This window comes from Manacus candei, unplaced genomic scaffold, assembly GCF_025592945.1.
Source record: "Manacus candei isolate 608988 ecotype Guabito, Panama unplaced genomic scaffold, ASM2559294v1 h1tg000139l, whole genome shotgun sequence".
Classification (NCBI taxonomy): domain Eukaryota; kingdom Metazoa; phylum Chordata; class Aves; order Passeriformes; family Pipridae; genus Manacus; species Manacus candei.
In genome coordinates, this window is record NW_026138187.1 from 1,271,418 (window position 1) to 1,342,231 (window position 70,814).

At 50.6% G+C, this 70,814-nt stretch overlaps 1 protein-coding gene across 2 annotated transcripts; it reads right to left on the bottom strand.

Annotated features, from left to right (window-relative positions):
* Positions 1 to 480: 480 nt before the first annotated feature.
* Positions 481 to 50,716, bottom strand: PKP1 (plakophilin 1). 2 transcript variants are annotated; one of them, XM_051771660.1, is made up of 14 exons: positions 50,164 to 50,716; positions 42,201 to 42,301; positions 30,296 to 30,717; positions 21,604 to 21,748; positions 18,940 to 19,147; positions 18,035 to 18,212; positions 15,819 to 15,933; positions 14,554 to 14,709; positions 14,274 to 14,450; positions 11,704 to 11,857; positions 10,996 to 11,182; positions 6,337 to 6,421; positions 4,843 to 4,943; positions 481 to 3,777 (listed from the first exon to the last, which is right to left on the bottom strand). In XM_051771660.1, the coding sequence occupies exons 1-13, from the start codon at positions 50,363 to 50,365 to the stop codon at positions 4,872 to 4,874; spliced, it is 2,202 nt and encodes a 733-aa protein (XP_051627620.1). In that variant the 5' UTR covers positions 50,366 to 50,716; the 3' UTR covers positions 481 to 3,777; positions 4,843 to 4,871. The 2 variants fall into 2 exon arrangements, with proteins under 2 accessions (XP_051627620.1, XP_051627621.1); XM_051771661.1 differs by lacking the exons at positions 481 to 3,777; positions 4,843 to 4,943 and adding an exon at positions 5,082 to 5,486.
* Positions 50,717 to 70,814: the final 20,098 nt, after the last annotated feature.

A 70,814-nucleotide genomic window follows, 5' to 3' on the forward strand; every position in this document is an offset into this window, starting at 1 on the left:
GGGATTGAAGCGATGGTTGTAAAAGTTCATGGGAGAGAAACCCAGTGATGATGAAATCATAGAATCTCAGAAGATCCCGACCTGGAATAGACCCACAAGGATCATCCAGTCCAACTCCTGGCCCTGCACAGACACACAGACACAGAGAACAATCCCACCCTGTCCTGAGAGCGTTGTCCAAATGCTCCTTGAGCTCTGGCAGCCTTGGGGCTGTGACCATTGCCCTGCAGAGCCTGTTCCAGTGTCAGGCTGGAGGAAATGGGATTTCCAGCTTCCTTACTCATATTGGATAATGCAGAGCAGTCCAGACTACTCACTGCTGCAGTATAACAGGTTTTTTCAGACCTTTCAACCAGATGCTTAATTCTTTCCTAACATTGGCAAGACAACCAAAATAAAACATCCAAAATGGGAAGCTTGAAGAAATTCCAGCAATTTTTATTGATTTTAGCTTTTCCAATGAAGCAAATACATACAGTACAGCCAAAACAAAACTCTGATATATTATTCTCACATACCTCTATCTTACAGAATACACTGTATAGCTATGGACCTGTAGGCTGAGTTGGTCTCAAACTGGTGTGTGTTCAGAGAGGAAGAAAACTGCCTACTGCCTTCTACTCGTCCATGAGGCTTCTGAAATGCTGGGGTGGGTTGGATTGTACAGACACAAAACAGACAAAGCATTTATCAGAAATTAGACCAAAAAAAGCTCTGTTACGCCCAGGACAAACAAGTGTGGTATTTATTTACATGGCTGTGTGTCCTGTGCACAAATCAGGCCCCAACTGTTCTTATTTCTGCTGCTGGCAGAGCTAATGGTGCTGCTGGTTGTGGTCCTTCCCTCCTCAGAAATTCTCCATCTCTACATCCCAGAGCCTCAGACCTGCTGGTGTCCCTGTCACTGGGGGTGTGCCCCACCTTGGCTCTTAAAGAAGCAAGAAACAGCAAGCCAGCTCATCAAAGAGGATGTCACAGTTAAAAATATGCCTTTAAGAAGGAATACCTCCCTGGAATGAAAAAAAAAATCTTAGAGGTGAAAACAGCATTAATTTATGGTGGAAGGAACCTCACTGAGCTCCCAGAAGTGCTGGTTATGAACTTCCAGTAAGTCTGATTTTCCTTTCTCTTCACTGACTTGGGTGGAGTCTGTAGTCCAGATTTTAAACAGAGAGACTGGGAAGAAAATAGAGTTGAGTATCCATTTCTAGAGAATTTTTTGGGGAAGAAATAGCTGCAAAGCAGCCCTGGGATGGCAGAGCAGTTACAGTTCATGCAGCCAACTGCTCTCTTGAGTTAGCTCTGTTTTGAGGTATAAAAGCAGTAAAAAACAGCATCATAAAAGTAATTCCATTGGAAGAAACCTCTCTGGTCTGCCCAGCTCAAGGCAGGGATAACGTTGAAGCCAGGTGAGATTGCTCAGGGCTGTGCCCAGTCACGTTTTGAAGATCTCTGAGGATGGAGACAGATTTTATTTCTATCATTTTATTAGCTTTGGAAAAACAACTGTAATAAGAACAACTGTAATAATTTTTCTTAAATAAAATTTATGTCAATGACGTATCTGTCTCTTGAAGTCTAAGACTTCCTAATGAAATCTCCAGTACTTGTAAATTTAATTGTGAGCTGATGATCATATAGCTATGGCTCCTTGTGCCTTATACAGTGATTCAGTAATTGCATCACGAGTGAAAGCAGCAGCAGTGTTTTAAAATAAAACCTAAACAACAGCCAATTAGAAAGAATTTCCTCAAGATTCCATCATTCCATTTTGTAGTCAGGTTCCCCCAATTAGTTTTACAGAGAAAACCATTAACTCCCAGGACTCCCGTTGAACATGTAATTACAGGAACAAATCTGAATGCAAAATTGCACCCAACACACTTTTACACCAAAACTGAAACAATCCAGGGGATGCTGCAACAATTTTTGGACACCTGGAGTCTTGGGTTCTGCCGAAAACATTGGAACTGTGCATCTGGGAATACACATCCAGTGAGGGAACTGCTGGCAAGGGCCTGCCCACGGGCTGGGGCTCCTCAGCTGCTATTTAAACGCTCCTGAAACTGTCCTACCAGATTCTCCTGGTTCTAACTCTCCACTTCAAAGGTGCTTTTTTCCCTTTCCCATTTGGCTGCGAGCTCAGCACAGAAAGCTCTCGACGGAACGTGGGTGAAGGCAGGCAAAGAGCTGCTGCTCATTAAAGTGCACTAGAATTAAGCCACCCTTTGTAGTCCAAGAGGAAAACCAACTGGTAGAGAGTCTCCCTCCGTGTACATGAGCTCCCTGTGCTCTAGAGGGGGGACCAACAAGGCCACCCTGTCTCTTAGCTCTGGAGCTGTGCCAGAGCAAACCCGAACCTCATGGATGGTTCTTCAGCTGGCACGAATCACCCCGTGGGTGTGAACAGGGACAGGCTGATTCCCACTGATTTAGGAGTCTGACACCTGCACAAAATGAGACCATTTCTCCATTTCCAGGCTAATAATCCATCCATCCCAAAGCACATCCTGAACCCCTGATGTTTGAAAAGTGGGGTCCTGAGCCCCTGCACAGTTTGAGGAATAACCATCACAATAACCACATGTGTGGGACAGCCAGCAAATGCATCTTCAGCTGGTCCTCTACCTGTGGATCTGAGCTGTGTTCCCTCCAGGGACACGTAGAGGATGTTTTTCTCCTGGAGGGACAACAGTCATAAGAACTGGGTTGCCCTAAAATGAACTCAGCAGTCCCCTATCACAGCCTCAGCATCACAGGGAGATTCATGCAATTAAAGATCCCAAGAAATAAAAACATTTCCAAACCTGACGTCACACAAATGCTTTACATTCCTTTGCATATTAATACTACTTCTTTACACTGATCATTAAAACCAAAAAGTGATTAAAAATCCCTCATTTTTCATTCTTGTGTGGCAGTCAGTGATCCTGGGGGAAAAACCACTTTGCCTGTCCTGCTCTGCTTCTCAAATGCCACGTTTGTCCAGGTTCAGTCACGAGATTGAGTTGCTCTGGTGCTCAGAGTGGATCAGGACCCAGGAATGCTCCTGCTCTGCAGATGTGTTGCAACTGTCCCCTCATATTCAGCTTCAGAGAAGGGTTACTGAGACCCGGGAGAGTATTTGCAGGAGTCAATTTGCTTCTCGAGACAAAGAGTTCATGTGACAGGAAAGAAAAATGCTAAATAACTATCAGAGAAAAAAATGCTAAGCGGAGAAGAAACCCATGTTCATAAAGGTTTGGAATAACCAGCCTTGGAAAGAAGAGCATGGATGTGTGTGTGTCTGTTGGTAACAGCCATGAGCAACGGGGGGAACTCGGCCTAAAACTGACATTTTTTTGTACTTGTGGATAAAAATGGGTCATGACAGATTTGTAGTGTGGCAGTGTTTGGTGCATGGATTGGGTGGAATTGGAATAAAAGTCTGCAAGGGGGTTAAACTGCACGATTTTGGGAGGAGGACAGGGGACTGAGCCTGTAGGAAGATCCTACTCACGGCACGTGCCCGTGTGCTGCCTGCACACACATGCACAGCACAGACTTACACAGACACACTCTTGGCAAAAAAAATAATTATTGACCTCAAGAAAGTATATAAAAGTCCCTTCTCCCGCTAAAAAGAAGAAAATGCTTAAAAATATCAGTATCATCCACATGAAATCCACATGTTTAGTTTGCTTTACAGTTGAGTTAAACTCAGAAACATTCTACACCTTTAACTTCCTAAGTAATCGTGGAAGGGTTGTCTTCTTGGACATGAACCAATTCCAAATTCTGAAATGGAAAAAAAACATACAAAGAAAAACTGAAAACCCAGATAATTAAGAAATCTTTTCATTACATGAAACTCCAACTTTTAATCTTTTTTCTTAGCCTGTACCCAGTTTCTTGGCTGCCCACAGCTTTTGACCCTGGACTTTCATGCTCCTGAGAGTCTCAGTGGGAACAAACCCACAGAATCACAGAATGTGATGAGTTGGAAAGGACCCACAAGGATCAGAGTGCAACTCTACATCCCAACAGAGCAAGAAGGGAAATCTGTACCTGGGCAGAGGGAAGAAATGGGCTTTGGCACCATTTTCTCTTACACCAGGACTGTGCTTAGCTTGTTCACAAGGAGCATGTTGGGGAAGGGAGCAAATAATTAATTTTTGGATAATCTCATCTGCCACCATAGAGACATTGGGTATTTGCAAAGTGCTTAAAGCTTTTCTCTGCAGTGGGAATTATGAGTGAGAAGTGCCTTAGGGACTCAGTCCTCATTTCACACTGAATATTAAGCCACAATGATGCCCTAAAAATTCGGCCCATGATTCCTCTACCCTGGTTCCTCTATTGGGGTTTTTCAGTTGACAGCACGTAGTTCTCAACTTTGACACGAGGCTTCCAGGTGGATTAAGGGCTCAAACAAGCCCTAAAGCCATAGCAGGGGCTGGAATTAATTGCACATTACTGACATTATCTGGATAACACTGTTCATAGTTCGGGAACGAGAGCACTGACAAGGAGAATCCTGTGAAGAGCCTCTCCTGAGAAGACTTGGAAAAATGCAATAAATCAGTTACTGCTTGGCAAAGTAAGTGAGAGGCACAGCCACATCCAGCAGCTTTGTCTGTCCTGTGACATCTGTGTGGAGCATCTCTGAAATGCACAGCTGGGCAACATCTGCCCTCATCCCAGGGACAGCTCCTGCCCTTCCACTGACACAAATGCTTTGCAAACTGGGCTGAGAAGATTCGGGATGAAAATCCCCCAAACACACTTTAGGGGTGATTAAAAGTAGCAAAAACTCACAGGACTCCTCTGCCCCAAATCCACCCGTGAGGGCCCTGTTCTCACCTTCAGCCTGAACGTGCATGGAGAGGCTCCTAAAATCTGGAAGAGAGGGTCCTGAAGGTCGTTCCAGCTAAAGATCCCATCATGTTCTTATCAAACCCTTGCTGAAAAAGCAAATGCATATGAAGTGCAGTGAGTGCACATCAATTTCCAGAATCCTATAAATATATCTATATATCTACACATCTATATATGACAGGTATCTATTGCCTTCCTGTCCAACTTCAGCACCTGTCCTCCCCTTACAAAGTGTGCTTCCTTCTCAACCAACCTCCACTGTCAGCCCTCTGTGTGCCTTTGTCATGTCAGCATTATGGAGGGACTTCACAGAATCACTGAATCATGGAATGGTTTGGGTTGGAAGGCACCTTAAAGCTCATCTCATTCCAAGCCCCTGCCATGGGCAGGGACACCTTCCACTAGACCAAGTAGCTTTTCCTTGCATTGCTTCCCATTGACCAAGAGCTGGATTTCTCCAGTTGTTTGTGTTTTTTTTTTTTTTTAAGGAAACCTTTATTTAATCATTCTTTGAGTATTATTTGGGTTTGTTCCTCATCCTGAAAAAGCAGCACAAGTCGATGCATGATGCATGTTCCCCTTGCAGATTCCCATCCTCCTCATCTCATGTTTACCCACGCAGTGAACATCTGTGTGAACACCAGAGTGGCTCAGTCACATCACAATGAGTTGGCACAGGCTGCTGAGTTGGCACAAAGCTGCACCAGCTGCTGTGCAGAAAGTCCCTAACTGTTAATATGAGACCCATGTTTGGATGCTCTCTCCCTTCCTGCCCCCAGGCAGCCCCCTTTGGAGATATTGATCCTTGTCTTTAATTTGGCCCTTTACTCTCTGCAGGTGCTGCTGCTCTTGAGTTGGAAAACCCCAGCTCATTCAAAGCAAGCCACTGGGAGCTGGGAACTCAGCCCCCGTCTGGCTCTGCACTTTCACAGCTTCTGTTGCAGGGAGCAAAACAAATCCTAAAATACTCCTCCTCTTTGTTTAAAAGCTTCCCCTGACTGTGGGGTGATGTAACCACAGGGTAGGGCTATGGACACACTAGAAAATGGGCGGAAAGAGGGAAGGAACCTTGCCAGGGATCTGCTGGGACATGCTGATCCTACACGATGGGCTGCAACGAAGGGAATCTCCTAAACTAGTGTGAAATGTCCAGAGTTATCACAACCCAGAGCAGTGCTGTGCACCCCCTACCCCCAACCCCAGGAGAGAGGTGGCAGAGCCCACCTAAAGCAGCATCAGCCCCAGGGAGGAAGGTGCCCAACACAGGCACACCACTGCCTGCTTAGCCCCTAAGATCAGCTGTGACTCACTGCCTGGATCTCAGGTGGTGCCAAAGGGCTGGGAGCATCCTGGTCCTCCCACCACCCCGGGCTCCTCCCAGCCCCTGCTGAATCATGGCCTCTGCAAACTCACCAGCTTCAGCAAATGAGTCAAGACAGGGTTGTTCCTGTCTCCCAAAAGCACAAGTGTTCTCCTTACCTGCTTGAGCACACTCTGGAGCTCCCTGTTGGACCAGAGATCTGTCAGGAGGAGGCGAGCGGCTTCGGCCGCCTTCGGACAGGAGCTGGGAACATGAAAGCAACCCCAGTGACTTATGGCAAGCCACAGAACAGCAACCTACAGCCTCTGCCAGCAGCCCATCTCCAGCTGAAGCCTGTCAATAAAACCCTTCCTGCTCTCTCAGCAATATTATGGGACAACAACCTCTGGGAGCAGAACAGGGCAAATGAAAAAGAGGGGAGGATCTGAGAGGGAAAATGAGCACTAAACTGAGCTGAGGGAGTGTTTCTGAGTGTGGAATTTGAGAGAGTGAAAGAGAAGGGAAATGGTGCCAGCCCTTCCCTGGAGTCTGCAGGGACAGCGTGGGTGGATCTGCTGGGAGGGCAGCAGAGGAGAGGGCTCCTCTTCCTGGGGAGGACGGAGGAGATGGGAGCATTTGTAATGACAACATCTGCAACCATAAGTCCTTACTCAGCACAAGTTAATAGATACTTGCTCATGTAACAGCTCCGAAACCGTGAGTCATAGCAGTGCCTTTTATAATTTTGGAGCATTTCATACAACCACCCAGATCTAAACCTCCTTGCTGGCTCCTATCACCACTCCTCATCTCCTGGACTGTGGGAGACTCTGATCTGGGCTCAGTGCAACAGCCCCAGCCTGTCTCAGCCAGGGGGATGGAGAGGTACAAGTCCAGGCTCAGGCCCCTGCCTGTATGATGCAGCTTCTCAAGACCAGTTTGTCCCCTAAACATCCTCACCAGGCCATGAGAAATGGGACCGTGCTCGTGAAGAACCTGGGACCTCCAGCACCATACTTGGAGGGTGAGAGGACAGCAATGTCACCACATTCAGCAAATTTTGGGGCTTTTCTCTAACATGCACAGCAGCAGTTACCAAAGAGATGATTAAGTGTGACTTGATCATAAACTTCAAGTGGGTTCTGTAGCTCGTGGTGATGTGTAGCGGGCTTGGGGCACAACCAGAAATCCCTGAGCAGTGCTTTGGGACAAATAAAACCAGGTTTTATTGCAAAATCTGTTCTCTGGTTATAACCATCCTATGCACTGTCACCAGAATGACTATGTTTTAAAACATTTTTTGGCTGAAATATTGTTTGTGGCCGAAAAGCCATTAAAGCCCAAAAAACCCAAGGGTTCCTGTGATTAAATGGTCAGTGCATGTCCTGGACACTCTCTTTCAAGAATATGTTGTTTCATGTACTTTCTTTCTTTCTAAGGCAGAGTAATTTTCATTTATTTTTTAAATAATTTACTTCTAATGGTGCTAAATAAAATCCTTTTTGCCATTGTGTCTCCAGAGTAGCCCTCAAAAGTCTTTTAGTTTTCAAACCAAAATTACCAACATCTGGTGCCTGAGCCATTTAAAAATTTAGACAAAAGAATCTCTAAACACTTAATTTGAAGAACTGCTGATGACTGTTTCATACAGCATCTGCTCTACACTTTAGGTATAAAGAGATTAGGCATGAGCTGCTGGAGCTGTAATGACAACTTCAGTATATAAATGGTATCTCCAAAACAAAAGTGCTGGGAATAGTGTGATTATAGCAGTGGAAAACATGGAGCAGAGTATCAAGGACAGCTGATTTGGGGGGAAAATTATTGATAATAAGTTGCCTGAAAATCAAAGTTGATTTTAAGGACAGACTGGTTTTTTAAAAAGAGAATTATTCATCAAAAAATGTGGAAAGAAAACGGGGAAGATGTTCACTGGTGGCAGTGGCAGGAGTCATCCAAAAAACAAAGCACAAACAGGAACCTGATCAGGAGGAGATGGTGGGGACTGGGGGGAAAACATAAAGGGGACAAAAAAAGACAAGAATTTTGTCAACTAATGGGGGAAAACAATTCTTCCTCAAAGGAGAAAAGTATAAAGAACCTCATGTATGTCACAGAACATGCCAAGGAATCCCCAGAAGAAGGATTTCTCCAGGATGTCATAAGTGTATAAAATTTCTATCAAGGTGAAATCTCTGGAAGAAATGGGAAATTGGAGATGAGTGGATGAGAACTCTTTTCCACAGGAAAGAATCAAGGGAAGACCTGAGTTTCTTGAAAGATTAATTTGGGTAAAATGCTGTGGAATTAAAATCTAAAAATTTTGCAATAGAAAAGGGGTGAAAAGTGAAGGAACAAAGAGAAACAGAAATAAATCTGTGATAAAGGGACTGTGAGGTGAAAAATCTGCAAATCTGATGCTCTAAAGTACAGGGAGAGATTTTGGAGAAAAGCTTTGACTGCAGCCAGTAGAATTATTGAGAAAAATTGTAAATTTATTAGTGAAAAAAAGTTGCTTAATAATGAGCAGAAAAATGCTTTTCAGACAGTTGGAGAGGAAAGGTGTAAAGGAAACCAGACATCACAATAAATCAGGTACAGTAGCTTGATTTTTAGAAAAAACAACAAGTAGAAAATATTCAATATTTTGGCAACTTGGTTTAAAAATAACGAAGAGTGAATGAGCACCATCATGACCATGAACCCCAAGTCATAAATGAGAGTAACTGCAGAAGACAGAGACAATTATTTAATTGGGATGCTCAGGAAGGAGAAGAAACCACATCTATCAGATAAACTGCTGAACCATTTATGCCTTTCACTCAGAAACCAGCTACAAGAAACACGAAGAGAAAGAAACTTGGGAAGAGAACATGGGAAAGGCAAAGATCTGTAACTTATTTGTTTAGGAATGGACGAATCCGAACCAAATTTTTCTTGTTGATCTTCGCAGGCTACACAAGACAGTGGGAAAATATAGAATATAGCTCCCTTGTGACCTAGCAAGTGTCCAAGGGCTCTTTCACGTCTGCTCTGTGGGAACAATCTCAAATAATATGGCTTGAATAAGTAAGATTAGTCCTGGGTGTAATTTTTTTTTTTTTTTTTTTTTAAGAATTGAACAGCATAAAAATATTTGGGGCCAAAAAAAAGAAAAAAAACGAATAATGGAGGAAAAGGAACAACTTGGGGTTTGGATATTTTAAGAACTGGGGAGTTTCTCAGGAGGAATTTGCGATACAGACAGGAGGGACATGCTGAAGATACCTCAAGAGTTTAGTAACTCCTCACAGTTTAGTGAGTCACTGCAAACAAAGCTCATCACACCAAGCAGTGAAGACAATTAAGGTGAGCACAAGTTGGGCAACGTGGAGCTGAATTAGTAAATTAGCTGACAACTGCTCTGAGGCCTCCAAAGCGGGACTTTAGGCACGAGTAAATACCATTCAAAACAAGGAAGACTTAGAAGAGGGCTGGGTTTCATGTTAATTGGGCTTGTTGTAGAGTGGAAGCCCATAAAAGCAGCAAATAGACCAGTGCTCCTTGGCCCAGGCCCAAACTAAACAAGGAGGCCACGTCTAATGACTGAGAGCCTCCCTGCTGCCATGAAACGAGGGGTAGATTGGAAGTGGTTTATCAAAGGATGATGAAGGCATGCCTTCTCACAGCAGAAAACAAAAGGTTCTCCTATAAGGTATTTTAAAACAAAGGCAGATAGATGGTAGGAGAGATGAAAGTCCAGGAAGGAGAATACATGGTCAAAGCTAATGCAAGGCTAACACCAGTTTGGCCAGAAATGAACATGGAGCTTGGCAAGGCTTGACAGGGCTGTGCTGTAGGGAATGTGGATAACAAACAGGACAGAATTGCCACCACCAAAACCCAAACCAAGTCCTAAAATAGAAAGTAGCAAAATACGTTGTGATGGCTCAGTTGTTGTAAAACATTTGAGTAGACCAGGGGAAGTGCTTATAGCAATCCATATACACCCACCCTCCCAGGTACAGCTTGAGGAAGATGTTTCAGCAGAAAGATGAACAGATCTGAACGTAAAAGTTAAGCACAACCCTTGTATTCCTGCAGTGTTGAACATCAGACCTGACCTTCATGGTAAGGTCTGCAGGAAGCCCAGGAGCCAGGAAATCACTGCCATCCCCTGTTCTGAGGACTGGGATTTTTCATAGATCAGAAAAGTACAGAATGGTTTGGGTTGGAAAGGACCTTAAAGCTCACCTTGTTCCACCCCCTGCCACAGTCAGGGACACCTTCCACCAGCCCAGGTTGCTCCAAGCCCTGTCCAACCTGGCCTTGGACACTTCCAGGGATGGGGCGGCCACAGCTTCTCTGGGCAACCTGTGCCAGGGCCTCCCCACCCTCACAGGGAGGAATTTCTTCCTAATATGCAGCATAACTCTCTCATCTGTCAGTCTGAAACCATTCCCCCTTGTCCTGTCACTGTCAGCTCATGTAAAAAGTCACTTTCCCTCTTTTTTATCAGCTTTATAAGTACTTTTTAAAGAAGCTTTTAAAATGTTGGTGCTTCAGCTCTTTTTAGAATTTCCTAAAATTCAACCAGAAAATTTCCTGAGGCTCCCCTTCACAAATCCCTCCCTGGATGGCTCCTGCCTGGTTCCAAGAACCCAGTGCTGAGGATTCCTGTCTACCAAAATGCGGGGTATATTTTAGTCTCATTTTACAAGCCCAGGGAAAGAATGATGCTCTACTACGGCTCCAAAGGGTGTTGGGAAGGCTCTGGGGTTAAGCTGGCTTTGCACAGAGTGTGGGGGGCTAAAAGCATCTGCACCTGCTCTTTTCCATGCCTCCTGCCCCAAACTCACCCATTTCGGCACAGGCTCACTACATTATTGAGCATGTTGCTTGACAAGTAAGACTTTCCCAGGTGGGGGTTGGACATGATGAGGTTCCTCAGAGTGTAACAAGCTGATGTCATGATCTCTCCATAGCTGCTGGTGTTTCCAGACTGGAACGACAGGAGACGTGATACATCTGGGAGCACCTGGTGAGCTAAAGAGGTGGAGGGAGGAATGTTCCAATCAACAATTACATCAAACCTCACACGAGTGAACAATACTATTTGTGTTAACACTGTTCAACACGAGAATGCCCTGCTGCCTCTGGGAGGAGGCACTGATGGGGTTGGACAGCAATGGCATAATATTCATCACTTGATTTTTCCAAGACAATATGGGGGGAGCCTTTGGAAGGGCAGTGTTGGTGGTCATGGGCAGTCAAGTCCAACTCAGTTCCTAAAACAGGGTCACCCTCATGATCCTGCAGATTTATCACCGCCTATGAAATACACCCCGTGCTTCCAGAGAATCTGAGATGGCACATTCCCTTAATTCAGCCTGCAGATACCACTGATCCTTCTTCTGGTCCTTTGGGCCAGGAGAAATGACGCCCCTTCAGCCAATTTGGGAGCTTGTCTCAGTCATCTCATGGGGTTCACTAAGTGAGATGGGCAGATATCACACAGCCAGAAACTGGGCATTGTCCTGGAACCCTCCGTGGTGGAAGTGACTTACCCATGGTTTTGTGGAGAACAGGATGCCGGGACATGTTGCTCAGCAAAGAGGCCCCAGACCGGACAACTTCGGAGCTGTTGGACTGGAGGAGCCGCGCGATGCGAGGCAACCCCTTCTCCTTCAGGCCAATCAACTGGCTCATGGCGTTGGACATCTGGGAGAGAAAACAGAGATGTCTCAGGACTGCCCATGCCAGGAGGACACAACTGGAGTGATGTGCAGGGCTGGAGAAACACAACTGTGCTATAAAATAGGCACCTTTCTCCTGCTGCCATAATCCCACTTTCTTTGTCATTTGCCTCTCTTCTCCACAGTTATGTAAGCCTGGAGAAAAGGAGGCTCAGGGGGGACCTTCTCACTCTCTACAACTCCCTGACAGGAGGGTGGAGCTGGGGGGGGTGTCAGGCTCTGCTCCCAGGGAAAAAGGGACAGGACAAAAAGAAACAGCCTCAAGTTGCGCCAGGGTAGGTTTCAAGTGGATATTAGGGAAAATTTCTTTACCAAAGCAGTTGTTAGGCCCTGGCAAAGGCTGCCTAGGGCAGTGGTGGTGTCACCACGCCTGGAAGCGTTTGAAAAACCTGTAGATGTGGCACTTGGGGACATGGGTTAGTGGTGAACGGGGCAGTGCTGGGTTCACACTTATTCTCAGAGGGCTTTTCCAACTTTAATGATTCCACGACTCCATGACATTTGAAAAGTCAGCCTCATCTTCTGTGATACAACTGGTACTCTTTCTGGACCCCAAGTGGGAACAGTTGATCGCCCAGCTGATACTCCCAAAAGCTGGAGAAGTTTTACCTTCATGTCCTTCACAAGACTCCTGCAGCTCCCTGCCATGTCTCAAGTAACAACTAATGGTTACCCTTAAAAAGGAGCCTGATGAACAAAAATACTCATCTTAGATCCTGATCTTGTGCTTGCTTATGTAAACCTAGAAGACCTCAGGATGTAGCCAATGCAGATGAGTTGAAGCACATACCCTGAGTAAATTACCCTCCTACTGACAGGGTTTAAACTGAACTTCTCAGCCATTCCCCCATCAGAAAGGCTGCTAGAGAGTGTTGCACCACCAGTGACACATGTCCATCAACAGTAACATGAGAATGGAGAGAATAGGCTGGAAAACAACCCTCTTCCAGTGGGCTGAGATCCAGTTTTCTTCCCATGCTTCAGGAGGCACTTGTGCCCTCCTACAGTTACACACCAGCAGGACTGGGATGTGTAAAGCGGAGTTGAAACAGATTCAGAGCCATCCTCAATAAGCTAAAGGATCACAGCAAGCTTTGCAAGCTTATCCCCAGCTTCCCTTTCCATCAAGAAACAGCAAACCCAGCAATTCACCCCAACTCCAGCTCTGAGCTCCCTTAAAGGGAGGAGCCAGTTTGTCATATCCAGGCAAATTTCAGCCATTCCATTCCAGAAGGCTGAATTAAGTTGCTTCAGCACTGTCAGAGCAGGGTTTTGTTTGTTTGTTTGTTTTCTTCCCCCATGCCCAAGAGATATCCTTGTGCAATGGTGTCAGTTGTTGAAAGGCTTTTCATTTCCACGGAGCACAGAACTCCGGCTCCACTTCCCTGATCAGCTCTACCCAATCTGGGACAGCCTCTCCCCACCTTCTGGTTAGTGGCACTGCTGAGTTAAACTGCAAAAAAATCAAAGTTCCCAAGGTATTACACATAGAACTGCTTGTAACAAAAGCTCCCAGGAGACTGGAGCTGGCAGGTCACGGCTGTCCCAGCAGTGAAGGCTCCTCCCGTGAGTCACCCCGTGTTTCTGGGTGGAACACTTCACACACGTGACACGCCTCTCCTACGTATGAAATCATTATCTCCTTATCTCCCCATCCATCTTATTTAAATTGGAATTGATGAAGTTCGGCACAAACAGACAAGTCAAGATTTGCCCACGTGAAGGCAGCCTGCGAGGTCATGCCCATGGCAGCGACACTGGGCACGGCAGAGCTGCTGTCGTGACGCACCCCTCGCTCCTGCAACAGCCCTGGCATCAAACAGCCCGTGTCACCTCCACGCTGCCATGCCCACGGGTTAGGACATCTGTCAGAGCTACTTTACAAGCAGCTCTGATGTGAGGACAAGCCACAATCCACAGAACAACCCACCCTTTAATTAGAGCCACCTCCCACTTGGAGAACACTCGCTGGCAGTGGCACACACACAGCCCTTCTCACTCCTTCAGTGGCATCTGTCCACATGTGCACATCTGGGCACATCCTCACTTGGCACCCTGGGGGGAGGGTGTCAACACCAGCAGATGCTGGTAGAATGACCAACAGACTGGGGAAACCTGGAAAACAAGTGTATGGACCTGGGATAGACTCTTGGGGTACTGATTATAGCTGCCCACAAGACTCCGCTTTCGGAATTAATAAACATCCCACTGGAGCATTCCCTGGCCATGCTGCCCTGAGGTTTGAGGAGGGCATTTTCCTTTTTGGTGGCTGTAAAGTGATGGTGGTGTAAGTGATCTTAGAGGTCTTTTCCAACCTTACTACTCTCTGACTCCGTGCTGACACATTTGCCTGCACACGTGCAGAGGACAGAAGTGCTCACCAGCCCTCTGCTCGCAGTGAGGTTCTGCAGAGCTCCAGCACAAGCTTCCAGGGTCGCATCCTTCTTGCTCTGATCCATCAGGGACAGGTAGGTGCGGATGGCATCGGAGTGGTAGAGCCAGCTGGGTCCTTTGGGTTTAAAATCCTCCTCGGGAAGGGGGACACCATACTCATCATTCTACAGAGAGATGAGAAACTGGAAGCTCAGATCCTGCTCTTCACTTGCAGCCCCTGCCTGGGGCTGAACATCACATTCCCAATCCCTCTGTGGCACATCTTACCTCCATTTTCCCACTCCTGCTGTTGAAACAGCCTGTGAGAGTTTTGTCCATGTAAACGCTCCGGGCCATGTGGTTGAGCTGGGTGTATTTGTTGGGAACCTCGGCATCCAGGCGGTAGGAGAGGTTGTGCAGGATGCAGATGCAGTTCTCCACAGACTGAATCACCCCCAGAATAAAAAATGCAAACATCACATTAGGTAGAAAAATATGGAGCAGCACCTGCTACAGCTCCAGAGAGGACATGTCCCATGCCATAATCAGCTTTTTTAGCTGTTGCACCAGATACACTCCTGATCCTGCTTTGGGAAGTGGTGGATGGAAAGGAAGAAGGAGGTGGAGTGGACATGAAGGAAGAGCACATAGCCCAGATGCTGCAGTGTGGATCTCAGTGAGGTGACTGACTCAGTGAACCTTGGTATGTCTCACTGCCACAGGCAAGTTGGCAACAGGAAAGGAGAGTGTGAGGGTGGTTACACCAAACTATGAAATGCCAAATCTTCCAAGTCCCCCTCTTGCCATAGTCAGCTTTCAATTACTTTATCCAAGTCACAGCTACAGATCAGGTGACACTTTTTACCAAGAACACACTTTTAAGCCTCCTTCACCTGATGTCAGAGGGGCCAATGGAAATAGAATTTTGGCTGGATACCCGTAACCAACACCAAAACATGTGGTTCCATTTCCAAAGGGCTGTGTCCTGTATGTGCTGATGAAAGAGGATCCCTAAAAGAGGATTTGCTCGATCCTGACATAATTCAAAGTAATTTTGGCACTTTCCTAGACACTGAGGACTTCAGGGTGTTGAACTCCTGAAAATGTGGCTATAAACACCATTTTATCAGGGTCTGGCAGAAAGATACCAGTTCCTGACTTCTTGCTGAACATGATGATAATCTAGGGATTATCCACTTGAGTCCTGCTGGATGAAGAGATGCCGTGATGGGAAGAGCAAGAGATGGAGATTAGGATGCTGGAAGGATCCCAAGGTGGGAAGGGAGTAAAGCATATTGGGGGCTCAGTATTTTGGTTTGTCGTTGTGTTTGGGAACGGAATATTGTAAAACCTAGCTCCACTTCAGTCCCAGATCCCAGAGGACTTGCAATCCTACAACAGATCCCACTGGGGCTCAGAAGGACAAAAGCAGCCACAGAGAGTCCAGTCCCCTCTGGTGTTTGTTTGAAAGGGATTTTGAGATATTCCCAAGGTTGCAATTATTAACCACGGGGCTGAACTCCAGCAAACAGCCTGGGGGGAGCATCTGGTACCTTATCATCAGGTCGGTTGGAAGCCACACAGTTCTGGGCATAAGTCATGACAGAATCAATCAAACCAGGGTAATTCCTCATGGTCTGGCGCCCCATGTCTGCAGAACTCAGGTTTCTGAAGGAAAGCCATCGAGGAGCATGTCAGGAGAGAAGGAGAGAGGGTTAGTTGGGCTCTGTTCTGGCTGTGGCTGTCGCTGAATTCAGGAATTTTTTTGTGGATTCAGCAGAGCTGATCTACTGATCTCATTTTGGAGGCCTTCTGTAGGACTGTGCTGGTGCACAGCTCTCTTGTTGCTCTTTAGGACTGATTTAACCTGGGGAAATGTCCTGTTAAGGAGAAGACACTCTCCTAGTGAGAGTAGCCAGCAGGATGTTACCTTAGAGGCTGTGCCTGTGCCATCACACCTCATTGCCTCCTGCCAAAGGGAAGACTGGCTGAAGACCATCTGGGATTATTGTGATCACCAGGAAGGTGCAAATGGTTGTAAGCTCAGAGCTACCAGGGCCAACAGCAGTGTCTGATCCTGACACAGGGCAGAGGTGCTGGAGAGCAGCAATAGCTCTGACCAGAGGGACTGACTAGTTTGTGAAGTTGTAATGGATTCCTGGGCTGCCTGGAGAAGGGAGTTTTTCCAGTAACAGGAAATGTTTTTTGTTGTTTTGTTGTGTTTTTTTTTCCTTCCCTGTTTTATTGCCTTGTAGCTTGCAAACGAAAAACAAAGAGAGGCTGGCAGTCGTTGTGAGATATTCACTCTAGGCGTTCCAGAACTGGATTTGAGTTCACTGTGATTTGCAGCCTCCTCATTAACATGAATTCATCTGCAATCCAGAAATGCTTGAGCAGCAATGGCTCGAGCCCAGGGCAAACCCAAGGCTGTTCTCATCTCTGTTTTATGATGTGGCAGGGCAGTGAGTCACAGCAATCCTGGCTCACCCCTCAGAGCAGGGGCTCCAGACTCAAGTGCCCAGCTTTCCTCACTCTCCTTGCTCCCCAGTCCTGCTGCCTTTGGCCTTTTGAACTCCCTCTCTGACCTGTATCTGCCAGTCTTCATCGAGGGGTTGGACACTGCTGCCACAGGCTCTGGTAAATCTCTGCAGGCAGAGTCTGCCTTGAGTTGAACTCCACAGAAAACTCCTTTTACAAGCTGTCACCACACTCCTTCCCTCATTTTAATGGAATATTTTGTGGCATTGGTGACTTGAGATGGTCTTAAAGTCGAGCACCTCACACACAAGGCACACCACACGTCCCCACGTGCAGCTGCATGGGGATGGTGCCCTCCACGACAGGGAAGGGACCAGCACCCACTGCCTGTCAGGAACCAGCACCCACTGTCTGTCAGACACGGTTCTCAGCCACAGAAGACGATGGTATCACGTCTCCAGAGGCCCCTGCTGCATTCACCCAGTTCGTTTCACAAGCAAATACAGCTCCTGCAAGCTGCATGTCTGGGAAGGGCGCGGCCAGCACCCGCTCCCTCGGGGAGAGCTTCCCTTGATGAAAGTACCTAATTATGCAGGGACGGTTCTTTTTCCCCACTTGTTCCCATTGAGACAAGGAGCTCCCATCCAAGTGGAGGAGGGTGGTAGGAGAAACAGCAAGTCAGGGCAAAGATCCTCTACAAACAGGCTCTGGCTTTCCCCGTGAAAAAAATAAACTACTCTGGGCTCAGCCTGTGCCTCGTGTTTTGTAGCTGAGCTGCCTGATGAAAAGAGACAGGAAAAGTCCAGGGTGTTCTGTGACTGATCTGTGCTAAAACAGTTATTAAAATAAGTGGGAAAACGCTTGTTTTCCCCACACAGAAGATTCTGTCTTTCTGTCACTTAACGCCCAAACCGGTTTGTTTTCTAGCGAGTAAAATTTTCTCTGGAAGCCCCAAAAATCTAAAGGCAAAATGTGCCCAGTTTCCTGGTCTGAGCTGAACGCTGACGGGTTTCAGTATTGCACAAAGCAACTTGCATTTTTCTGAGAAAAGTCTTATCAAGAACAAAACTCTTTTTTAAAAAAAAAATAAATTAAATAAAGAATGCTACTTGAAAAGTATTTTACATGTAATTTTTTTTTTCCTCCTCCTCTGAGGAAAACTTTCTCAAGGAGAATTTCTAATTAACGCAATTGCAGCGGGCTTGCCTTCAGCTCATTGTTAGAGGATTTAGATGGCTTCAGCTTTTGCCAACAGACATAAGCTGCAGTAAGTCCCTGCTTGGTGACTCACCTCAAACACCCTGTGGCATTGAAGAACACCTCTGGGTCAATAATTTCTCTTGTCCTATTGCAACTGCTGTCAGACCAGCCAGAAAAAGGGATGATAACACAGTCTGTCAGGACAGGCAGGGCCTCCTGTATCAATTCTTCTTTTAATTCATCAGTGGAGGAGAGGTTCCAGAGCAATCCTAGGATGGAGGTGGGAGACAAGCTCAAGCGGAGGGTCACCAGCCATTAGGAACTGTCTTTCAGTCAGAGTGAATTCCAGCACCAAAAGCCTTCCTCACTTCACCCCATTTTGAGCTAAGGGTGCAGAGGCTGCCTTAAACTCAGTCTCTGCATCCCTGTGGGAGACAGACAGGATAGGCCCCATGTGGAGATGGGCATCCAAGCACCCTCCCTCCTCCCAAAATTGGTGTTTATTGCCATTAGGTTGCAGGGGGAAGGCATCTCTCTAAGGATCTCATAAAGGCTGGCACTTCAGACCTCAGACACAGCTGAGTGTGATCCACACCAAAAAACCTCACATCAACCCCTCAAGGAAAGGTGAGACACGAGTTAGAGAACCTGCCCAACCATACTGGGGTTTCCAGCACCCTTTAGTCCTCCTGGGAACATCACAGTGGCCTGGGGTGCAGGAAGGCATGAGGGTGGCAGGGTGACCACAACTGTGGGGAAAACCTGGGGCAGGTGCTTCCCCAAGGGGCACTTTTGAAGTGAGGAACCCTTATGGCACATCGAAGGGCCAGGCCCTCCTTTGCCTTTCTGATTTAGGTCACCATTTGGTGCAACAGGCACATAAAACACCCCTTTTGTAGTATGGCAGCCCCCTGGCTACGGGGCCTTTGTGTGCTGGAGCATCCCGGGCCACAGGCTGCGGGGAGCACGGTCCTGCCGAGGGCTGGGCCTTTGTACCTGTCAGCTGCTTCTGGATTTCGGTGTTCCCCGTCCTCCGGAGGAGGCTCACGCACTCCCGGATCCCGTTCTGCCGCCGGGTTTCGATCTTGTTGGTTGGATTCTTGAAGACCAGGTTCCGGAGGGCCCCGGCTGCTGCCCGCTGGACGTTCTGGTTCGTGCTGCGGAGCAGCTCCACGAGCTTGGCGATGCCCCCCAGCCGATAGACCTGCACAGGAGAGACAGGCTGCCATCAGCTCAGGGGGCTGGGGCAGGGACACCCGGGACTGCCACGGCGATGCTGGGAGTCACAGGGCACTTCTGGCACTCCTCGTGCTCAGGGGAGCTGGAGAAGCAGATTTGGCCGGGAAGGGTGGCCAGAAATGGCATGTCACAGAATCACATACTCACAAAATTACACTCACAGAATCCCAGAGTATGCTGAGTTGGAAGGGACCCACAAGGATCATCAAGTCCTAATCCTGGCCCTGCACAGGTCCATCCCCAAGAATCACACCCCGTGCCCCAGAGGATCATCCTTCAGCTCTGTCAGCTTTGGTGCTGTGCCCATTGCCCTGGGGAGCCTGGTCAGTGCCCAACCAGCCTCTGGGGGAAGAACCTTTTCCTGAGATCAGCCTAAACCTCCCCTGACACAACTCCAGGCCCTTCCCTGGGGTCCTGTCCCTGGTCTCCCCAGAGCAGAGCTCAGTCCCTGCCCCTCCTCTGCCCCTGCCCAGGCAGTTGTACCTGCACTGAGGTCTCCCCTCAGTCTCCTCTGCTCCAGCTGAACACACCAAGTGCCCTCAGTGTCCTCACACGGCTTCAAATCAAGGCCCCACACCATCTTCGCTGCCTCCTTTGGACACTCTCTAATGGCTTTAGATCTTCCTTATCTTGCAGTGCCCCAAACTGCCCCAATGTTGCAGGTGAGGCTGTGCCAGGTCAGAGCAGAGCAGGACAATCCCCTCCCTCGCCTGGCTGGTGATGCTGGGCCTGATGCCCCCCAGGACACGGTTCAGGCCACAGGTCATGACCACAAAGCTGATGGCCTGGAGGTTGGAGCTTAAAGCTCTGTAAGTAGATGTCTCTGAGTAAAGGCCATGGACCGAGTCCTTTGCTGATGTAAATGTGCTCTCCCAAACTTTCACCAACCTCCAGCTTGCATCAGATGAGAATGTTGCTCTGCCCCTCTGAAGAGGCCATCTATAGCCATGTAATGACATGCTGTGGTAATTTGTCTGCATCCTGGAATCACGGGCTGAGCTTAGAGGGATGGTCATGGCACAGTGTCACCACCCTCGAGCTCAGCCTCTCCAGCTGCTCCAGCACCAGGAAGGGCTGTGAGCCCAGACCTGCAGGACACCACACATGTGACAGAGAGGTTTGGAGGCAAATTCTTCCAGCTGAGCTCTCCAAAATGATGGGTATTCCTGCTGTAGGATGTCCTCTGTACCAGGACATGATCCTGCCTGGAGCCCCTCCTGGCACAAACCAACCCCACTGACAATAGACAATGAATGAGCACCTTTCAGAAAACAAGTGTGTGCTCAGGCAACTCACAGACCTACTCTAACACATCTTTTCTGGGAAGCCACCAGACAGGCCAGTGCTCAGAAAGTGTTTTCAATGGTAAATGAAGGGTGTGGCCACCCCCACAATTAGCCCTGTTAAGGTGGGCTGGGGGACCTGTGCTTGATTCAGACACAGCAAAGGCACAGGGGCACAGCCCCACATATTCCAGCACAGCCCCACATGTGCCAGCACAGCCCCACATGTGCCAGTACAGCCAGCTCCACTGTTGGGCATTTTGATCACCCCATGTTTGCATGACTGCAAACACACAGAGGTGGGGATAAATTTTGGTAGCGGTCTTGCTGCAGCAGATCCATCCTTCAGGCTGCCTCCCTTAATGGATTTTGGCAAAGTAATTGAAGAGCAAGAGCATAAGAAAAATAACCTGTGCTGTAAGAAGGGCATCTGTTTGATCAAACAGCATAGAATGATGGAATGGTTTGGGTTGAAAGGGACCTTAAAGCTCATCTTATTTCACTCCCTGCCATGGGCAGGGACACCTTCCACTATCCCGGGTTGCTCCAAGCCCCATCCAACCTGGCCTTAGACACTTCCAGGGATGGGGCAGCCACCACTCTGGATGTGCAGAATCTTTGTACACAATCACTGATTAATCCATTGGCTCAGGTGGCTGAAAAAGGCTGGGAAATGGCTGCAGAGTCACTGGGAATGCCCACTGAACATCACAGTGGGCCTTGGGGCAACTTTGTCTGACCCTGACACTGCAGCTCTGAGACAGTGAAAGATCTATGTGGAACTGGGAGCAATTGCACCCAGAAGAGGACACTGGATGGCTGCTTCCATCTTGCCAGACCCCATCAACCTGTGCCACAGCAGCTTATGGTGATAAGGTGAACACTGTCCTCTCTTAAAATCCTGACTAACTGCTCTTGTCAGAAAGTGGCCACTAATAGTTGAAAAGTTGAAAAAAAACCACCTAATTAATTCCTGAGCATGACTAGTGAGGTATAAGGCTCCCCATGGGTCCCTTCCAGCTCAGATTCTGTAATTCATGAAAATTAAGGATCCTTGGTACTGGGAAAAACCAGCTCCATCCATCTGTTGTGCTGTCATACCCCGCATGCCAGCAGAGCTCAGAAGGGGTTTGCTCACCTCTTGCTTGGCAGACTCATCCTGGAAGCAGGTGTGCTGGAGGTAGTAAGCACCCATGGCCTGGTATTTGTCATCAGAGGAGCACAGGAGCTGTATGGCTTTCTGGATGGTCATTGTCCCGGCATCTATCTCATCACCACAGATTCTGTGTTAAAGAGAAACATGGCACTGGTTGAGTGCTCAGCTAGAAGAGCTACAGCAGTACTTTAAATTATTGGGAAGGAATCAATGATAAAATGTAAAATATTATCACATTCCCACATAAAGCACACACAGTGCTCCCCTAGAGAATTTTTCTGTCTCAAAAAAAGAAATGGTAAAAAGTGGAAAATAAACAGTGGAGGGCACTGAGGCTAATAAATTACAGATCCAGTCTATCCAGAAGCAAAGGAGACAGAAAATGAAAGCTCACTTGCAGGGCTAGATGTCTAATCATGTCTCAAGTGGAAGGTTTAATGAACAGAGAACCAGTCTTCACTGTTCCTCAATAAAAGACTGAGTGGACAAGAGTGAAACCATCCTCCAGGTTATTAGGACAATGCAACGTAGGCAGATGATTTTCCCACAGTGTGTGATCCTTTGATGTGAGATGTGGTGGAAGCAAAAATGTGAGAGCAGCTGATGGTCTCAGGAGGCCTGAGCAGATCCCTTAGGAAAAGGCAACAGGCACGTCTGGAGTGATGGGGTGGACAAATATTGAGTTTATTAAATACTAATAACAGCACTGAGACATCCTGCTCCCAAGGTATGTTCACTTTGGTGATCTCCATGCTCTCCATAAAAGTTGACCACTGTCCCCATTCCCTATTAGGTAAAGAATGTGCCTAGAGACTCCAGAGGAAGGATATGATACCACTGGCCTGGGGCAGGACTGGAACCTTGGGAGAAATATAAACACTGGAATGTTTGTCCACTTGTTTAGAAATATGAAGGTCCTGCTCTTTTTGGCTTGTACTTATTTAGCATCATCTCTGATGTTTTAACCACACAAAATTGGAAAAGGGTCCAAACTTTCAGACTGATGAAGAGGGTCTGAACTGCAAAGCTTGTCTATGTTTCCAGTTATAGGAATTAATCTAATTAAAAGTTGCCCTCTCCTCTCAGCTGCAGCAGGATCTGTGCTCATTGCAGCAGTGTCTGAGTTCATTTTCATCACAACAACAGCCCTGGAAAGTTCAGGACTGAGAAGAGTGAAACCCCAACCTCCTGTCTGGTTGTTACTGCCAGCAGTGACAGGGAACAAATGGGAAATGCTTCATTAACAGTGTACAAAATCCAAAAGTGTGAGGGCTTTGCTAGGCCAACTGGGCCTGGCTGATGTTATTCCCTGTGTGGGACCCAGCTGGGACTGATGGTGAGTTAGGAAATCAGGAAACCAGTTCCTGTTTGAGCTGCATTTATTTATATATATTTTTACTCCATGTCAAACCTGTGAGTGACTGTGTAGGGGGATGATGCTACACGTGGCTGATCCTCTTCAGGCAATCCAGTAGACTAACAAAACATAGTGATTCTGAATAAGTTCTTCAGATGAGCCTATTGCATTTGAAGTATTAAATATCACTACAAGAGAGTAGCACTCCCAGGCATGGGATGTAGGGTCATTTTGACTGTGCCAAAGAAATGTTAGGAATAAAGGTCTAGAAAGGACACCCTGGCGTGGTCACTGCCCCCAGCAGCTTACAGTGAGATAAAATATTGATTTCTTAAAGATCCAAAGGTTCCCTTCCTCACAGTACAGAGCAGTGAATAATACCCACAGCTGTATGGCAAATTTCATACCAAATATCAACAGCCAGCAATGAGGCTGTGACATGGGAAGGCAGCATGAAGGACTCCTCTCCACTGCACTGCCTTCACTGGCATTAAGTTGCACACAGTTTATGTTGCTCTTTTAAGCACCTGTGGAGCCAATGGAGAGAAATAGGTGCTTCCAAAACCCATTTTTCCTAAGACAGGAAGGCCTGTCCTCTGGAGATATCTTTTCCTCTCTTGGAATGAGGGAATGATAGACAACAGCCTCAGATTGGACCTTAAGCATTCAATGTCTAAGGCTGGATGAACCTCATTCCACTTCTGTTTCTACACTGACAATAAAACATCACTTCATTATATGACTTTTCATCAGTTTGAATCTTCATGAAAACTTGGCACCAAGAAACTTCCCTCAAACTTGCAACAAGGAAACACAAAAGTGGAGAGACAAAGTTTAAACCAGAAATTAAGGAGCCCCAGAAATCTTTGGTTTGACCCAGGGTGTTGGGATTTTCACTTCAGTTTTTTTCATGCTCCTGAGACACTATAGAGCTGAGACACTGATGGATCCTGCACCAGAGGAACTTCTTTGAGAACTGGGACCTGGGCTGGCAGTGTGGGGAGGGAGGCAGATTAGTAAAAATATCAGGTCAGTGACCATGTAAATCATGGTGATTTTTTTTTCCTTTATAATTTTTAGATCAAATGCACTTTTTCTGAGAAACAAGGATCTCCACCTGATCCAGCTACTCCAGGAAGGCAATTTTCTTCCCGCCCACTCCATAAGAGGGCCAAACCCTTCTTCAGCAGGGAAAAACTTGGGATTCAGGTGTGAGAAAAGATGGAGAAGGTTCCTTTTTCCCTCCTGGCTCATCAGCAGGAGAAGCTCCAGTGGGTAAGCAGCCAGGCTCAGAGATTTCTCCTTGCTGGGAATGTAATGACCCTGGCAAAACCCAGCTAAAAGGAGATTGTTCATCAGCCAGTCAGGGATATGCCTGACCAGAGCTACACTATGGGAAAAACATCCTGCTCTGAGACAAACTCTTGAAAAGTGGCCATTTCCAGCCTGGGCCAGTGTGCCTGGTAGGAAGAGCTCCAAAGGTTGTTCCTCTTCCACAAGAAAGAAGCAATCAAAATAGGAAGTGATTTAATGGAGGCAAATGGAAGTTATTCAATGGAGACAAAAAAGATGATCACACTCGGGGATGGAAGGGACACAAATACTGAAGAGGATCAGTATCACAGAAAGGCAAATTCCCTTACGTTGTGTTAATCAAATCTAAGTCTCTACCCTGGTTGTTGGGGCTACAAATCCCAGGACAGGAGGAAGCCAGAAAACTCTTAGCAAATTCCATTGTTCATTAATAACATCAGAGTGAAAACGCTCAAAACAGAGTATTCAGCACGTCCAAGCCTTTCACAATAAAGCTGCACTGGAGCAGACCCGACAGCCAGGCCCCAAGCCAAGCAGCCACATCTATCTTTGGGACATGGCACTGAGGTTTTGACACAGCTGAAAGCTCAGCTGGAGCTTCCCCTCAGGCTTTGCTCCATGGGGAGACCCCAGGGGAGACGGGCACAGAGTGACACTGGGCTGACAGGGGATCCTCCCCACGAGCAGTGGTGGGAACCCTGCCAGGGCAGAATCACAAACAGCTCCTCAGCACCTGCGCTGGATGCAAACACTCAGCTCAGCCAAGTTCACATCACAAGGAGCCAGACTGTGAAATGGTCATTTTTAGAGGCATTTTGTCCCAAATAAGAACAAACCAAAATGAAGGTGCCTTTCATTGTACACGGTTCTGCTTTCATGAAGTGGCACAGCCCTGGAGAATTAATGTTTTGATATTGATCACCTTTATTTATCCCAAAGGACTGGAGATAGATCAGAAAACACCCTCAGTACCTTTTCTGACAAGAAAAGAACCTCAGTATGTTTTCACTGTCTACAGAATTTCCAGGGAGGCTGAGCTCAGCCAAGGAGTGAATGGTTATGGGAAACTCAGTCACTGTCTCTGAACTTCACTCACAGAGCAGAGAGGCTGATGCAGCTCAGCTGGGGCCAACTTGGTGTCACCATAGACAAATATGAACCCAAAGAAAACCCAAAGGGTTGCCTCAGCCTTTACTGTCTTGTCCAGCAGCCAAGGTATCCAAGACCTTTAACAGAGCAGCAACAAGATGTTACATATTTCCAGGTGCCTTGAGAGTCACTTGCTTTCACATGATCTCTAATGAGGTGTTTTAGTCTCTCTCATACACAGAACTCCAAAGGGAAATGCATCCACATCTTAAAAGGAGGCCAAAGGTGCCTGTGGGATTGTAGGTGTCCATTAATGGCTCCTGATCTGTATCAGCAACCCTTAACCTGGGGAGTGTCTGCAGACACCCTAGCTCACCTCTTCGTCTCCCTGAATGAGAACACCCTGAATCCTTCACCAGGGCTGGGATTAATCTGCTCTCTCAGTAACGTCTCCAGCTCAGACACCTGGGGTTCCTCTGGAGTCAACAAGGGCACTGAGTCTGTTAGGGGGGTAACTCAGTGACTGAGCTCCAAATTCAGCTTCCCTGGTCACTGCCTGAATCTCTGCAAGGGCACCAGGGCCCCTCAGCTCAGATACAGGCACGTCCTAAAGTGCTGGAACCAGATGACCAACCGGCCCAGGGCTGGTCAGTCCCATGAGGCACCTGAAGCACAGAGTGCAACACGGCCACAAACAGAACCAACATAATGTCAGCTGGTGGTAGACACAGGGGTTTTTTTGTACCTCAGGTTTCAGCTGAAGCAGGACAAAGGCTCAGAAGTTTCTAGGAGGCGTTAAACATCACCTCCTTTATTCCTCTGCTCGTTATCAGTACCTAATGGCCAAGCAAGATGTGGAAACATTTTTCCTGACTGGGCATAAATGACATAAATAATATTGCAAGATGTTATTTAGCTAAAAGCTGCCGAGCTCAGGGTGACACCCTGTCACTTGGAGCATGTTGCAAGTACCACCCATCAGAGGAAGTGATTTAAAGTGAGCAAATATGGGTGATCTTCACCAGCTGCTGTTGCTGAGAGTTTCCAGATCTGAGGGATGTCACAAGAAAGGAGAAGGGTTCTGGGGGGATGAGGGAGCCCTGGACACCAAGAAGACTGTCTCCAGCTCCATCAGGTACCTGGACTCACTCCAGAGGGCTGTATTTTGGCAACATCTGAGTGCTGTTCATTGAAAACTGCCACCAGAGTAACCCGTGGACATCTGAGCCCAGGACAGATGTACTGAGCTTGGAAATGTAGATCCAGATATGACATAGTGCTTCCAAAGGCTTATGTCCCTGAGTGGTTATAGAGAAGTATGCCTGGAATCACAGAATCATTCAGAGTGGAAAAGACCTCCAAGATCATTGAGTCCCCCCTGTGCCCGATGCCCACCTTGTCACCCAGCCCAGAGCACTGAGTGCCACGTTCAGTCCTTCCTTGGACACCTCCAGGGATGGGGACTCCATCACCTCCCTGGGCAGCCCCTTCCAATGTTTGACAAACCTTTCCATGAAGAAATTCTTCATGAAAGAAAGGAAGGGGCATCAGAAGGAGCATCCTGCTCACTGAGGCGGGATCATAACAACAGGGCCAGTGGAAGAGAATAGACTTCAAGAGGAGTTTTCTCCAAGCAAGTCACTACTGCTCAACCTCCTGATCTGGCAAACAGTGCAAAATTCAGATTTCATCACCAGAACCAATGCTATGGGGTGAGTAAAAGACTATGTCATGGTTTAGTTTATCAGAGAATCAGAGAATGGCTTTTCCTGAAAAACATTTAGGTGTTAAACTACTCATCAGTGAGCTTGAGGAAAGGTGCCTTCATCAGAGTTGCTGTTGTAAGAGGAAGGACTCTCAGAGAGATAGTTATCAAAGAAACAGCTCTTCCATGTCTCACACAGCCAAAGCCAGCTCAATAAAAAGCAGCAATCACACAATCAAGAATAGTTCCAGAAATGAAATAACTTTGTGACCAAATGCAGAGGGACTGTTCAGTACAGTATTTGACACTCAGTCAAATACTTGTTGCACACTCAGTATTTTGATATCTCCACACCATTCTCACTACCTGAGAACACCCAGTCACCCATTTTTCATCTCACACTATCCAAGGAGATCAGATCCATAGCAGAGGACATCTTAGAAGCACCACTTTTGAACCAGCAATGACACTGTCCACAGCCATTGAATTGTAGAGGAATTCTGTGTGGCAAACAGACCCAGTGGATCACAGGTCCCACTGCAATCACTCTCACAGCAATGGAAATCACTACATGGATCACCTTGGAAAGCATGGAAAGCATCCAGCCCTTCCCTGGCTCATGCAGGTGGTTTGCAAAATTGCAGACAAGACATCCACCCACACAGGAGATTCACAGCACAAAAACCCAACACAAAATTATCCCTGTTACAAAGGCACAAACTCCACCTGGAGAACGACTGGAAGAGAAGGACAGAGCCCCAAACTGGGCACTGCAGCAGCTGTGACCCAGCTGAGCCCTGTCCTGCATGCACAGGTTGATAATGGCATACCTACAAGCAAACCTCTCCCTGCTCAAAGATCAGGTGACCCAAATGAATACTGAGATCTCCAAGTGGAGAATCCTCCAAACACAACAATCCTACACAGCAAGGAGAGCCCAGACATGGTCCTAACCCACCCAAAGCACACTGCAGAACAAGGCTAACAGTGACTGCCAGATACTTTCTAGGGGCCAATAGTCTTCCAAACAAGTAATTTTTCCAAAGAGGAAAACTCCTTCCTGTGCTTCCAAAGCTTTAAGGACAACTGCTGCCAACCTCATCTCCTCTGAGCAGAATTCCTTGCACGAGCTGCCCTCAGCAGCAGTCCAGCTCTGCAGTCTCAGGTGGAGCAGGGGGTGTGCCCCAGCCAGATCAGATTTACTCAGGGGACACAGCCCCAGCTGAGCCTACGACTCGGAGCCGACATTTCCACACCAGAACCAGTTCTGCCAGATGGGCCATGCCCCAAGCCAGGAGAAGTGTATAAATGGAACCACTCCCTAACCAAGGGGCACCCAGCACTGGAGAAGGTTCCTCTCACAACAGCATTTCTCCTCCTCAGAAAATGCCATCATTCTTCAAGTGACCTTTTCAAAGCAATGACCAAGCCCATAACCACGAGCACTGTGCAGAGCAGGGCTTGGCTTGGTCAGAGCCTGCCTGGGACTAACTTCTCAAAAGCAGTGTTCTCCCCAGAAGAAGGCAGCTGCAGCCACATGTTTAGTCGTTCTGCCATCCCTTTCACTACACTTTTATGCTCTTTAGTCAGAAATCCCCTAGAACAAGTTATTCCCAGCTAAGGCAACATCTGTTTCCTCTTCCAGAGGATTTACAAAGCTGCTGACAGCAGCAAGGCATTGCCACCAGTGGTCTGGGTTGGCCAGGGCTAATTTTGCACGTGTTAAACAAGAAGTAACTGAGCACATGGGTAGCCAAGGTTTCATGATAACATGCTAATGGGTGAGTGATGTTTCTTGGCATACATGCCCTGGGACACACTCCTACTCAATACAAAACCAGGGAGGCTTAGCCAGAGAAATCTGGAACATTCAGATGTGAAAAGGGGCCTGATTTGGCTCCCAAACTGCTGACTGTGAGGGGGTTTTCTCAATATCTACATCATTCCTTGGGGCAATGGCTCAACAGTTTCTGGCCTTTGGTGGGAGTTATGACAAAGTCTATGAGCCCATTTCAATAGTGTCACTCTTGTTCTGCAGTGTGCAAATTCTCTTTGGGACCAGGGAACACCAGGAATGAGCTTGGGAGCTTCTAGGGTTTGTGTGACAAGCTGTCACATCTGTCTGGGAGTTGTGAGAACTTCTGGGTGGGTGCAGAGCAAGCCGTGTATGATGGTGGTGCAGCAGAAGTAGTGCAGTAGCCCCTGGAAAACGCTTGTGGAAGCTGCAGACCCTCCTCTAGCCCATTAGTACAGAGGTTCTAATTAGAACAGCAGAACATGGTTGCTGCTGCAGAGCTGGAGGCAGCTCGGCCTATTGGGGCAGCTTTCAACCAACACCCCAGTAACACCACCCAAACAAGGCTGAGTTTTAGTGGGAACTCTGCTGCATTGCCCAGTTACGTTCTTGGGAGTGTCTGAGCTCCCTGGGGGGATTTGTCTGCCCTTTTGCTGTAGGCAGCTTCGACAAGAAGGTATCTGATGCTGACATATGGTGGACTATCCTCCACCCTTACATATTTCCTAACCCAAATGGGACTGGATGCTCTGGACAGCAAGGAATTAACAGCTTCCACTGATTCCTCTTTCCTGACTAGACAAATTATTCCAATTAGGGTATTTATTTCAATTTTGGACTCAATTTTTTTCTGGAACCCAAATCAGACCTTTTGGGCAGATGAAGCACAGGAAAGGTGGAAAGAAAAGAGGTAAATGCCACCACTCAGCAGGTTGTCAGCTCTGCTCTGAGTCAGACCCTCAGGAACCAACTCCTTCAAAGACAGTTGTGTTTTTTTTCAGGTATGTTTTCTGCCAAACTGAAGCAGCCTGACAGCCAGGAGAGGCACCCAGACCGCACACCAGGCTCTCTGCTCTTCTCCCCTCCACCTTCATCCTGCAAAGGTGCTGTCAGTTAATGCCACCACAGAGACTGAGGCATCATCTTGCCCAACACCACACGGCTACAGCAGAGATATCTACACCGAGCCAGTCACATTGGTTTCTCAGTCATATTGGTTTCCCTCCACAGCCCAGGAAGAGAAATAAACCCTTCAAGAGCGTGACTCATCTGACCCACTTTGCTGCGGGGCGGGATCCAGCACGGGGTGCCCTGGGAAGAGATCTCCAGTGGCTGTGGAGCAGCTCAGGTGACCGGCTCTGATGGGAGGGCCTCCCCAGCACATCCACGCTCACCCAGATCACAGCAAACTTACTTGGAGCTGGACTGAGCCTGCCCATAAACCGCGTCCTGCTTGCAGCTCATCATAGGCTGGGCATAGACCACGTCGGGCTTGTTGCTGGAGGGGCAAGAGAGGGCCCGTGCTGGCATTTTTTTACTTGTCCTGGTAGTTCCCTGCTGAGTGCTGCAGCTGCTGTAGATGCTCTGGCGGTTCAGGGTGGTCTTGTGCTCTGCCCGGCCCCCGACCTGGCTCTTCCTGAGGGTGCCCCGGGGGGGTTCGCAGTACAGGTCGGGCTCGCTGCGGCTGCTCTTGATGTTCTGCACGAAGCAGTAGTCGCTGCCGGCGCGGGGGCCGCACACGGCCTTGCCGTAGTGTTTGCTGCCCCAGCCCTCCATCTGGCTGTAGGAGCTGTAGCGCCTGTTCTCCACGTCCCGCTTCAGGGTCCCGTTGTACAGCTGGACAACGACAAAACAGGGCACAGAGCTGTTAGGAGGGAGCTGCAGACCCGTGTGGCCGAGCCCGCTCCTGTGCGGGCGTGACGGCTGCCAACCCCCTGGGGCTCTGAGGTGTTTCTGTGGCCCCAAATCTGTGGGAGGTTGTCCCACCTGCAGCCCTTACAAAGGTATCAAACCCTGCCTTGATATTTCACAGGATCCCAGGACATGCTGAGTTGGAAGGGACCCACAAGGATCAACGAGTCCAACCCTCAGCCCTGCACAGGCCCATCCCCAAGAGTCACACCATGTTCCTGAGAGGATCATCTTGAGCTCTGGCAGCCTATTTGGTGCTGTGCCCACTGCCCTGGGGAGCCTGTTCAGTGCCCAACCACCCTCTGAGAGAAGAACCTCTTTCTAATAGATAACTTAAATTTGGGACGCTAACCTGATTTGGGACACTTACTGATCAGGATGTGGCATCCAGGAGCTTTAAAGCAGAACTGAAAGCTCAAATATGACCCTGGCAACAGAGAAAATGCCTTATTGCCAAGACACACAGGGTCTAAGGAGCTCACAGCACATCTCTTGTCGTCACAATTGATGCCACCTTCTCACCTTCCAACAGTGCCTGCATTTATTTTTAATTTCCTAATGCTATTGTCTTCCCCTCCCATCTAGTTGTTCCTTAGGAAGGGAGTAAAGGGAGAGAAAAATGAGTAAGAAGTGATTCTTGAATCAAACTGTGCCAAGAAACAAGTGGAGACAATGAATATCTGCTTATGAGTTACAAGGTGTGTAGCATCAGCTCACATAATGGGATGCTCTGGGAACAATGCAGGATGTGCAATAAAAAGTGAGGTGACTAAGCCAGGAAATAAAAAAAGAAAAGATAAAAGGTGGTAAAATAAATCATCTGCAATTAACAAAACAAAAAATGGCTTTAGCTGTTCAGCTGTCAGTTCAAAATCACTGCACCACTTCACCAGAATTCCTTCAGATTTGCATCGTTTGCCACACCAAGGATAAATTCAATATTCTTTTGCAATATTAAACTTTCTGGATGTCAGTGCTGGCATCCAGAAGCTTACAGGGTTGTATCCAAACGAGAGACAAGTCACTAAGCTGTGTACTCCACAAAGGAAAATAAATACAGCTATTTTATTGCTGTTTGCCCCATGATACTGAGTTTGTGCCCTGCTCCCCCTCCACACTCTGGGAAGCAGCTCTCCAAGACATGCAGCAAACAGGGATAAAAAGAACTAAAAAATAAAACTGCCTGTCCCATCCCCCTTTGGTTTGTCTGGGGAAAGCTCATCTGTGGTCCCTTGTTGGGTCAAAGTGTTTTTTTCCCATCTGGCTCTAAGCAGTGGTACTTCAGGTGCCTCTTTCTGCTAAGGCCACCCAAGGGTCTCTTTGGCTGGGAGACAAAAGTCAACACTGGCACCTCACTATTTCCATGGAGACATGAAAAGCCTGTGCCTGGTGTAATAGTTCATGTCACTGCAAAAAAATTCATATTTCCTAACCTAGAAACACCACATGACAGAGAAATGGGAATTCTCTGCAGGCAATCCCCAAACAGCTGGTGATGTGCTGGGCAGCTGTTTCTGGGGGCATCTAAAGAGCTGAATTGTTGGAAGGGGAGGAAAGGGGAGCAAATTCTCTTTGCCTTTACTGCAGAGGACACAGAAACAAACCTGCTGGTGCTGCAGCACTGTGGGTCCGGGTTTGGTGCCACGGGTTTGGGAGAACAATATGGATGTGATAAGAGCAAGGATGAGGCACATGTGATGGGTCTCAGGGGCTCCCTGGCAGTGGAGCAAGTCCTCTGGAATCTATGAGGACAGCTGAGGGCACTTGGTGTGTTCAGCTGGAGAAGACAGGGGAGACCTCATTGCAGTTACAACTTCCTCGGGAGGGGCAGAGGAGGGGCAGAACTGAGCTCTGCTGTGTGGGACCAGGTACAGGACCCCAGGGAGTGGCCTGGAGCTGTGTCAGGGGAGGTTTAGGCTGGGTCTCAGGAAAAGGTTCTTCCCCCAGAGGGTGGCTGGGCACTGACCAGGCTCCCCAGGGCAGTGGGCACAGCCCCAAGGCTGCCAGAGCTCCAGGAGCATTTGGATGCTTCACAGACACATGATGTGACTCTTAGGGATGGTTCTGTGCAGGGCCAGGAGTTGGACTCGATCCTTGTGGATCCCTTCCAACTCAGCATTTTTCTGTGATTCTGTGAAATGTCCAGGATGGACATGCACACAGGTTCTCTCCATCCCAGTTTTGCTTGGGATGCAGCACATGCAACAACAGCAGAGTGACCTTTCATGAAGTCATGATGTACTGTGTGTGCCCTTCTAAAGTGACATCATCCTCATTTTTAATTCATTTTCCCATGTTTATAAACCCTTAGGACAGTGAGGGATGGGACAGGGCTGCAGTGGGAAGGTGCAGGGTGGACTTTACTGCCCATGGAGCAGGGAACCCACTCCCAGGGCTTGCCACTGGCAGCTGCCACAGGACAGACACCAGCTCATTAGACGTGAGCCCTGTTGGTTTTCTTTATGAGTCAGTTTAAGCTGGGTTTATTTTGTAGGGCTGTCAGAAGCTTGGCAGAGCTGTGGAGCCCCTGGGCATCTGCTGAACCTGATTCAGCCAACCCTGGAAGAGTAACCTGTTTATCTAAGGCTTTTGTTTGCTCTGCAGAGCTCTCACACTGTGGCAGGGCGGGTGAGGGAAGGTGTGAGTGTGTTTCTGTTTATTGGTACAGAATTATCAATTCTAGATTTCCTACTGGGTTTTTCAGTGGCCGATTGAATTGTTCTCTTCCTTGCCAGCCCTGGGATGGGTGAAGCAAAGCCACTGCCTGTTTGGAAAGACACCTTTCTGCAACACAGGGAGCCCTGAATGGCAAGTCAGTGCAGGTCCTGGAAGGGCGGGGAAGCCTTTTGCAAACTCATGGGAAAATAGCTGCCGTGTGATGTGAAGCTCATTACCAAAGTCAGTGCATGACTTTTATTGCTGATTCTACCAGATGCTTGGCTGAGCCCATTTTAATCTCTTTCAAGTGGCATGGACCTAATTGGTATCTTAGAATTCCTCTTTGCAGCAGGAGCCTGATCCAAGGCCTCCAAATCGATGAGGGGTGTCCTGCCAGCTTCAGTGGATTTCAGACCTGTTTGCCAAAGAGTCCCTATGAACCCTTGCAGAGACTGAACCCTTCTTGATCTCAGCAAAGGGCCGTGTCTGTGCCTTCAGAGCAGCTTTCTCAGACTAAAACCTCTCTCCCCAGTTTGGATGCTGACCCAGCTAAGTCAGAGACTGTCCCTGGAGGAATGGTGGGAAAGGCAGTGGAATTCCCAGAGCTGTGATCTCTTCCCTGGCTGCAGTGATCCCTGAGATAGGAAGCACGGCAAAGAAGGAGCAAGGCAGTGCCTGTCTGGAAAGATGACATCTCTGAAGGTGAAGGTGATCCTATTACACAGTCTGTGGTTTAAGGAGCCACCTGACAACCGTCTCACAGCTTTTGCTGATGCCATTCTGCATGTAGGGGGAGCTTTCCCTGTGAAGAGCAGCATTAGTGAAAGGAAATAATCAATCTCTGGCCTTCAAACCTCATAAGCTGCCGAGGTTTCCTAATAGCCTGAATTGCATCTGCCCACTGCTTGTGGGTGTTTGCCTGGTGTGCCAGGTCCACACCTCCGCCCTTCAGGAGTGGGGACAAATGCTGGAAAAGGTGAGGAAGTCCCTCAGAGTGGGGTGGGGACAGAAAGCAGTGATTCCCTCTGCACTGAAAGATCTGGAAACAGTTTTGGAGGGCTTGGAAGGCTGTCACCAAGACTTCTCCCCTTGGGAAGTGATAAGTCAGGGCAGTTTGGTAGGTCTCTCCTTCCAGCACACAATTCCTGTGGTAATGTGAGTTTGCAGCCCAGAAAGCCAATGATGTCCTGGGCTCATCCCACAGCGTGGGCAGGAGGTGAGTGAGGTGATCATCCCCCTCTACTCTGCTAAGGTGAGACCCCACCTGGAGTACTGCCTACAGTCCTGGTGTCCCCAACATAAGGACTTGGAACTGTTGGAGCAAGTTCAGAGGAGGCCACAAAGATGATAAAGGGACCGGAGCACCTCCCCTATGGAGACAGGCTGGGAGAGCTGGGGCTGTTCAGCCTGGAGAGGAGGAGATCGTGTGGAGACCTCACAGCACCTTCCAGGATCTGAAGGGGCCTACAGGGAAGCTGGAGAGGGACTGTTCATCAGGAATTGGAGTGACAGGACAAGGGGGAATGGATTCACACTGATGTAGAGTAGGTTTAGATTAGATATTATGAAGAAATTCTTCCCTGTGAGGGTGGTGAGGCCCTGGCACAGGTTGCCCAGAGGAGCTGTGGCTGCCCCATCCCTGGAAGTGTCCAAGGCCAGGCTGGACGGGGCTTGGAGCAACCTGGGCTGGTGGAAGGTGTCCCTACCCATGGCAGGGGTTGGGATGAGATGAGCTTTACAGTCCCCACTACCCAAACCATCCCATGATTCTGTGATTCCAGCCATTCCAGTGTCCTGTAGGATTCAGGAGGACGCTCATGTGCAGCCAGGCAACCCAACATCCTGAATTTTAGCCTGAACTTCTCCTCCCTGCTGTGAACTGTTTGAGGCCAGGCCTTGGCAAATGTTCATTCATATTAAAACAAGGAAGGGAGGGACAGGAGGAAAGGCAGCACTGGGAGCACTGGTGCTCCTGCCAGGCCCAGGCAGTAAGTGCCTCCCTGCACTGGCAGCAGCACAGGCCTGCCTGTAAATTAATAAGCATTTGTGGATCACCAGTTCTCAGCCTGCAATATGTTTCAGGAACAGCAGTTGGAATATCCAACAGTCTCACAAAACAGGTGAATAAACATCTTCAGCCTTTTATTTCAGCTGGAATACAACTGGTTCTAAAGAGAAAGTCAAAATGCCACTGTCCCAATCATTGGTCGTGAGTCCTTTTCTCTCTTATTCTTCCGTAAACTCCTTTGCTTGTCAGGAAAAGTCCCTCCCCTCCTGCTGCTTTTCAGAGAAGCAGAGGCACAGAGCAAGGTGCTGCTCTGGTGCCAGCTCTGCCTTTCCATGGGTGTTTCTGCCTCCTGCATCTGAGGACGCGATCAGTTCATTACCTGGCTCTCATTTCTTTTCCCCCTTGCAATTTGTTTGTTTCTAGAGCAGCAGACAGGGAGAAGTGAAGGGCTCCGTATAAACACGTCAGGAGCAGGTTTCTCCCAGGCTGGAGGGCAAAGCACAGGCGGTGCAACATGACAGGTCCCACCCTGAGTGATGGGTGGGGAAAACTCCTGGTGCTGCTTGCGAAACGCTCCAGCTGCTGCCTCCTGCACTCTCCATCGCAGGGAGAAAAATTGCAAAACCAGCAAATACATTGTTTATCTGTTTCTGAAATGCTCTTTCCCACCTCTCCTGGGTGCTGCCTTTCGCTATGATTTTTCATTTGTTGGAGTGTTTTTTTGTAATGCAGCTGAGATTTAGGTCTCGGTTGTTCAGTTTGTTCTGTCCAGGGAAGGCAATGTCCAACTTGCTACTCCAAAGTGTGAAGCCTCTTGAAAAACCTCACAGGGACAACAGGATCTGACCAAGCAACCAAGTGCAATGACTCTAAATCTTGGTTTTCTTTGACAAGATTGCCCAAACCACTCTATTTTGGGGTTCTTTTAAACTTGAATGCGTCATCACAGGAAATGACACATTTGGACCTGAAATCCCAGTGGAACAAAGCTCCCACTGACAATGGGAGATGTTTGTCCATGGAAGCAAAGCCAGGCAGGGATAGCAGGAAGCGATTCTGCCCCACAGTGACAACGCACATGCAGATAAAGCACTTGGGAGAGAAAGCTGTGCAACCTTCTCCCACAGAGGCCATTTGGTTAAGAATTTTTATAGTCTCTAGAGCAGAGGGATCACCAAAGTGTGTGTTTTTCATTAGTGCCATAACTGACATAATTGCTACAGGGACCCAGCTGGGGGGGGCAGGGCAGGACAGAGCCTGAGGCTCTAGCAGTGGGGCCTGAGGGAAGCAGTGGTGAGCACAGGTGGACCAATAGCCACTGGTCCCCACCTGTTCTGTGCCAAGATCCAGCTGAGTTAACTGCTTTAATTGGAGCACCATTAGGCCTGACAAATATTCCTTGGTCTGGGAGCAGGGCTGCTCTCAGAGACATTCCTCACTGAAGTAACATCTGAGCCCCTCATGACAAGAAAGACATTGAGGGGCTGGAGTGTGTCCACAGAATGGAACGGAGTTGGGAAAGGGGCTGGAGCAGCAGGAGCAGCTGAAGGAGCTGGGGGGGCTCAACCTGGAGAAAAGGAGGCTCAGGGGGGACCTTCTGGCTCTGCAACTCCCTGACAGGAGGGGGGAGGCGAGGGGGGTCGGGCTCTGCTCCCGGGGAACAAGGGAAAGGACGAGAGGGAACGGCCTCAAGTTGTGCCAGGGGAGGCTCAGGTTGGACATTAGGAGGGATATCTTCCTGGAAAGGGTGGTCAGGCATTGGAAGGGAAGTGGTGGAGTCCCCATCCCTAGAGGTGTCCAAGGAAGGACTAGACATGGCACTCAATGCTCTGGGCTGTGTGGCAAGGCAGGATTGGGCACAGGCTGGACTCGGTGATCTTGCAGGTCTTTTCCAGCCTTAACAGTTCTGTGATTCTGTGAGAGCTCCAGGCTGAGGTCAGCTCTGTGGGGATGAGGGTCTGCTCACCCTGTTGAAGGCAGAGCATCCCAACATCCAAGATTTCCAACCCAGCACACCAGGGGCTCATTTGCCCCTTGTTTGGGGCAGTCCTGGGGGGGCTTATACCCACACCAGACCAGTGTGTGTCCTTCTCGTGGAAGCAGCAGCACAGGGAGCCCGTGTGGGTTTCTGCACCTTGTCCTGGTACTGCCTCATCTTGATCGTGCCAGGACAGACATGGGACTTGGGAGTGCCCCTGACTCTCTTTCAGGGATGGACTTGCCAATCCAGCAGACCCAGGCAAGTGCAGGGTGGCAGTGGAACTCAGAGGGTCTTTGCTGATGGCACTCCACACTCTGCCTTCTGTGGTGTTTGGGGTTTTGCACCACACATGCTGCAACTCAGGGACCACCAGGCTGTGCCCTTGGCTTTGAGCCCACTCCTTGAACAGACCCTATTGAAGGGGTGGTATTGAGGTGTCAGAATCAAGGGGGCAGCTCATGCTGGGACTTCTCCTGCCGTGATTGCACCACTCTGGGTGCCCTAGTTCAGCCTCCTTAAACCTCCCTCAGGTTTGTCTGTGTAAATCGTGGTGGTGACCACTGAACCTCCTGTGGGACCTGTGGCATTGCTCAGGCCTTACATCAGGACACAGCACACACAGCTCCTGCTGGGTGGCTTTGGAAACTGGTGGCCACTCAGAACTCACATTGTCAGTAGGGTGACAAATGTCTCTAGGGGTCTTCAAGGCTCGACAGCACCTGGATTGAAACATCACCTAACCCATTAGTGCACCCCAGGATGGTCTCTCTGCAAAGGAACCTTCTTGAAGGTCAGACATCCCTGAAGACTGAACATCCCTGAAGGCTGAGCCAACCCCTGGCACATGAGCCAAGGAAATGCTGCAGACAAGTGCAAACCTCTGCTGTCCAAGTGCCTGTTTCTGCAGTGGCACTGATTCCAGTGTTGCCTACTACTACTACTACTACTACTACTACTACTACTACTACTACTACTACTTCTACTACTACTACTACTACTACTATTTGTACTACAGTGAGTACCTACTCGAGCAGTTACTCACTGCAGTGCCAGGTACAATAATGCTGCAAGCAAGGCACTGTACAAGAGGAATAAAGAGAAAGTAATCTTTAATAAAGGGTAAATCAAAGGTTTCAGTCAGCAGTGTTAGAATAGAAATATTAAGTCTATGGTTTTTCCACAGAATTGGAAAAGCCCTCTAAGCTCATCAAGTGGAACCATTCCCCCAGCACTGCCACAGTCACCACTAAACCATATCCCCAAGTGCCATATCCACACATTTTTTGCTCTGCCACTGCCCTGAGCAGCCTGTGCCAAGTTGACTGATCCAGAGAGAGCTCTCCTCCTCCAGATCTATCATTTCTTTTGCTCTAATATTTTAACATCAGTATCATAAGGTTGGGAAGAAAACACAGAAGCAAAAGGGAAGACGCATTTTCAGGAAGACACAAGTCAAGACAAAAGGAGGAAGCCAGGGATAACAGCTTTTAAAAGCTGTGGGTGAGACAGGAAACCTCCTGTCGTTTAACATCACCATCTAAGGCAATGTCTTGGATTAAGGCAATTTAAGGGCAGTGTCTCAGTTGCAGGTGCTGTGGAGCAGCAACGTGGACATGGATTGCCTGCTACACCTTTTTAGCTCCAGGGGCATTAAGAGTAAGCAATTTTCCTCAATACAAAACTAGGTCATTTCCCCGAAGTATCTGAATTTGCCTCTGTACCTCAAAGACTCTGCTGCTTCTGAGGCACATTCTCAGCTCCAGGTCCAGCTGGAAAGAAGTCCAGCAATTTCATTCTTCAAAAATAGATTCACTTTATCTTTGTTTTCATGCCTTACAACCTGGGGATTGCAAACAGGAAACATTTTTTAGAAAGCCTAGGACCTACACAGACTTCAAACAGGTCTGTAGACCAAAGCTCAAGTTAGCCCAGGCTGGAGGCTGCTGATGGAGGTGTGTAAACCTTTAATACTTTCTGGAAAGAAGCAAAATGGAGGAGGTTCCTCAGTGTGGTTGGGGAGTATGATGTCTGTTAAGCTTGTTAAGCAGATTTAGGCTTGAGGTTATATTTTCCAATGTGCCAATGGCACTTGAGACTCATCGCCCCGAACTGCAGCCTGTTATGTGACTGCTCCCATCCAGCTCCCAGTGGCAGGAGATAGGAATCCAGAGGGGCTGATTCATCCTGACCTGACAGATCTCCAAGATATAGGAGATGAATCACCTCCTCATACTTCTCTCTTTGTTGGCCAGGGGAGGAGGCCAGACGACTTGTTAGGACTAAATGGCTGATTTTCAGATAGACACAGTTAGGTAAGACAGATTTTACTGTGAATCCTTCACAAGTCCCAGTCCTGAACAGTAGCCCAGGTCCTGAAGACCTTTACCAAAATTTTCTGAAACAAAAGGCTTGTAAGACATTTAAATTTGGAGACAGACCTTCTCTCATCAATAACAGCAGAAGAGTCAGAAAACAGACAGAGTCCATGGTGAACCACAAGTGACTGAAATTCTGTGTCCACGGGACTCTGGTGTCTAGTGGAGGCCCTGATCTTCAGAACAGATCTTCACCAGAACACCACCATTGCTGGCTGAAATCCCCAGCAGCCAGTGGCATTCCTACCTATCTAGGATTTGTCCAGATGTCACAATATTTGGGAAGAACAAAATTAAACAATAATCCTCAGACCAGCAACACTGACTGCAGTACCATGTTCCCAGCATGAACATGAGCATGAGCTCAAAGGGCTGTTGCAGAGCTGGGCTGAGCTTCTTCTCTCTAACAAGAAATTCATCCAGAAACTATTGAAATGGCTGAGACAGAGCATTTCTGCTTACACAAAGCATAACAAACTCCATTCAGGAATCACAATGGACAACAGAAATATATCATTGAAACAAAACCTCACAACCATTTCACTTATGAGGCTCGGAGACTCCACTTCTGCCTCAGGAGGTGCCTCAGCTGCAAATTTCTGGTGGCCACAAAACCCCTGCCAGTTTACCATGCCCAGACCCTTCTGCTGGGTCTTAGGGATGGAGAGAGGACAGTTAAATGGATGGACCTTTGCTCTGACCCGTCACAGAACCCCAGACTGGTTTGGGTTGGAAGGGACCGTAAAGCTCATCTTGTTCCACCCCCTGCCATGTGCAGGGACACCTTCCACTGTCCCAGATTGCTCCAGGCCCTGTCCAACCTGGCTTTGGACACTTCCAGGGATGGGGCAGCCACAGCTTCTCTGGGCAACCTGTGCCAGGGCCTCCCCACCCTCCCAGGGAAGAATTCCTCCCCAATATCCCCTCTGCCCCTGCCCTCTGGCGGTTTGAAGCCATCCCCCCTTGTCACTCCAGTCACTTGTAAATAGTTTCTCTTCGTGTTTCCTGTGGGCTCCCTTAAGGTCCTGGAAGGCCACAATTAGGTCACCCCAAGGCCTTCTCTTCTCCAGGATGAAGAGTTCCAATTGTCTCAGCCTTTCCTCACAGCAGAGCTGCTCCATCCCCTTAGTCAACTTGGTGGCCTCCTCTGGACTTGCTTTTCCAGTCACAGTCACTATAGTCACCCTTTTGGTGGCAGAAACCCCTCTGTCTGGGATTTAAGCAGTGCAGCAAAAGGCACTGAAACAAGACAACAGACAAGGTGCAAATAAAAATTTCAAAGAGACTCCAGTGCTCCCAGTTTTCCTGATGAACATGCAGCAAACCTAATGATGCAAACCCAGCAAGAGACATCACTGCCTTGAAGCAAGTGTGCTACACCAAGGCCATTGGGAATGACACAGGAATCCTTCTGAAGCTGAGGAATGCTGATGCTGTGAACAGGCAGAGGATCCAGCAGCTACCAGGAAAAGCTGCAACCCTCTGTCTGTGTGCTTGAAGCCAACAAAAGCACCTTTCCTGGTTCAAGCCTTTGATAGTTGACTCAGAGCTGCTTTGCAGTCCCAGAGTTGTTGAAAGAAGCCCTTTCCTTTTCTCATATTCAAATCCCAGAGCTGAATTGTTCCTTTCTACTTCAGAGCTGATGAAAAGCAAGGAAAAAACAGAACACAGGTCTGAGGTGGAACATGAGCACAAGTTGTGCCAGTGGACTGTGGAGTGGTTTGGAGTGATTCCTTGTGTACCAAGAGTCTGTCACCAAGGACAGGACCAGGACTCTGTGGGATGTCCTGCACAAAGACAAGGACTATCTCACCTCTGCTTTTTCTGGCGATCTGTAACAATTTTTTTGGAAGTCACTGCGGGAGAACTGGACAATGTTTTTTTTTCCAAGAACAGAGAATATCTAGCAAGGGTCTGCACCAGCATGAGATTGGGAATAGCAACACAGTTTTAATGCAGATCCCCTGGTCATCACCCCTCAACCACATTAATGTTATTCAAAGGGACATTTTGGTGCACAGAAACAAAAGTGGAAACTGCTCCAGGTGAGCAATGGATGTGCTCCAAACTTGAACTGAGCTTTAAGAGTCTGACCCCAACACTGATCCTTCAGACAGCTTCAAAACCCTTTCATGTCGATATTAATCCACAAAACCAAACTAAATCTTGTCCACACTGAAGTCCCCAAGCACATAAGACATAGATGGAGGGTCCTCAATCATCCTCCTCCGTTGCACTGAATCACTTTCTAAGAGAACACAGTGGTGCATAATCTCTCTTGGGCAAGTTTCTGAAGCACTGTGACCTTCCTACAAGACTGTGAGAGGGTTCTTTCTGTACAGCACCTCAGAGCAAGCCACAGTTCCCAGATCAAAGAGTATCTTACCGGGTATCCCCAGCTGCTGTTCCCTGTCTGGGTTTTGGTGTAGTAGCTGCCCCGGGATGTCCCGTAGCCATAACCATCAGCTAAACCATCATACATGGAACCTGTAAAGGGAAAAAAAATGTCTTCAGCAGGAGAAAGTATGCCCACTGGACACCTTTCAGAGCACAAGGCTCTTTTTTTCCAGCAAGTTTAGTTACAGAGTAGTAACAGTTATAAATCTCAACAGGAACATAGAAAATAAAGGCTGTAAGTTGAGCCCTTGCCATTGCAGGCAACTCACAGCAGATGTTTATTCCAGAATAGCTCTTGGAAACTCCAGCTCTCAGACCACAGGTGACACCCTAAGGTTTTCAGCACAACAGACCCAGTGCCATAAAATCTACAGCAGACAAGCAGAAGGGGTCAGAGACCAGGCCAGTGTCTTAGGTCACACAATCACAGAATCATGGAATGGTTTGGGTTGGAAGGGACCTCAAAGCCCATCTCATTCCATCCCCTGCCTTGGGCAGGGACACCTTCCACTAGCCCAGGTTGCTCCAAGCCCCGTCCAACCTGGCCTTGGACACTTCCAGGGATGGGGCAGCCACAGCTTCTCTGGGCACCCTGTGCCAGGGCCTCCCCACCATCATGGCAGAGAATTTTTTTCTAATAGATAATATAAACCTACTCTCTGTCAGTGTGAAGCCATTCCACCTTGTCCTGTCACTCCAGGCCCTTGTAAACAGTCTCTCTCCATGTTTCTTGTGGGCTCCCCTCAGGTACTGGAAGGTCACAATTAGGTCACCCTGAAGCTTCTCTTCTCCAGGCTGAACAATCCCAATTCCCTCAGCCTTTCCTCACAGCAGAGCTGCTCCATCCCTCTGATCAGCTTGGTGGTCTCCTCTTTGCTATATGAGAGGAACTTGATGATATTTTGTGCTGCACAGCCTGGAAGGTCTGACCCTGGAACACTCTTCCCTTGTTCTGACCTGGAGATAAATTCAAATTCCCTCTCTGGAGGAAAAACCCATTCCTGACCCTTTCCCTGGTCTGCCTTTCTGTGTCTGAGTCCCAACAACCACATCAACACAAGCAGCCTGAGCAAGGCTTGCTAAAATCAATAAATAGCCAATAACAAACACAATGGGTAAAGGATGATCAAATCTGTTTAACACATGGGGATCTAAAATAGTCAAACACTAAAAAGCCTAATTTCACTGCCTTAAATTTTAATGTCATCTCTAAAAGATCACTTGGGGTGTTTGCCCTTTCTTTTCCTGAACATGTATCAAGCTCCATCATTATTTTTGGGATGATGGCGAGATAAATGAGTCTAGATCTCAGATATGCTTTTTAAACATCTTGGATCAGGAGGAACCCATCAGCCACTTCTACTGTTCCTCAGTGCTATAACCAGGGTGTTTGGATTTACCTATCCCAGCCCTTCCAAAAGCTGTCTCTCCCCAGTAGCCTTTGGCAATGCAAACCTTGGATCCGTCCCAAAAATATTCTACTCCACGTTCATCACTACAGGGAAAAATGAAGCAAGTCATTTTCTTTCCACAGTGAAATTTTCTTAACCCCCTTCAGGTGGTCCAAAAGAGTTTAAGGTCATTTAAGTTTCATTTTCAAAAGTGCTCAAGAATTGTGGCATCCCAGGTCCCGTTATGAGGAAATGCAAACCCTACACTCCAATTAACTTCCAGGGGAAGCTCTGAATGTCTAACAAAGTACAAAATCAGGACATACCTGTCTCAGCTTATGCACCTAAACTGGGGAGTAATGTCAGAAATATCCTAATCTTTGTGATTGTTTGATAAGACTCATCCCTTAGATAAACTGGATGAGCTCAACCACAAAGGCCCCGAAGCCACTCCAGTCTTCTACAGCCACTGATCCTTGGAATAAACCTGATTTATTGCCTTGCCTGAGGCTCCCAGAACCTGTTATGGTGATTTGGTTTGTGGCTAAAAATTCTTGCATTTTCTCAGGAAGATGATTCCTGTGGATAATAATGAGATTTGCTTTCTGTTGTCAACAAGAGAGGAGTGAGTCTGTAGGGATGGGAGCACCTGGAGAACATCACCCAGTGCAGATTAGGCAACAGTGAGGTGTTTTCACCTGTGCAGGAAACCACAGGACCTCATTTTCCATAGGCCAGAGCCTTGGTGGGCATTGCTCCTTATGGACATCTCTCTAGCCCTGATTGTTTTAGGTATATAAAGCTGCACAGAACTTGCTGATAAATCATGGACATGGCCATGGCCATGCAATGGGACATTCAGCCATGTCCTTCACCTTGTGCTCCCTCACTGCTCAGGGATTCCCAGAGCAGGAATTAGTGCTGGGCCTCAGCAGCAGAAAGGCAGGGATGGAAATGGGAAGTTTGGGCCAGAGTTACCTAATAGCCATAATTCTGAGCACAAAGATAAAGCCATCCCATGATAATTTCCTGGGAATTCCTTCTTTGAATCGACCTCTTGTTCTCTGTAAACACCATGTAACTGCAGGAGGGAGGACCAGGGAGCATTTTGCTGACACAGTGAGGGAGCAGGTGCAAGAAAGGGTTTTTGGGCATGACTTCGCAGGTCCATCTGACCAGCCCTCCCTGGGGACCAGCTTTTCCTTTCAGGATCTGTTCTTGCCATGCACTGCACTCAAGACTCAAGGACTTTGGATTTGAACAAGGAGACACCAAAAAATAAGCCAGTTTGGGCACATCTCTGATTTTCTTGGATAAATTCACCGCTATGTGGCTGAATTCAGGAGACTGGGCAGTTCATGCAAGTTTATGTCCTTCAGTTGTGGAAGAGTTGCCTTCACCTCGAAGAACTCGTATATAAGAGCTTATAAATACATAATTATATAGAACCTCAAATGTTCAAGGCATTTTGAAGTCACCTTGCTGGTTGGAGAAGATGCTTCTCTTGCCACCACACAACTGTGATTTTATTGCTTGGAGAGCTCAGTCTGAAGGGCAGGAAGGACCTGGGAATTTTCTGATGGAGGTGGCTAAAGAAAACATCATCTTTGTTTGTTTCTGAAAGTTTAGACACTTCTTTGCCAGGTTCATCTTGAGAACCAGCTTGGAGGTGTCATCAGCCCTCAGGGAGAGGAAGGACATTCCTCTTTTCAACCACCTCAAGGGTAAAGACCGTACAAGCTGGTCACAGGTCCTCAGAGTCTGGGATCAAACCAGACAATCTCAAAAAACCCCACACTTTTGCAGGGTGTGGAAATGCTCTTTGGGGGAGGTGACTCCCTGGTGCTTTTTTCTAGCTATGTCCATATATCTGTGTCCCATTTGTTGTCATCCAGCCCAGCTGGTTGGGTCTCTGAAGTGCCCACGTGCACTTGAACAAACAGAGAGCCAATTAAAACCACCATATTCGTAGTAGATAACAGAGAATCAGAGAATCACTCAGGTTGGAAAAGCCCTCTAAGGTCACTGAGTCCCACCATTAACCCAGCACTGCTGTGGTCACCACTAACCCGTGTCCCCAAGTGCCACATCCACGGGCCTTTTGAGCACTTCCAGGGATGGTGACTCCACCACTGCCCTGGGCAGCCTGGACCAGTGCCTGACCAGCCTTTCCAGGAAGAAATTCCTCCCAAATATCCAAGCTAAACCTCCCCTGGCACAACTTGTGGCTGTTCCCTCTTGTCCTGTCCCTTGTTCCCTGGGAGCAGAGCCCGATGCCCACCGGGCTCCACCCTCCTGTGAAGGAGTTGGAGAGAGCCAGAAGGTCCCCCCTGAGCCTCCTTTTCTCCAGGCTGAGCCCCCCCAGCTCCCTCAGCTGCTCCTCATAACAAAGGACCACTCAACAGATGGAACAGAGGCAGAAAAGACGTGGTTCAAATCCCTCAGATGAAGCTCAGCCTCCCAGTGACCACACTGTGGACAGGAAATCCCCCTGAGGGCTGCTCAGCCTCTCCCCCTCCCAGGTTATCATTCCCCCAAGACATTTCCTTCAAAACCTGGTCAATTTAAAATCTCATTGACCTTCACTGGGAGAATCCATGAGGGTAAAATCTAATTAAAATGGGTAAGAATTGCAATATCTTGCACTTTGCACCCCTGTGGGCCCCCACTACATTCTCCCCTTGCCCTTATCCTCCTCTGTGTCCCTATTATGGATCATTGCAGAGCAAACTGAGACTTCTGCCTAACCCAATATGCCTATTCTTGATGAGTTCTTTGCTTTCTTCAAAGGCAGCTTTCCTCTCAAAGCTGAGAGCTGATGGCAAGGGGAAGAATTGGGTTCAAAGTGCCAGCAAAGGCTTCAACTGGACACACAAAGCCAACGTGGAGCATTGTGGAAAAGGATGCATGTTAATAAATATTAATCTGTGGCAGGGAAAGGCAAGACAAGAACCTGGCACTTGTAGTGCAGGCTAGACAAGTTAAATCATAAACTATGCACGGCTTTCAAACAATAAGGATGATTAAACATAGGAAAAACACAGTAAGAGAAGAGAGTCTGTGGGAGGCACAAAGCAAAGCCTGGGTGCCTTCTAGGAGAGAGGTGGTAGTGAAATCCCAGACGCTGAGATTCTTGCAGGAATGACCAAACTTCGTTTATGCTTCTGGCCTATGAGATAAAGAGATTTGGTACTTTTTTCTGACCCAACAATCTGAGGTTTGTGGAAGAGTGGGAGGCTTTCGCTGAATCATGCTGGGGGAAGGGTACAGAAGTCTTCAAAAGACTTGCTACTCCCAAAATTTCCTCCTTCCTTCACATCAGTGTGATGACCCCCATTGAAACTAGGTGGGATCCCATCAGAGCTCAGTGGGATTTCTCCCCTCTCAGCCACAGCCAGCACAGGAATCCTCTCAATCCCAGCTCAGCCATGAGGCAGTTGGATATGACACTCCTTGTGACAAGTCACAGGCAGAACTTTTCTTTAGCCAGAGGACTTTGCAGACCAGCACTGTTGGCTACGAGGAACTGGCTCAGCTTGGCCTGGCCTTTTCTGCTGCTGTGCCAGTGAAATTCATTTTCCCTGGAAATTTGCATTACTCACAAATTCAGTGGGAGCCATCCAGTCAGGTATTCCCATGGGGAGAAGGACAGATATGCCCCAGGGCAGATACCACAGACCCAAAACCTGAGGAGAACACACCCCACTGATCCAAAACCCAAGGAGGGCAGACCCCAAAGAACCAAGAGACCCCCCCAAACCCCAGACTATGCAGTCATCCTTTGGAACACCTGTAGCTGCTGTGCTGAGACAAGACCCATTGTGGGGGCAGGCAACTGGTTTCTGCTCACTGTCCTACCCCAGTGCACACCATTTTGAGCCCAGATTGATCACCTTGCCCTTCTGTGACTTGTGCCACCTACCAGGTGACACCAGATCTTCAGAGAGAACCCACAACGCTGTGACCTGCTGGACTCCAAATAACCAACTCATTTTATTGTATCCATCAATCAGCAGGATATTGAGGGAGGGTGTGCTGACCTTCCTGAGGAGCTCTAGTTATGGGATACACCACCACCCATCCCTGCAAGAGGGTTCCATGTCCATGCTTGGTTCCTGAAGCTGGGGGAAGCTCTGGGCTGTGCTTCAGCTCTGGCTCAAAACACAGATCAAAATGCAGCAACAGACACCTGGACCTGGACCAACACCTGCCCAGACACACACAGGGAACTGTCTGGGTGCAGGGGGAACAAAGCATGTGGACATTAAGCAAGGGGCTTTGGGAATACCTTGGCTTGGGCTGCCTTTGAGGAGCATCTCTGAGAAATCCCAGGTAGCTGGTGTTGGAGGAGCATTTGGGCAGGCAGGATCCATGTCTGGCAGACCCATGTAGCCTGTTTGCAGGAAGCATTAATTTTCCTTCTCGGGCCTGCCCAGCTAATCTTTGGCCAACAGCAGTAAAAGCCAATACCTGAAAATTTAGTTTGACCAGCTCAGGCACCAATCAGGAGAAAAACCTGAGAATAAATGGCAACTTCTCACCCTTCTGGGATTCCATCCAGAAATTCACTGACAGAGCAACTGCTGGAGTGAATCAGCCACCAGGACCTTCATGCTGGCCATCCCCCCGTGGTGGGAGTGGGACAGCCTTGCCCTTGTGTGTGGAGGCAGCTCCTGGGAGCGGGATGGGACTCAGCTTCCCTGGGACACAGAAACCAGAGCTGCACATCTCCATGCAATTCCCATTCCCAGGCATTCCCAAAAGTGGCTGGAGGAGGGGTTCAGCTTGTCAAGCAGAGACGGGCAGCTTGGGAATGTGCTGTTTTTCTTTTTACCCTGTCCCATAGGTTTCACTTGGGCTCCTCTCCAAACGGAATAATCTCATGCTGCCTCCCTTCCATCCTGCCTATGGGCAGCAGTGGGAGATATTCCTCTGCCCACTTCCCCTTGAAATGCCCCTCCACTGGAAAGGGAGGCTGGCAGTGCCCTGATGCTCATCCAGAGCCCCTCATCTCATCCTGGCTTGTATTTTATTTTGTCAGGTCTGGCCCCTGACAAAAGCAATAAGCCCTCTGGAGGTGGAAGGAGATTTGCATCTCCCACTTTGGTGGCAGAAGAAAGCTCTTCTTGCCCCAGCTCCCCCCTCACCCCTTTGGAGTGCCCCAACATGGGGCACATTCCTACCACCACACAACATGGCACACATGCCCTCCACCATGAGCCTGCTCTGTTGCCCCCATCCCAGCAATTCCAATGCCTAGAGCCGGGATGACTCCCATAGGAGCACCATGTCCACACTTCACCCAGCAGCCTCGTGCCATCCGGCTTCTCATGGCAAACCAGCCCAAAACGTGTGTCTGGAGCACAACACCTCACCAGTGCTGGATTTGGCCTCACAATCTAGCTTGGAAAAGCTGCCAGGCAAGGCATAGTTCCCCCAGAAAAGTACCAGAGCCTGGCACAGCTCTCCCAGCTTTCCAGCAAACTCCCTCTACACTCTGCTCATTCCAAACACAGCTGAACATTCAGTCTTAGCCTCAGCACACCTGTCCACCCCCAAAGCCTCAAGCTTTCCTCTCCCTGGAGGACTCAGACAGGCCAGAGCTCTCTCTTACTGCCAGAGCACATCCAAGTTCATGAGATTTTGCACTGAGCTGTCTCAACGCTCTGAGTTTGCAGCTTCCAGCTTTACCTCCACACCAGCTTTCTCCAGGCACAAGGATGGCAAAGAAAACGATTTGCCAAGCCTTGAGCGACAGAGGAAGGTATTCCAGCAGGAAACCTGGCTCCAGGACTCAGCTGACTGCTTGTTTTCTGTGGCACAGTCTCAGTGCATGGAACTGGAACGGCCACCCAGACCCCAACACCCCTTTTTACTCCTCTGCACAATGGAGGGGGCTTTGAAACACCCCCACCAAACCAAGGCCAGGGACACTTCTCTGAATTCAGCTCCTTCCTGCCACTCACACCAGGGTGACCCAGAGACTCCCACACTTCTGAGCCTGCAAATGGCAGACGTGTTGGGAGCTCCAGAGGCGAATCCAAGTCGAGGTTTGTGCCCTGTGAGTGGGCACAGCTGCCTGCTCTTCACCTGCCCAACGCTCAGGAGGCAGTGAGCCCCGCAGTGTGGCCAGTTCCAGCCCCATGGCACCGTGCAGGAGCAGCTCTGTTAGCTTTGCCCATCCACGGGAGGGGATGGTGGAGAATTCCAACCACGGAAGCACTTGCAGAGGAAGGATTTGCAAAATTAGGAAGCTACTCCAGCTTTAGACCCAGGGGAAAATTGGTTAATAGCACCACACCAAAATGTCCAAGAGCCTCAGGGATGTGGAGCAGTGCAGCACTCCCGGGGGATCAGCTCCACTGGGGAGACAGTTGAGGTATCCAGCTCCAAGTTTTGTCCTAACTCTTCCATCCAGTGCAAGAGACCTCGGCATCCCCTGCTTGGGGTGACCATGAGAGACACAAACCAGTCTGTCCCCCACAAACAAAACCCCACAACAGCTCCCCAGAGCATCAGCCCTGTCCCCAGAGGGGACCCCCTCACTGTCCAGGGTTTTACCTCTGTTCGAGTGGCCCACGCTCGATGACACGGACGACTTCTGCTTCTGCCGCTTCACCGTCATCATCACCTGCTCCTGGACCCGCTGCTTTCCCGTGCCCTTGGTCTTCAGCTTGTGATCTGAGGGCAGAGCCAGCGTGGAACTGGCCTGGTCTTGGAAGCATTCATATGCCAGGGCTGTTTTCAGTGGAGAGTGAAGCATGGCTGCGATCAGACTGTGGGGCTCGGGGGGACAGGGGGCTGCACTTCACCTGAGCGTGCACGACACGGGGCGACGGCGAACGGGCTCGGACTGGGGTTAATCTGCCGAGCCCCTCCTTGCCATACGTCCCCTGGCCGAGAGTGTCTCAGGGCTCCTGCTCCCAGCTCGGCTCCCCGGCGTGTGAGCAGGCACACCCTCTGCCAGACTGGATATACAGCCCTGCTCGCACACACCCACGCGCTCCCGCCGCGGCTCCTCACGGCCCCCTCGCTGCAGGGCACGCGGCTCCCCGCGGCCCTCACCCCACAACCGCCTCCCCCAGACCCTGCCAGAGCACAGCGGGGCGAGGGGGACGTGTGGGTGCCAACGGGGAGGGGGCAAGGCTGGGAGGTGCGAGGGCTGGGGATGGACGTGGCCGTGCCTGTCGCCGCCAAGGGCTCCTGGGTGAGGCTTTGTGGGTCTGGGGAGGAAACGGTGCTCTCGGGCAGCCGGAGGGCTGGAGAATCTCCCACGCAGCCTGCACGTCCTGAGTTCTGGTATTTCCCTCAGTCTAAACTGGATCAAAATGGTTTCTCAGTGCCAAAAGTCTGGGGACACCCCTACTAGTGGGAGGCAGCATTGCACAGGCCTTGGGTCAGAGGGGCAGTGCTGCCCACAGTGCCCATTTCTGCCTGGGGTCCAACCTCCGGCCTGCCAAGGTGCTCCTGGCTCAATGTGTGCAGCTCCCAATCTGCAGAAACCTTCCTCTGCCTGCACAGGTTGCAAATCCGTGCCTCTAAACCCAGGAATGCAGAATCCCTGCAGAACACCCAGCACAGGGGTCAGGGAGGGTCCTGAGGTCCTCAGGAGAGTCACGGTGCTGCCCATGGGGGTGAGACCTCTCCCCAGAGGGTGTCCCAGTTGCTGCAGGGACAGGCCTATGGACAAACCTGCCAGGCAGAGTTGGGGCAATCTTTGCAAGCAGCTTGGAGTAGCAGGGAGAAAACCAGGACATTTAGCAAGCAGAGTAGAAGATAAAATGGCTGTGCAAGAAATGACATGCCAGGTTATGAATGTGAGCAGAGAATTTTCTCTCTGCCAAGCCACACTGCAGCAACTCGTTTGCAGAGAACTGAACCCCTTGGTGCTGGTGTGACCAGTTTCAGGTCACAGCAAGCGCTGACAAAGCTCCTGCCAAGCCACAAGAGGCTGATATGGGAGAAGAGGCAGAAACCTCATCAGGAGGGAGGCCGAGGGGAGGGTGCCCAGGGCAGAGGATTCTTGGGTCCCCCAGGACCAGGTCCTGGGTGTTTGTGCCAGCACACAGACTGGAGAAGGGCTGGGAGGAGCAGAGCCCTCTGTGCTGCCAGATGGAGGGTGCTAGAAAGGTAGAAGGGTAGTAGAAAGGACTTGTGTGGTTTCTCTCCAGTGAGAATCATCGGCACCCAGGGCTTGGCTGTCTGCAGATCTGGTGCTTTTAGCTCACAGATGCTTTATTTCATTCCCATCCATCAGGTTTCATGTTTCCCCTGGTGGTTTGTGTCCACCACATTTTGTACCAACAAGAGCAGTCTCAGAAAGCAGAGGGCAGGCTCCCCAGGAAGATGAGTGTTGTGCAGTGTCCTCTTCTGATGCTCCACAATGCTCCTCCCATGAAACCCAAGAGCAGAAAGCCAGGTTTGGTCGATGAGACACAGGACTAGAGCAACTGGAGGGTATTTGCCTTTGGTCTCTTCTCCCCTCGTTTCCTGACACCTCATCCAAGGGATGCAGAGGCTTCACTCTGGGCCATCACCCAACCTGCCCAGACTTTTAAACCATGCCCAAGCAAGTCCTGCCAGGAGGAGAGCTGAGTACTGCCCAAGACCTGGTGGCTGATGCCCAGTGAGACAGAGTGGGTGGAGTGGATGTCCTCCTTTTCTGCTGCTCCTGAGCGTTTCACAGACTGGGGATAAGTCCATGCACTTCCAGTCCAGGTAGGGAACAGCAAAGCAATACCTGGGTGTTGTTTTCCTCTGTCCTACTTGTTTCTCCTGAAAGCTTGTTATCGATGCCAAGCGATGTTTTCGCAAATCAATGACAGGCTGTCAGCGTCAGATGGCTCCTGCACAACAAAGTGCCCAGCTCTAACAAACCTGTAATGTCATTTCCCCCCGGGCAAGGAACAGCCCTCACCCTGTCCCCGTGCGGGAGAGCCGAGTGTTTATCACAGCCCGTCATTTGGCTCTGGCATCTGCCCTGTTTCATAACTCGCCCGAAATGCTGAGCTGGGCTGCGGAGCTGCGGACAGGGAGCTTAAGAGAGGCTTTCAAGAAACAATGGTTTCTTGGGGCGAGTTTGCGCGGTCTAGCCCAAGGGAGGGAATCTCCCAGGTTTCTGCAACAGACTCCAGACCTGGATCTGGAAGAGCAAAAGGTGTTTAAACAAAGGAGTTTATTGCAGCTTTATGCAAACTGCTGTTCTGCTGGGTGTCGGGGCTGGAGATGGTCCCCGAGCAGGGCACGGGGAGTGTCATCCCCAGCGAGCCCAGCGCAGCCCCGGCGCAGCAGCAAAGCCTGGATCCACCAGCGCCCGGAGCAAATTCCCTGTCTGCCAGTCTGTCTGGAGCTCACGGGCAAAGCGGGGAGGGCCGAAAGGGAAACCAAACCCGCACAGAATTCGGAGCGCGATAGGCAAAAAGATCGGGGGGTTTGAAAATCCAGTCGAAATGCCCGAGCGGGCGGTAATCTGAGGGCGAGGGGGATTCGCGGCGGTCCCGGGGCCGCGTGTGCAACACCCCGAGCATCCCATGGCTATGCCGTGACTCACGGCGCCGCACCCCACACCGGGACACGCCTTGTGCATCTGGCCTCTTCAAAGCATTTTTGCGCGAGTTCCTGGGATTCCTGCCAGCTGGCTGATCCCAATCAAAGGGCTCGCTGGCCCAACTCTGCTCCCGGAGCGCTGCGGGTTCGCTGTTCCAACTTGTCGGGTGCTCCTGAGCTGGAAGTGTCTGTGGAGGAGGAGAATTGCCCCCTAAAACTGGTGTCAGGGAGTCCAGCTCTGGGGGTTGTTTTAGCACCGAGGGTTGATTCTTCCTCAGGGCTGGTGGTCGCAGGAGGGGCAGAGGTAAAGGTGCTGGGAATTTCTTGTATTTCCCGGGATAATGCCATTTTCTGACAAGTGACTCAGCCTCACCCTGGCACATCTGAGACTCTGCAGAGCCTGGCAAGGTTTCTCCAGGAGGAAACCTGGATTTGCAAACCTTAGTTTTGCTCTGCCTGCCTTGAATTTCTCTCTTTCTTCTGTGGGGCCAGAAAGCACCACAGGAACAGGAGAGATGGAGAGCTCAGATCCAACAGGGCAACCAGGATCCAGCTGAAAGACAACGTGGAGCTGCCACGTTGAGGAAAGCCACTCAGGAGCCTGTTGGGACATGTGGGCAGGTTGTTCTTGAGCAAAAACCTTCCCTCCACTCCTTGCACACGTGTGGCACTGAGATGTTTTTGGGGTGGTGCTGTGGGAGGGTGAGAAGATGACAGCACCAGGGAGGTCATGGGCTGGCCCTTGGCAAAGCAGGAACTTCACCAAGGCCCAGAGATCTTCCAGTGGGCATGGGAGCTTAAGGGGGGAAAGTAAGGAAATCCCTGATTTCTCCATGAAATGGAGAAGTTGTGCAGAGCAGCCAAGAGGCTCCATGCAGCCTTGTGTCATGGAGATAAAGCACCTGGGAACATCATTGAGGCGCTCCCTAACAGAAACATGGAATTGATCGGGATAGGAAGCAGCCGCCCCTCTGCTCAAAGCAGGGTCAGCTTTGTTGAACTGGGTCAGGACACAATTGTTCTAGACTTTGTCCAGTAGAGATCCCAAAGCCTCTCAGGCCTCTCTCCCAGTATTTGACTATCCTCATGGTGAATTTTTTTCCATGTATCTAAGAGGAATTTCCCCTGTCCCAGCTCGTTCCAGTTGCCTCTTCTGCTCTCCCCATGCACCCCAGAAGGTGTGACTCCATCTCCATTGAATCACAAAATGGATTGATTGGGTTGGAAGGGGCCTCAAAGCTCACCTCGTTCTATTCCCCTGCCATGGGCAGGGGCACCTTCCACTATCACATGTTGCTCCAAGCCCTGTCCAACCTTCCATTGGACATTTCCAGGGATGGGGCAGCCACAGCTTCTCTGAGAAATCCACCCCAGCCCCTCACCACCCTCCCAGGGAGAAATTTTTTCCCAATATCCCATCTAGCCCTGCCCTCTGGCAGTGGAAAGCCATTCTGACTTGTCTGTCCCTCCAGGCCCTTGTCCCAAGTCCCTCTCTGGCTCTCCTGGAGCCCCTTTAGCACTGGAAGGGGCTCCAAGGTCTCCCTGGACCCTTCTCTTCTCCAGTTGAACCCCCCAGCTCTCCCAGCCTGGCTCCAGAGCAGAGGGGCTCCAGCCCTCAGAGCATCTCCGTGGCCTCCTCTGAACTCGCTCCATCCTCTCTACCTGCTCTTGTTCATCAGCTGCAGAGAGCTGTGAGATCCCTCCAAACCTTCCCTTCTTCAATCTGAACAAATCCAGGTCTCCCAGCCTTTTCTTGTGAGTCCTGTGCTCCCTTCCTGACCATCTTGGGGCTGAAGGGGAAGCCAAGCCCTTGTCCTTGTCCACTGGACCTCCACAGGGTCACACTCCTCATTCCCTGCCTTTACTGCCCATTTGTGGTAGGTGGCACATGTAACCCACCCAAGGGGGCACGGAGCAGGACAGGGTGGGCTGTGGGCTGGAGACCCCCCTTACAGCTCTGGGCAGGAGCCTGCAGGTGCCTGACAGCAGGCCCAGACTCAGCACTATCAAGGCTGAGACCGTCCCTGCTGCCCCTCCCTGTGCTTGGACATCCCCTGCCAAACAGTCACATCCCGGGTCCCACCTCTGATGAGCAACAACATCACAGCTCTGAACTGCTGACAGCTCCCAGGGCTGAACAGGGTTGTCAGCAGAGAAAAAGGGACGTGGTCAGCAGGTCACTCTGGAAACAGGCCCCAGGAGTGGTCATGCAGCTGCCAGGGTAGGGCAGGCACCAGGGAGGTGCCCTGGGAGGGGAGGATGGTGATGGAGAAGGAAGGATCTCTGCTTCCCCTCCAGAAGAAGGCCATCCAGTTGGCCAATCCACCCAGTTTTCATCTCCTTGTTTCCCTGTTTCACTTGAGGATCTTGAATGGATGGAGGAGCTGCTGTTCTCCTCCCATCTCTCCCCAGGACTCTCTGCCAGGGCAATGCCCAGGACAGGGTGAGCTCAGCCTGCAGCTGTCTCTTCACCCCACTCTGTGAGGGGGATGCACACCCAGACTCACCATGGGGACCCTGCTGGCCAAGCCCCTCCTTGCTACAGACCTGGCCCAGCAGCCCAAGGGCAAAGTTTGTGATGGTGTTTGAGTGAATCTGGGAACAAACCCCTCTGTAGTCCCAGGAGGCTGCAGAAGATCCCAGCTCAGGATCTCTGGGGCTGGCCCTGTCCCAGGGACTTCCCTGGTGCTGGTGCACCTCAGTGGCAGGTTGTGACATCCTCAGGAGGGGACACGTGGGAGGGGATGGGTGCAATGAGGAACTCCTTGTGCTCATGGCACTTAACTTTGGTGATGCAGCCTGTTCTCAGGGACCAATTACGTGGTGATGCTGCAAGAGGCTTCCCTTGAAAGTGGGCAGTGCTGGTGAGGTCAGCAGGGGGCCTGGGCTGTGTCCATGTCGTGGTGCTGCCCACCATGTCCAGCCCTGTGCTGAGTCCCCCTCTGGGGTCTCCTGGCTGCTTGTGAGGATGAGCCAGCCCCTCAGCAAGGTTGTGTTCTCATGACAGGCTCCAAGTGACAGTGAATCCTGCTTGACTGTGCCTGGAAGACCTGACAGACCTCCATTTTCTCTCTCATTTCATCTCCCTGAGGATGGCTGTGGTTGGAATAACCACTCTCAGACAGGGAAGAAGAGCCCACACTCCCATGAAAAACCCTTAGATAAGCTAAGTGTGCTCTGAAGGCCCCTGTGGGGTGCATGAGCATTTCTTGGGTGGTGCCCTGCAAATGCAGTCAAGTCAGGTCCTGCCAGGGGCATCTGCTGCTTCCAGGAGGGGTTGGAGGGAGGGCAGGGCTGTGGGGCACCATCCCCAGAGGTGATGCTGCCAGGCCCAGGAGCGTTATCAGTGCATGGCACAAAAAGTCAAGGAAAGGACTTGTGCCCATGGCCACTGCAGGTCAAGACAGAATCCAGATAGGTGTTTGGAACCAAAGAGGTGTGAATGGTCTCCCACAGGTGGGGACCCAGGGGAAGTGTACCAGGATGGCACCTGAAGTCTTGGCCTCCCTGAGGCTGTCACAACCTGGACCAGACCACAGATACTTTAGTGAAGGGAGAGTTTGTTCCCTCTGTGAAAGGTGCAGAGGTGACAGGACAAAGTTTAGGAAGGGAGTAAGTGTGTAAATGGTGCGAGGACGCCCTCGATTCCACGGTGTTGTGAAATCCCTGCATGGCTGGTGGGGGAGGAAACCTCACAGACCAACTTATGTAATGATTTAGCAACATGTTCCAGCGTGACCCAACTTGTCACAGCAGCCCCTGGTGAGGGGAGCAGGGAGGGGGAGGTGATCACACCACAGTCCCCTGGGCCAGATGGGGAACACGGGCTGTGACCGTGGCCCAGGCCCCCTGTCATGTCAGACACCAGGTTGTGTGTGCCCACGTGCCCACACCACACCTTGGCAGCACCACGTGCTCTGCAGGGAGGTGCAGGCACTCCTGGCATCAGTGCTGACTCTTCCCTCCCCTGCAGAGCGTTGTTCCAGTGCAGGGCTTTGGGAGAGGGACAACCCTGTCCCGGGGGGCATCAGGCCCAGCATCACCAGCCAGGCATTGGAGGGATTGTCACGCTCTGCTCTGACCTGGCACAGCCTCACCTGCAACATTGGGGCAGTTTGGGGCACTGCAAGATAAGGAAGATCTAAAGCCATTAGAGAGTGTCCAAAGGAGGGCAGTGAAGATGGTGTGGGGCCTTGATTTGAAGCCGTGTGAGGACACTGAGGGCACTTGGTGTGTTCAGCTGGAGGAGACTGAGGGGAGACCTCAGTGCAGGTACAACTTCCTCAGGAGGGGCAGAGGAGGGGCAGGACTGAGCTCTGCTCTGGGGGGACCAGGGACAGCACTCAGGGAATGGCTGGAGCTGTGTCAGGGCAGGCTCAGGTTGGATCTCAGGAAAAGGTTCTTCCCCCAGAGAGTGTTTGAGCACTGAACAGACTCCCCAGGGCAATGGTCACAGCACCAAGGCTGCCAGAGCTCCAGGAGGGTTTGGATGATCCTCTGGGGCACGGGGTGTGATTTTTGGGGATGGTCTTGTGCAGGGCCAGGAGCTGGACTCAATGATCCTTGTGAGTCCCTTCAAATTCAGCATATCCTGGGATTCTGTGATTCTATGAGAGGGTTTTATTTCTCCCCACACAGGGAATCCTGTCAGTTTGATCTCAGCTTAAGCACAAAGACACTGTTTGCCACTGGCATGGTTGTCCTCTCGTGGGGAGGATGAGAGCACTGATCCCCAGCCCGAGCACTGGAATTACTGGTGATGCCATCTCACTACCTGTCCTCCAGGCCTGGCCTCTTGCCTGCTCTAATTCCAGGAGGATTTGTCTGCAACTGCCAGTGTAGGTGAGTCCTCTCCAGATGAAAAGGTTGCACTGACCCCGAGCCCAGTGTCCTCCACCGTTAACCCCATGGGGCACCGGTGCCCACTGGCAGCTGTGGGCTTGAAAAGTCACACTGAGGCCATACTCATCCCTTTGGAAAAGCAGCTGCTGGAGGATTTTTCCTCTCCACCCTCCTTGCTGTCCTGCATTTGGGAAGGCTCTGATGCCTGTACAGCACCTGGTTCTGCCCTGGAGTGAGATGCACTGAGTCATGATGAGGGAGACCCTCCTCCACCTACACTCAGGGCTGTGGTGTCCCACCTGCAATCGTTGAGGAGCCCTGGACAGGGAGGAGAAGATGATTGAGAAGAAAACACAGACAGACTCCCAAGTTACTCCCAAGACCAAGTGAGTGGCTCCAGACTTCCATCAGGAAGGGCCCCGGGGTGCCATGGACTGTCATTCTGCACCACACTGGGGACACTTGCTGGGAGCAGATCTGACCTGTGGGACTCATCCTCCATGTCACCCCATTCCAAAGGCCCAGAGATCCTGTGGTGCCAGGGGCAGACACCAAGAGAGGGGATGAAGAGGACACATGGTTGTCAAGCGTGGGGTAGAGGTGATTCTCACAGGATGTTATTTACTCACTTGGCATCTACTTAGGGGTGCAGGGAGGGACTTTGATGACAATAATAATGCCAAGATAACCTTGAAGCTCGTTCTATCTCCTAAATAAACTAAGAAACCTGCTAAATAAAGACTGCTATGAACCACTCAATAGATTTATGCAGGTCATCCTACTAACATCATTTCTGAAGGATATGTTTTATTTTAACAGTGAAATCTAACACTAGTGATTAGAGATGCTATTTGAGGCTAATCAGCACATGTCATGCAGGGGTTCTCTGTTTCACTCGTGCCTGCTCTCCAGGACCAGTCCATCCTGAACTGGGTTTTCAAGATGGACAAGTATTCACATGTTCCCCTTCAGACTGAACAGGGATAAACAGATTTTTTGAAGTGAAATTATGACCTGCCTTTATGAACCATCATCAGGTAACAGTACTAGAGAAGAGGCAAAGGATCTTCCCTGACAGTCAAGAAGATTTTCAACCATCCAAGTCGTGCCTGCACACTGGGTGCTGATCCTTGCATGTCCTCTGGGTCCCTTTTGCCAGGTCACACCTTGCAAAAATCCACAACTGGAAACGTGCTGAAGCACCAGCATGATTTTTGTTGTTCTGTTCTCTGTGTGGGGGGGGGTTGTTGGGCTGCTCTGGGAAGCCCAGCATTGCCAGTCCAGCCCCCCTCCCCATGGGGAGCAAGCACGGACTGGGACAGCCTGACCTGGCTCTGACACCAGCTCCAAGAGCTCGGGGCAGAGCAGGTTCACACCTCCCCTTGGCCTTGGTTTAAGGACACAATTTATTCCACCTCCCAGCCTGTTGGCTGAGCTCCTGTTCCACATCCCAGCAGCCCCAGGCACAGCAGAGAGACCTGGTGACACTCCCTGGTAAGTCCAAAGTGGAGTTGGAAGCAGAAACAGCTCTTGGCCCTTAGCTGGGGTCTGATGTCTTGACTAGGGGACAAAATCAAGGAGGACAAGAGGAGGCTCATCCTCCAGAGTGTATCCCTGCCCTCCTGCCACGCTGCTGGAGGACAAACACACCTGGCCCTGGTTTCTAATGGAAATGAGTAATGAGGTGCTCCAGGCAGGAATGTCCCACATAGCCATGCCCTGGTGCAGAGAAAGGCTGTGCTTTGGGGCAGCTCCTCCTACCACCCCGTGTCTAGGCTGCCAAAACCCAAGCAAGATATGTCATTGTCGAGGGATAAATTAGAAGGAGCTACTAGAGAAGGCCCAGTGGAGGCCACAAAGGTGGTGAGGGATCTGGAGCATCTCTCTGATGAGGAGAGACTGCAGGAGCTGGGCCTGGTTAGCCTGGAGAAGAAAAGAGTGAGTGGAGATCCCATCAATCCACACAAATATCTCCAAGGATGGTGCCAGACTCTTTTCAGTGACAAGGACTAATGAACATAAACTAAAACACAAGAAGTTCCACCTCAACATGAGGAAGAACTTCTTCCCATGGAGGTGGCAGAGCCCTGGAACAGGTGCCCAGGGAGGGTGGGCATTCCAAACCCACCTGGATATGTTCCTGTGTCACCTGCCCCAGGTGACCCTGCCTTGGCACGGGGTTGGACTGGGTGATCTCCAGAGGTCCCTTCCAACCCCAACTACCCTGTGATTCAGTGACATCTCCCTTTCTCAAGTCTTCTGCAGGATGTAATGAGCTCCATGTGTGGGTGCTGGTCACTGCCCTGCAGGACAGGCAAATCATGAGAGATTCAGGCTGGCAGGGACTTTGGGAGGCCCAGAGCCCAACACCACGTTCAAAGCAGGGCTTGGGTCACTCCAGCCCTTGCCCAGTTGAGCTTTGAATGTCCTCAGTGAAGATCCCATCCCAGGGCTGCACATCTCTCACAGGAAAATCTTCTTCCTTATGTACACTTGAAACTGTCCCTGTTGCAGCCTCTGCACGGTGCCACTCGTCCTCTTCCAGTGCACCTTGGAAGGCTCTGGCCCTTCCCCTTGGTGGGGGAAAACCACTGGGTAACCTCTGCTTCTCCAGGCTGAAGGCACCACCTCCCACCATATGTGATGTTCTCTGGCCCCAAATGTCTCCCCTGAGAAGGAAAAAATGTGGTTTTAGGTTTAACAACAACTTCATGGACTTGCAGAGTCTTTCATTGCACAGAGTAGGGGTGAACACTGTGCAACCAAACTGGCCAAATACAGTAATTTCTAACTACAGAGTCCTTCACAACGTCCAGGGGACTGCAGATCCCCCTAGGAGAGGGTGGGAATGGGTGGTCTGAGAGCTAAAACACACCTGACTCTGGGGTCACCATGTTTGTGGGCCATTTCTGCAGAACTCCAGGCTCCTGATGTGCAGTGGAAGCCTCCAAGGTGGCAGAGGAGGTTCACCACTTCTGTGACACCAAAGAGCACTTTCTCTTGTCTTTAAAGGCCCACCAGCTGGGGTTGGAATGCACGTAATTTCATTAAAATCACATCATTAAGGACTGTTCTGCCGCTTAGGAATGACTGAAAAAAATCTTACCTTGCTTCTGTAGATCAAAGTGTTCCTCTTGTAATCAAACAAGGCTGACATTTGTACAAGTGTTTGATCTAGACAAGCAGAGAGGATGTTTCAGGAGTTACCAAGCAGCAGCTGTCCTGAATGATTTTTAATCTCTTATTTAAGTCAATTGGACAAAATACAATAAAATTTAGAGCTTTCTGTGCAGAAACTGGTTTTAACACAAGTTTTCTAGACACTTCTACCCCATATTCCACTCGAGGCCTCATGTCCTAGAAATTTCCTGCCACTGTGGGCAACTGAACAGAAGGGGAAAGGGCCCCTTGCTGTAGCCCAGCAGCAACTTTGGAAGGAGGGAACCTCCTTGGGAACGGAAACTACTTGTCCTTGGCACAGCACATGGCATCCAAAGCATTCACTGTGGCTGTGGGAAGGCAGGGAAGGCACATTTGCAACTGGGACACTTTTTCAACATTGCTGGTACAAAAAGTCCTGTCCCAGTGCATGGGACAAAGAAGGATTGGCCAAGGGGACTCCCACGCTCCCCATGGGTGTCCTGAGGGTCTTCCCTGATCAGCAAGAGTGGAAGTGTCAGCACAGGTAATGCAAGAGGGACAGAGACTGATCCCTGGTCCTTGGGCAGGTAGCATGGATGGGGTCCTGACCATCCTGCTGTGGGACATCCCCCTTCAGAGCAGGTTTTATCTACAGATCCTGCTCCCCAGACCCAGGTAGTGGCCCATGACATAATTACTGTTCTCAGAGGGATTTTTCCTGTGTAACTCAAGTGTCAGAAATAATTGAAGGCAGTGGTGGGGTGGCGTTTTTACAGCACAAACCCAGGCTTTGTCCTGGAGAAGGATGAGTAGAATAGCTTATAACAAAGCTGGAGAGTGAGCTGATGGTGGGGGAGCCTGGGTGGGACTGGACCTACTCCCTGGAACCCCTTCCTTGGCAGCACAGCTACCCCAAGACAGGTAGGTCACACTCATGGGACACCAGCAGAGGATCCAGGTGTGGTCCAGTTTTCTCCAAGGCCCCCAGAAACCCAAAAAGCTCAATATCCCCAAGACAGCAGCTGGAATTAACAGCACCACAGAATCTTCCCTCAGTGCCTGGCTGTTCCCATGTGGAAACATGAGTGTCCTGAAGGCTCCACATTGTCCCAGGGTCTCACAGCTGTTGTTGCTCCAGGGGCAGGAGGCTACACCCAAACTCTCACCTGCCTTGGCTGCTGGGGACGGTTCGTGGAGAGGACAGTTCCTGGGCTCTTCCTAGCCCTGAAAAAGGGGTCTTGAGGGGGAAAAAAGCAGCCGTTGACGATTCGAAGCAAGTACCTTTTACCCCATGGAGCCTGCAGCAGTGGAAGTCTTTAAGGAGAAGACAGACACCCCATTTGAGGCAAGGCCAGTTGCACTGTCCTGCACTGGAGCAGAAAAAGGACTTTCTGTGCCTCATTCCCACCCTGCAATGTTAAAATCCTGCCCTCCCTTAAGCACCATAGACTCCCTCCAGTGCAGATGGCCAGCAGCCAGGACAGTGGCACCTCCCAGCAGAGACAAGGTGACAGGGAAGGGGATCAGCTGCAAGACTGGCTTGGCAGTGGCCAGCTGTGCCCTGGGGTGTGTGTTGCCCTCACGCTCCTCAGACACTGCCCAGGGCTCTGGGCTGGCCCAGGGCTGTGCACAGCTCACTGTGCCCTGGCAGCCAGGAGGGTCAATCTGTCCCGGGGGGCATCAGGCCCAGCATCACCAGCCAGGCAAGGGAGGGATTGTCACGCTCTGCTCTGACCTGGCACAGCCTCACCTGCAACATTGGGGCAGTTTGGGGCACTGCAAGATAAGGAAGATCTAAAGCCATTAGAGAGTGTCCAAAGGAGGGCAGTGAAGATGGTGTGGGGCCTTGATTTGAAGCCGTGTGAGGACACTGAGGGCACTTGGTGTGTTCAGCTGGAGCAGAGGAGACTGAGGGGAGACCTCAGTGCAGGTACAACTGCCTGGGCAGGGGCAGAGGAGGGACAGGCCCTGAGCTCTGCTCTGGGGGGACCAGGGACAGCACCCAGGGAATGGTTGGAGCTGTGTCAGGGCAGGCTCAGGTTGGATCTCAGGAAAACGTTCTTCCCCCAGAGGCTGGTTGGCACTGACCAGGCTCCCCAGGGCAGTGGGCACAGCCCCAAGGCTGCCAGAGCTCCAGGAGGGTTTGGATGATTCTCTGAGGCACATGGGGTGACTCTTGGGGATGGGCCTGTGCAGGGCTGAGGGTTGGACTGGATGATCCTTGTGAGTCCCTTCCAACTCAGCATATCCTGGGATTCTGTGATCCCGTGGCTCTGTGATTCTGTGAGCAGAGATGGATGTGCAGTGGCAGGTCACAGCTCTCTGCCTCAGCCAAGGCTGCCACACACCTGACTGTGCCCAGGCTCTCCTGGCAGCACAGTAACTGTGCCAGCAGTGTCCCTGCAGATGTGGGGGCTACAAATTCCTGCTGCCCAGAGATCCTGGGTCATCAGCCTGTGGCTGACTCACATCTGTGATTGTGTTAAAGGCAATGAGCTCCTCTCCAGGCCCGTTTTCTAGAAGGTGGCTGGGGAGGTGGTGCAGCCCTGCTGGGACACACTTACCTCTCCCCAGCCTGGCTGCCCTTCGCACCGGGGCTCCCGGAGCTGAGCTGCCTTGCTGGACGAGTTCTAAAAGGCAGCTCTCAGCTCCTTGCTCTCAAACACGTGTCCCTGTAATAGAGGCAGTTTATCCCCTGCTGGAATTAAGCAAGTCAACCCTCCTCTTGCATTACCGAGCCTTTCAAGCATCGTTTGATAAGCACCGTGAGTGCGGCTCCCTGGGCATTGCCACATCTTTCTGGCGTGCTTTGCCCTGCCAAAACTGAGTTTCAAGGTAGCTATAAATTAGGCTCCAAGGTCGGCTTTCATCTGCTCGCCGTGCAACAGGCGGGAACAAAGGCCAGGAGGTGCCACGCCAAGGCAGAGGAGCCGGGAGGGAGCCGGGTGTGGGCAGGGCAAGGCAGGCACGGGCTGCCGGGGGAAGCAAAACAACCTCAGCATGCTGCCAGGCCTTCAGCAGGGATGTGGAAAGCCTGGGTGGCTGCTGCAGCCAGTGAAGGAGCTGGGGCTGGTGGGTGAGGGGCAGGAGGGCAAAGAGAGCACAGAAATCTGGGTTTGCCTGTGGTGCTGAGCAGCTACAGCAGCAACAGCAGCATCAGGCAAAGGGGGGGCGAAGATGGTGAAGGGTCTGGAGGGGGAAATTGAGGACAGACTGAGGGCACTTGGTCTGGTCAGCTGGAGAAGAGGAGACTGAGGTCAGACCTCACTGGTGTCTTCAGCTTCCTCAGATGGAGTGGCTGGAGCTGTGTCAGGGCAGGCTCAGGTTGGATCTCAGGCAAAGGTTCTTCCCCCAGGGGCTGGTTGGGCACTGCCCAGGCTCCCCAGGGCAGTGGGCACAGCCCCAAGGCTGCCAGAGCTCCAGGAGCGTTTGGACAATGCTCTCAGGGACAGGGTGGGATTGTTGGGGTGTCCTGGGCAGGGCTGAAGGTTGGACTCGATGATCCCTGTGGGTCCCTTCCAGCTCAGGAGATTCTGTGATTCTGTGAGGCAGCACCGTCCCACCAAAGGGACCACCCAGAGGAGGTGGCTGGACATGGACAAAAACGGGACAAAGGCAGAGCTGTGGGCACAGAAAACAAAGAGCTGCAAAAAACAGCACCTGTAGAACCTCCAAGTACTCCAAGGCCACCCCAGAGGGATTGCCCAGACCAGAGTTTGGGGCAGGTCAGAGAGCAGCTCCATTGCACAGGAGTGAGCAAATGAGAGGAAATGTCATTTGCAGGGTAACAGAACTTCACAGGCCACTGCCTCTGGGTCTGTCATGCAAATCTGCACCTGCTGGAGAGCCTGCTGAGGGCAAAGAGGAGCCCATGTCACCCAGGAGGGAGAGGGAAACCAGTGTCAGCCAGAGCAGGCACGTTTGGTGCTCCCGGTGACTTTACTCAAGTTTCATGTCATAGAATCGTAGAATCACATGAACCATAGAATGGTTTGGTTTGGAAGGGATCTTACAGTCTAGTTCTAAACCTCTGCCGTGGGCAGGGACACCTTCCACTAGCCCAGGTTGCTCCAAGCCCCATCCAACCTGGCCTTGGACACTTCCAGGGATCCAGGGGCAGCCACAGCTTCTCTGGGCAACCTGTGCCAGGGCCTCCCCACCCTCACAGGGAAGGATTTCTTCCCAATATCCCATCTAACCATGCCCTCTGGCAGTGGGAAGCCATTCCCCCTTGTCTCGTCACTCCAGGCCCTTGTCCAAAGTCCCTCTCTGGCTCTCCTGGAGCCCCTTTAGGCACTGGAAGGGATTCTAAGTCTCCCCAGATCCTTCTCTTCTCCAGGCTGAACTGCCCCAATTGCATCACGATCCTTTCTGGCTGAGCTCTTGGACAGCTCTGGCCCTTGAACAACCACGGTCCCTTGGCAGACCCCCAACCCTCTGGCAGTGCCAGGGCTGGGCACAGACCAAGGAGTGAAGCTGGAGGCCTCAAGAGTCCCCTTATACAGCAAGAACTGCAGCTGAGCTGCAGATGTGGAGATAATTTCCTTGTCAAACAAACATCCCAGCTCCTTGTGGCGTAACAGGATCTTTTCCATGGATCAAGGTGCCTCCCAAGGCTGCTGTCAGAGGGACTGAGCACACACAGCATCACCTTTGACTGAACTGCTGCTGCATCGTGGCTTCAAAGAAAACTCCTTGAACATCAGGGAGCTCCACAGACACAGCAGGGTTTGGTTCAGTCCCACATCTACGGCCCACAGACCATGTTCAGTGATGACACAGGAGGCGATCAGCCCACACTGCATTCACCTGACCTGCCTTCAGCAGGGAAGGGCCAACATGATCCTGCTGCAGTGTTTTTGGTTTGTCTTTCATGTCACCAGGCCCAGAAATAAGCCTAGGCAGGAAATGAGGGTCTGGTGGACACCTCCATCCAGCTTTGCCCATTGCTAACAGGTCCCTGTGGGTGAGACAGAGCTGCAGAAGTCGTGCATCCGGACGTGCTGCCCTGCAGGAAACCTGCCCTGGGTGGGGAAGAGCCCTGGGAGCTGCAGCTCTGCACAAACTGCCCAAATCACCAGAGGTTCAGCTGAGCTGGGCAGCTGCTGGGCTCCCATCAGTGCTGAATCACTGCTGAGGCACTGCAGAGGGTTTAGAAACACTCCAGACTTGTCCAGTTTGACTTCTCTGCAGTGCCAGTTGCAGCAGTTTCAGCCAGACCTCCCAGAGCATTTGTGGGTGACTCAGCCAGGCAAGATGAGCTTTCGGTGCCTGCACCCCTCTAACTCACCCACAGACACCCTGTGCTGGGGCAGGGAAGGGATTCCAGTTCAGAGGGCACTGGCAGAGCACAGCAGGGACCTCCAGGGCCAGAGAGGCACTGTGAAGGCATCCACGCCCCCATGGCACCCCAAACCTGCCAGGACAAGGGCTTGGAACCTGGTAGCAGTAGAGCTTCCCCCGTTGGGAGCATCGGCCCTGCACATGGAGTATCCCAGTACTCCAAGGAGGGAAGTTGCAGCCAGTGTAGATCCAGGACTAGGAGAGTCAGAAAGTGGGCTCTGTCATGTCCCCCATCTAGTCCTGTGGTCATCCTGTCCCAGAAAGATGTGAGGAAGAGATCCAGTTTCTTTAACATCCCATGAAAAAAACAAGGAAAGCTGACCCTGTGAAGTGGATGCTTCACACTCTATCCCCAGCATCCCACTGGGATCCCACTCACCCTCCCCAGAAGGGCCATGTCCCAAACCAGCCTCCCCCAGCACAAAACATCCCTCCCTGGCCAGACTGTCCCAGTGGAGGTGCTGTAGGACACTCTGGAGCTGGGATTACCTTCTTCAAAACTGGACAATGCTGTACAATCAGTGTCAAATTCCTCCCTCCCAGGTGGGCAAAGCAGCTGCCCCAGGACTTCTATGGACTCAGGGGACTGTACTGGGACCAGTGTGATTTCAGATCCTCATTAATGACACAGACAAAGGGATTGAGGCCCCCCAGCAGGTGTGCAGGTGACCCCAAGCCGAGGGTGCCGTGAGACACCTGAAGGACGGGGCCACCCACAGGGACCTGGACAAGCTCCAGAAGTGGCCCCTGGGAATCCCAGGAGGTTTCACAGGGCCAAGGGCTGGTGCTGTACCTGGCTCAGGGCAACCCCCAGGATCAATCCAGGCTGGTAAGGAACAGCTGGAGAAGGACTTGGGGGTGCTGGTGGGGGAGAGGCTGGACATGACCCAGCCCAGAAGCCCCCCATGCCCTGGGCTGATCCCACAGCAGGGGCAGCAGGGGAGGGGGGATTCTGCCCCTCTGCTCCCTCAGGTGAGACCCCCCTGCAGAGCTGCTCCAGCACTGGAAACAACAGCAGAAGGACGTGGAGCTGCTGGGGAGAGTCCAGAGGAGGCCACAGGGATGCTCCGAGGGCTGGAACCCCTCTGCTCTGGAGCCAGGCTGGGAGAGCTGGGGGGGTTCATCTGGAGGAGGATCTGGAGAGACCTAATTGTGGCCTTCCAGTACCTGAAGGAGCTCACAAGAAAGATGGAGAGAGACAATTTGCAAGGGCCTGGAGTGACAGAAAAAGAGGGAATGGCTTCACACTGACAGAGAGTAGGATTAGACTAGGTATTAGAAAAAAAATCATTTGCCAGGAGGCCCTGGCACAGGTTGCCCAGAGAAGCTGTGGCTGCCCCATCCCTGGAAGTGCCCAAGGCCAGGTTGGACAGGGCTTGGAGCAACCTGGGCTAGTGGAAGGTGTCCCTGCCCGTGGCAGGGGGTGGGACTGGATGGGCTTTAAGGCCCCTCCCAACCCAAACCATTCTGTCACTTCCAGGGCAATTTCACAGACTCCCAGAGTTTGAAAAGCCCCTCTCAGCGGGCTGGGGTGACATCAGCCCTTTCACACTCCACTCTGCTTTGCCAGCTCACAGCACACTTGCTGCCCAGCTTCCATGGGGAATGGCAAACTGTAGAAGACAAAGAAAATAGTCTTAACTGAGTTTGAGAAAAGATCAGGAGCCATGGGAGACTGGAAGCAGACACAGCAGTTCTCCCACCTGGAGCTGACATGGAGATGGACCTAAGTGAGGCCACGGTCCCTGTCCTGCCCCAGCAGATAACACTGCCCCAGGCTGATGAGCACAGGGCCTGGTTCATACAAACCAGAGAGACTTGTGTGCCCTCACACTCTGCTCCCAGATCTCCATCCTCCAGACACACAACCAGAGCTGAGCAGGGACAGAGAGATTGCAGCAGGATATATGACAGGGTACCACATCCATGTCCTACCTCCTAGGCTGAATTCCTGCCTTGGTGCAGCCTGCAGACCCCTCTGTGTGGGGAGCTGTGCCTTTCAAACCCCTCTGTGTGGGGAGCTGTGCCTTTCAAACCCCTCTGTGTGGGAGGCTGCTCCTTTCTCCCCTCCCTCTGGCTGCTCCAGCAGCCACCTCCTGGTCTGCATCTCCAGACCAGCTGCACTGGCTCCACTCTGGAACAGGCTTTGGAAACAAAGATGATGTTTGTAGTCTACAGAAGGGCAACATCCTCCAAGACTGTGGGTGACACTGCCAGGGCACTCTTGAGCTTACAGCTACCCCTGATCTAATCTCATCACCCAGGAACGAAGTGCTCATTCCCGGGGCTCGAGGTGGCTCATGCCAACAGCAGCTCTTAAACAAGGCTCATGGGGGCTCCAAAGTGTCTCCAGCCTCTGAAGGAGCTGGAATTGCAGAGCCTCCTGCACTGACAAACCCTCCTCCGCTGTCTCTGGGGAGCTCTGCAGTCCTGCAGCTCCACCCCCTGGAGATGGAGGGATGGGACAGGGGCTGCTCCAAAGGCTGCCGCTCCCTGCTGAGCTCTGCCAGCTCCAGAGGGAACCGAGTCCCCTCCTGCAGCACCTGGATCCAGGATGGGGGTGGGAAACTTGGCTGCCCGGGGTCAATCCATCACCACCTTGCCCTGCCAGGAGCATGGGCTGTGAATTCCTGCAGCCAGAGGGGAGTTATCCTTCCCAAGGGGAAAAGGCCCCTGAATTCACCCTCAGGGGCTGTTCAGGACTCCCACCACCACAGCCGTGGCAGGGACACGCTGCAGATGTGCCAGAGCTCTCCGTGGGGGAGGTTCCCCAAGGACACCAGCACAAATCCCACACCCCATCCTGTCCCAGCAGAGCCAGACCAGCCTCCCAACACCCTTAACCTTTGAGGAGCACACAGAGGCAGGGCTGCAGCAGCATCTCCTTCTAGAGGGGTTCCACCAAAAGCTGAGGCCCACAGACTGAACAGCTCTGTCCTGGAGGGAAAGGACTGGGATGTATGCAGGGCAAACACATGGACATGGACATTCCCAGCATGTGGCAGGCCAGGAACCTGCAGAGGAAGCAGGAGTCTTCTGCTTCTCAGAGCATTGGTCTCTGTGCTGGGTGGAGAAAAGCCCCACTAAGCAGGGCCTAAGAAGGGAAAATCAACAGGGAAAGAAGGCCCAGAGTCCCTAGGGCTGAGATCAGCCCTCAGAAAACAGCTTGGGAAACCACTGCTGATTTATGGGCACACCTGATCTCACTCCCCAAGTCACCAAAGATCACAGGTGTTGTGAGTCCAAACAAAAGAATTAGTTTTACTGGTGGGTTTTTTGCTGCAAATCGGGCAAATACACCAACTCACTTCCTGCCAAGGAGGCTCCTGTGTGAGGACCTGCTTCTGCCCCAGCAGGATCCATCAACACATACTCAGAGGCCAAGAGGGGATTTTGCTCTTATGCTGCTGAAACCTGCTCTCCAGGCTGTTCATCCCAAGCTGGCACAGCTGCTCCCCTCAGCAGTGATGCTCACATCAAAATCACCCAGGCCCAGCCCTTCCTGGGAAAAGAGGGGGAAAAAATCCAAGTGCTGGCAGAGGCACAGCTGAGCACAACACCAACACACCCCCTGTCCTCCAGCACGGGGAGCAGAGCTCATCCCTCCCTCCCAGCTCAGGAGCATTGCTCTCCTTGGTGCTCACAACCTGATTTTAGAGACAAACTCCACTAATCTGGCACTGTTGCTCCCTTGTGGGATGGGAATTTTGGGGAGCGGTTCTGAGGGACTCAGAAGTGCCAGCAGAGGCTGGGCTGCAGCAGTGCCACACCCCATTGGTGACAGGGAGCCATAGGCCAGGAGACCTGTAGGACATCCCTTGGTGTTAGAGACAGTGTCTGGAGGGAAGAGCAGCCAGATCTATTCCAGCTCCCCAGTGACCAGAGAGTCACAGGACCCAGAATGGTTTGGGTTGGGAGGGATTGAAAGCTCATCCAGTCTCACCCCCTGCCATGGGCAGGGATACCTTCCACTACACCAGGCTGCTCCAGCCTGGCCTTGGACACTTCCAGGGATGGGGCAGCCACAGCTTCTCTGGGAGTTCCATCCCAACCCCTTCCACCCTCCCAGCCAAGAATTCCTTCCCAAAATCCCATCTAACCCTGTTCTCTGGCAGTGTGAAGCCGTTCCCCCTTGTCCTGTCACTCCATCCCTTGTCCAAAGTCCTCTCCAGCTCTCCTGGAGCCCCTTTAAGCACTGGAAGAGCACAATTAGGTCTCTCCGGAGCCTTCTCTTCTCCAGGCTGAAAAATCCTAATTCTCTCAGCCTTTCCAACCTGCTCCACCTTGGCCTTGGAATCTTCCAGGGATGGAGCAGCCACAGCTTCTCTGGGCACCCTTGA

Excerpts from the sequence above, each read along its gene's own strand:
- PKP1 (XM_051771660.1), bottom strand. The coding sequence starts at position 50,365 with ATGCTTCACTCTCCACTGAAAACAGCCCTGGCATATGAATGCTTCCAA. Across the intron at positions 30,718-42,200 it reads ACAGCAGCTGGGGATACCCG|CTGTACAACGGGACCCTGAA; the intron begins GTAAGATACTCT and ends GTCGTTGTCCAG. Across the intron at positions 14,710-15,818 it reads CCAACCGACCTGATGATAAG|TCTGTGGAGAACTGCATCTG; the intron begins GTACCAGATGCT and ends GGGGTGATTCAG.